We start from the raw sequence: 64859 nt of genomic DNA on the forward strand, positions 1-64859 counted from the left end.
ACATAAAGGAAGAAAAAAAAATCCCTCTTACCCCTCCCAGTCTCTAGTCAATTACCCCCTACAATTCCTCTCCCTGCTATTCTCCTGTTCAGAATCACTCCCCACAGCTTGACTGATCACCCAGTGTCTGTTCTCTGCTTTCTCTTCACTTTACTTCTTACTACTCCCTGTACAAGCAGCCAGTTTTTTAGTATGACAGCTCCACCCTCCCTCATGCTTCAAGTTCTTACTAGCCAATCTTCAGAACACACAATCCCCAAATGAGCAGTAACCTCAGGAACATGTTTGCTCTCCTTCCAATGCTCAATGCTCCAGAAAATGTATTTTGTTAATTGGAAGAGTGACTGATGCACCTAAAAATGCAGCTGCCCCCTGATTTCTACTCAATGTGGAGAGTCTGATGTAATAACAGAACTGCCTTGTTTTGGAGGTTTTCCCCACGCTGTGTACATCTGCAGGGGCCTTCCCCCCTTGTGGATTCTCTGGTACTTAACCAGGGGCGGCTCTAGGCATTTTGCCGCCCCAAGCATGGCAGGCAGGCTGCCTTTGGTGGCTTGCCTGCAGAGGGTCCGCTGGTCCCGCGGCTTCGGCAGACCTCCCGGCAGAGCGCCCCCCACAGCTTGCTGCCCCAAGCACGCACTTGGAGTTCTGGGGCCTGGAGCCGCCCCTGTACCTAACAAGGTGTGAGCTCTGGCTGAAGCTTTTCCCACACTGGGGGCATTTATAGGGTCTCTCACACTTGTGAGTTATCTGGTGTCTCAGGAGGTCTGAGCTCTGGATGAAGCTTTTCCCACACTCCTTACAAGTGTAGGGTTTCTCTCCCGAGTGGGTGCTCTGATGATGAATGAGGTGCGAGTGCTAGTTGAAGCCTTTCCTGCACTCAGCACACTGGTAGGGTCTCTCTCCTGTGTGAATCTGCTGGTGGTTAACGAGGTGCATGTTGGTGCTGAAGCTCTTCCCATACTCAGGGTATGTATAGGGTCTCTCCGCTGTATGGGTTCTCTGGTGCTTGATAAAATGAGAACATCAACCAAAGGCTTTCCCACACTTAGCACACTGGTAGCATCTATCTCCTGCATGGGTTCTCTGGTTAACGAGGTCCGTGTTGGCACTGAAGCTTTTCCCAAACACCTTACCTCTGGAGGGTGTCTCTCCTCTGTGGAGTCTCTGATGAGATGTAAGCGGGGAGCTCTCCTGGAAGCTTTTCCCACACTCAGTATATTTAACAGCTCTCTCTCCCATGTGGGTTCTCTGATGTTGAATAAGCTCCGAGCTCTGACTGATGTTTTCCCCACATTCGCTCCATGTGCCCAGCCTTTTTCCTATGGGCAGGGGTAGGCAACCTATGGCACGTGTGCCAAAGGCGGCACGCGAGCTGATTTTCAGTGGTACTCACACTGCCTAGGTCCTGGCCACCGGTCCAGGGGGCTCTGCATTTTAATTTAATATTAAATGAAGCTTCTTAAACATTTTTAAAACCTTATTTACTTTATATACAACAATAGTTTAGTTATAGATTGTAGACGTATAGAAAGAGACCTTCTAAAAACGTTAAAATGTATTTCTGGCACGTGAAACCTTAAATTAGAGTGAATAAATGAAGACTTGGCACACCACTTCTGAAAGGTTGCCGAACCCTGCTATGGGGGATTTCTGGCAAAGACTCATTTCTTTGAGGTTCTTGAAACTTATTTCCTGGTGAGTGGTTTTACCCTGGCTCTTCCATGCAGGGGTTTTCCTTTCACTTTCTGACTTGCACTCACTGTTGCAGGCTTTTCCCCATCAGAAGTTTGAGAAATATTATCATTGGATCTTTCCAACAATGTCTCTTGGGTTTCCATTGGCTCAGGTCCTTTATGAGAAGGAGAATCCAGCAGAAGCCTCTCCATCAGGAACGCCTCATCTTCTGGAATAAAAAGAAAATACGCACATGATCTGTGTACTTGGGACAAATACAAGTGTGGAATAGGTAAACTTCAAAATCACAACCCCAAATCAGAATAAGATAAGAGAGATTAATAGTCAGGAGTCAAATCTTTATAATCCTTGATCAGAGTGTCAGAAGGAGACAAATTGTGCTTATAAATCCCATTTGAATATTAAGAGAAGTACAAGGAAGGAAGTCAATTCGTACTGATGGAAAGCCCTCAGTGACATCTGCAACAAGGATATGACACCAATTGGAACAAGAGAGGACAGAATCTGAAGGTTTCAGGCTGGCTTTTCTGAAATTCCATCTTCTTATTTATACTCTAATTGTTTTAGATTGCTTATGCTCATTCCTCACCTGTAGAGAAACCTCTCAGGATCACCCTATCCACAGAGACCTGGAGATTTGGAAAACAAGTCTCTTCCCCGTGTTCCATACAGGAGAGCACATCAGGTTTGGAAATCATAATTCCTGATCACAGGAAGAAAAGCAGGTGATATCACTCTTTAGGAAACAAATCACTGAGTACTTACGAAGACCATGGACCAGATTCTGACACCTTTACCCATATTTGGCTACAGCTTTCTCCATAAATAATCCTACTGACTCCGGAGGGAGTATCTGTGGAGTAAGATACTACTCAACATGAGTAAGTAAATGAGAACATGGCCTTGTGAGGTTAAACTCAGACCTGTTCTTTGTCGGCTTGGATGTGTAATTCAAAACTGATGGGAAGATGTTCAATGAGGCAAGATTTGTTGCCTCTCTTTTAGAAGCTATCACAACTTCCCTACATAGGGACTCATGGTGCACACTTATTATGCCACCTGCCAGTTCCTAAACAGTGCACCGCATTGGAATGGAGAATGGCTTCCTAAGCCTTAAAAGACCAGCGCTCCCTTTCCAGGATGAAGCCAGTCTTATTGTGAGCGTGTGTCTGGCACTGGGGTAGGAGGGGAGTAGAATAATTCTGGATACGTATCATGTCTGTACATTGACAAAGACACAAAACACAAAGCTGTTGGTGGCACGAGGCATGACCCAGTGTTAACAGAAGGGTGGAAAATGACAGTGCCAATGAAGGCTCCCTGTATTAGGCCTCTGCTTGTCCGAACCGCGTCCATGTTTAGACTTTAATTAACCCCACAGGCTAGATGGAAAGAATGGAATATGTGGCAACTAGTTATCAGTACCAGGAGGCAATTATACAGCCTGCTTGCACCTGGCTAAAGGGAGTGAAACAGAATGACCGGTCAAGAAAAGTTACTAACGAGATAATATGTTTTTTGCCAAGTATGATCTAACCTGTTTAGAGTAATTGCTGCTTCATAATGTATTTGCTGTATGGGAACTGAAAAGGAGGGAGAAGAGGGGGAGGAGGGGGGAGCTGGGCATTGGGGTAATAGACATGCTTAGCTAAGATCATGTATAAAGACAGAGAGCTGCTTGTCTGGGGTGTGCTTGATCTGAGGTGTGTACCTCCAAGCATCCTGCGCTTTGAGATCTCAAATAAACCTTTTTTTGCTTCTCCACCCTGGTGTGTCTAATTGAATCACTGTTTGCTGTAGCCTCAGGCCTTGTGCGGCAACAGTTTTGGCGTCCCTGGGTGGGCTTGAGGCTTCCTGGGAGTCCGGATTGCAGCGACGACCGATGCCTGCCGCGCGCCCGGTGACTTCATCGGGGCGCTCAGATAGTGGAGAAGCAGCTGCGAACCGGTCTCGTGAATAAGGTAGGAACAGTCCAGTGCTGTTAACCTTTGTTTGCCTGTTAAGACCTGGGGACGCCCAGTGTCTTCCCATAGGTATGGGGCAGGGACAGAGTACAGGCAGGTACGTGTACACCCTTAGAATGCATTCTGATGAATTGGAAAGTGTTTGAAAGAGAACCATTGACTAAAAGTAAACTGAAAAGATTCTGTACAGTAAACTGGCCTCAGTATCAGCTAGAGGGCCAGGAAAGGTGGCACCGGAGGGATCACTTAATTACAACACGATCCTTCAATTAGCTTTGTTTTGTCAGCGAATGAATAAGTGGAATGAATTTATGTATGCACAGTTGTTTATGTTGTTGAGAGATAGGTCAGATCTGTTGCAAGAGTGTAATCTGACTCCGACAGGCTCGGCAGTCACTGTTGTTAGTTCCCTCCCGGTTGTAATGGCAGAGTCGGTGTCCACCGTATAAAGACCAGGTGCCTCAGGTTTCAGAGATTGCTCCTTCAGTGGGATTTTATCCGTTGATTACTGAGACTGTGGTGGCTCGCCCTGGAGCAGAGGGGCGCCGGGCCACTACTATGCTAGTTTACTCACATGTGCCTTTTAACCCAGTGGACTTAGCAGCCTTTAAGGCACAGGCAGGGGAATTCTCCATGAATCCCAGCAAGTTTATTTCGGTTTTTGAGGGATGTTTTGCCAGTCACAAGCCTGACTGGGATGACTGTAATATCCTTATAAGGACCCTGTTGTCTGAAGTAGAGAAAAGGAGGATTTGATGGGCATGTCTGTGGCACAGATTTTGAAAACTGCAAACAAGGTTTACAGCCTTAGAGAGGGAGAGAAGGAAAAAAGGCAAGTGAAGATGATGGTTGCAGCAGTACAGGCCAGTGACAAGAGGAAGTTTCAGGAAGGTGGTGGAAGGGCCGGGGGGGAGAGAGGTCGTGGACGTGGGCGCCCTGGCTCACAGGAAAGGCGTTGGGTCGCAATCAGTGTGCCATATGCCGGAAGGAGGGACACTGGAAAGAGAGGAAGATACCCCTATGATGGCAGCAGAGAATCAAGACTAGGGGTGTCAGGGAGACGGACTATCCTGCCCCGAACCCCGAGTAAAAATGCGGGTGGGAAATTCTGAAATAGACTTTTTAGTAGACTCTGGAGTAGCTCGAACCGCTGTAAATCAACCCCTCCAGCTGCCTGTGGCAGATTCCCTCACTGTGGTCGGCGCTACAGGAAAAGGAATCAAATGTCCAGTGTATGCCCCAGCAGAATGTGCTTTGGGAGACCGAACTCTCTCCCACAAGCTGGTTTACCTCCCGACTGCCCAACGCCTCTACTGGGACGGGATCTGCTTTGTCGCTTAGGTGCCACCCTGCACTTCACCCAAGATGAAATCACCTCACCTTGCCCCAGAGAATGCCTGGATAATGACTCTTGCAGTTGAGCCTCAGCCATGCAAGCCCCAGAGTGGAGCCAGTGGGAGGACCAGGTTTTCCTCTAGTATGGGCATCGGGGGTCCCAGGAAAGGCAGTACATCACACCCCCATTAAGGTTCAGCTCCTGCCAGGAAAAGGTCCGGTGCGGATCAAGCAGTATCCGATCAAGAGGGAGGCCAGAGAAGGGCTGCAGGACACTATAAATCACTTTCTGAAGTAAGAATGTCAGTCAGCCTGGAACCCCCATCCTGCCTGTTCGAAGCCCAATGGCACCTATCGGCTGGTCCAGGACCTGAGGGCAGTTAATGAACGGGTTAAGACTCTGCACCCCCTTGTTCCAAACCCCTATACACTGTTGGCATCTATAGGAGGGCAGTACACCCACTTTTCAGTCCTAGACCTGAAAGATGCTTTACACAATCTCAGGAGATTTTCTCCTTCAGTGGGAAGACGACCGAAGGGTTAAAAGGCAGCTTTGCTGGACTGTGTTAGCCCAAGGATTTAAGAACTCCCCACGCTGTTCGGCCAGGCTCTGGCCAAAGACCTGGAGGAGTGGAATACATTCTCCTCCTGCAGTATGTTGACGACCTGTTAATAGGGCGGTGGGATTAACCCCTTACCTCCACGCCACTGTGAGCCTCCTGAACTTTGTTGGACTCAGAGGATACCGGGTAGCTCAGAGCAAGGCTCAAATTGCCCTCTCAGAAGTATAGTACTTAGGATTTCACATAAGACAGGGGGAGAGACAGCTTTCAAATGAAAGGAAGGAAGCAATTTGTCAAATTCCTGTCCCAAGCAGTCGTAAACAGCTCAGGGCTTTTCTGGGCATGGCAGGCTTTTGCAGAATATGGATCCCAGAGTTTGGACTGTGGGCTAAGCCCTTGTATGAATGTGTTAAGGGAATGGATCACGACCCTTTCACTGGTCCTCAGAAGCTGACAAGGCATTTAAAGTATTAAAGAGAAAGCTAATGGCCTGCCTGACCTTTCTAAGCCGTTTCAACTGTATGTGCATGAAAGAAAAGGAGTAGCCCTGGGAGTGCTTACTCAATTATTAGGCACTTGGAAACGTCCTGTGGCATATTTCTCTAAACAACTGGATGGGTGGCCAGCTTGGCAGCAACTGCCCTAGTGCTTGGTGAAGCAGAGAAACTGACTTTGGGGACTGTGCAGGTGTATACCCTCATATGGTTCAAGCCCTGCTGGACACTAAGGGTGGTCTCTGGCTCACCAGGCTAAACTCCTAGAAAATCCTGAAGTTACCCTGCAGACCTGCCCCTCCCTCAACCCAGCCACTATGTTACCAGAAACAGAGGAGCAGGAACATGACTGTTTAGAAATCATAGATGCCCAGTACTCCAGCCGTCCAGACTCAGATATGCCTTTGGAGTGCTACATGCTCATGCAGGTCTGTGGAAACAAAGGGGAATGCTTACAGCTCAGGGTCCCGGTCAAGCATGGGACACAGATTCTCCGGCTTCTGGAAGCGGTGCAGCTCCTCAGAGGTAGCAGTGGTGCACTGCAAAGCTCATCAACGAGAAGACCGCCAGGGCCGACAGGGAAGCAAGCGGGCTGCCACCCTGGAACCATTGGAAGCTGAGGAGGCCCATGTGCATGCCCTCATCCCATCAGTGGGTGAGCTCCCAGCCCCTCAGTACTCGTGAAGAAAGGAATCTGGCCGACTCCTTGGGCTCCAGGAAAGGAGGGATGGCTCCACTCCACAGAAGGAAAAATCCTCCTACCTAAAAGCCTAATACGGCCAGTACTACAGAAACTACATCAGACCACTCACGCTGGAAAGGAGGCTCTCACCCAGCTTATGAATAAGTATTTTCTAACCTCTGGATTAAGACCCCTGGCTTCCCAGGTACAGGCTGAGTGTTTAGTCTGTCAAAAGAACAACCCTCGACCAGGAGTGTCAGTGCCACCAGCCACTCTGGAACCTACCCCAGGGCCAGGATTGGTGTGGCAAGTAGACTTCACTGAATTCCGGGTTCAGGTACCTCCTTGTCATGGTGGATCGATTCAGCGGATGGCCTGAAGCCTTCCCATGCCGAAACAACACTGCCAGAACAGTGGCTCTCAAGTTTGTCAAGGAGATCATTCCTGCTTTGGACTCCCCAGTGGATGGAATCTGACAATGGAACACACTTCACATCGCAAGTCATTCAGGGATTTCGGATGTTCTACAAATCACCTGGAAGCTCCACACTCCATGGCGACCACAGGCCAGTGGAGTAGTGGACTAATCAGACACTCAGCGGCATCTCTCAGGTCTGCCAAGAGGCTTCTCTTTGGTGGCCTGATGCCTTACCCTTGTTTTGCCTCCCAAAGGGCAGGTTAGGGCTTAGTCCCTTCGAGATTATGTTTGGGAGGGCATGGCGGTTCTGTTAGGGAGTGGGAGGTAGGCTGCGGTTTCTTATCTCAGTACATGTGCTCTCTGTCTGCTGTTCTCTGTTCTCTCCACAGGTATACCAAAGATTTGCAGCCTCTCCCGCTGGATGCCCCTGTCCACTCCCTGCAGCCTGGTGACACCTGGAAGGGCAGAGCCTCCAAGAGAAGTGGAAGGGACCTCACACCGTCCTGCTGATCACCCACACAGCAGCAAAGGTCGAGGATACAAGAACTGGATCCACTACTCCGTCTGAAAGCAGTGCCAGCTCCTGAACGGTGGACATCTGGGACTTAAGCTGTTATTCAGGCGACAGTAAGGCCTGCTGGGAATGCCTGTGACCCCTTTTGGACAGTTACAGCGACTCCCGTGAACACTCTGAGCGTTGGCTGTGTTTATTTTCACAGGGCCAGCCTAACCTGTGGGCTTGGTCCCTTTGTTTTTAATCTGCTTGTTATTAGTAGTAGTAATTTTGTGTTTTGGGAATTGTAATTGTTAGGCCTTAGGATCACTGGCGAATATGGATCCAGGCCTAGGGTTTGCCACAATGTTACTAGGCACATGCGGGATGGAGGAATCCTAACAAATTAGAGTCAAATACTATGAGAACCTGAAGATTTGCTTTGCCCAAGAGTTTAATCTCTCTAACTGCTCCTCCGTAAACTTTGTACGAGAACACTCAGCCAAAGGTTTGTTGAGTATTCTCAAAGGAAGTGTTAACAGAAGGGTGGAAAATGAGTGTGCAATGAAGGCTCCTGTATTAGGCCTCTGCTTGTCGCATCCATGTTTAGACTTTAATTAACCCCACAGTCTAGGTGGAAAGAATGGAATATGTGGCAACTAGTTATCAGTACCATGAGGCAATTATACAGCCTGCTTGCACCTGGCTCAAGGGAGGGACACAGAATGAACGGTCAAGAGGAGTTACTAACGAGATACTATGTTTTTGCCAAGTATGATCTAACCTGTTTAGAGTAATTGCTGCTTCATAATGTATTTGCTATGTATGGAAAAAAGGAGGGAGGAAGAGGGGAGGGGGAGCTGGCATTGGGGGTAATAGACATGCTTAGCTAAGATCATGTATAAAGACAGAGAGCTGCTTGTCTGGGGTGTGCTTGATCTGAGGTGTGTACCTCCAAGCATCCTGCGCTTTGAGATCTCAAATAAACCTTTTTAATCACTGTTTGCTGTAGCCTCAGGCCTTGTGCCGGCAACAAAGCCATTCTTCCTCCTTAGGCATTCATGCAAGCACTGTAGAAAGCAGAGGGACATACAGAAACTCATGACTATGCTCAGGCAGATGCCCATATATGCTGTCTGTCATGTACCTCAGAGGGTTGGAAGGCAGGCTCAGACTTTAGTATTCAGGCCAGCCTCTTGTCAGGGAAGAAGTGTGTCTAGCTAGGCACGCAGGCCTAGATCCACAAAGATACTTAGGCCCTTATGGACTTAAGCACTTAAGTCCTGTTTTTAGGCGTCACTGTGAGCCACAAACGCCCCACTCGGCTGCTGCCTGTCCCTGTAGGTGCCTAAATTTGCTAGGCACATATGTTTTTGCAGTAAAAGTTCCCTGCATGCTCGTGTTTCTGCCGCTAAGCATGCACACTGCTGCCTCACTCTAGGCCTAAACCCCAGAGCAACCCACAAAAAGGGTGGAAGATAGGCACTCATCTGCCTAATATGTGCACCGGGCCTGGTCAGGATTATAATATAGGTACAGGCCAATTTGGGCTATGTAGCTGTGTAGTAGGGTCCTCAGTGGGCTAGGTGGCCCAGTGGGTAGCATCCACTTAGCCATGGGGTAGTGGTAGGGGATCCTAGGCCTCCCCACTCCATCAGCCTCCAACCCCAAGCCCTAGGAGGGTCAGTAGCATTGACCATGAAGGGTGGGGACCCTCTGAGTTACCCTCCCCGGGACACTCCCTACCACTACTCCCTCCACTTCTGGTCCCAGATAAGGAAAAAGAAACCAAACCATCAGCCCCAACCAGGCTCAGCATATGGTCCTGGTACTTCAGGGAGGTGTCTCTAGCCCTCTTTGGCAGAAGCCTGCAAGATAGATCTCTACTCCTCTCCTGCCTTCTGGGCCAGGTTGCTCCCTTTTCAGCCCTGTCTCCAGTTGGAGCATGCTCTGCAGGGTTGGACCAGCAGGGCTAACTGGGCCCAGGACTGGCCTTTAACCCCTTCCGCCCCTGTGTGGGGTTTGTATACCCCATCACAAGCTGCTATATTAATGCTTAATAATATGTACACTTAAATGTTTGGAATATGTATTGTAGGTGGTATTATCAGTACAATATATATGTACGCTAGCCAGCGTATATTAGTCAACACACCTAACTCAGGCTTTGTGGATTGCAGTGTTGCTCCCGTACTTTTCAAGGTGCCGAAAAGTTAGGTGTTGCGAAGGTAAGCATCACAGTGCCTAAGCCCCTTTATGGATCTGGGTCCAAATGTCCCCATGAAATAGCTGTCAGGTGCAGAGACATCAAGGAAGGCAGGCAAGCAACCACAGACACTAAACAAATAGCTACCCACTAAGGAGCTAAAGGCAGACAGGTAGGATCCAGCAAAAATGGCCCTTAAGCACATAGGCCAGCAAGCATGGAGAACTGCAGGTGGCTAGGCAGACTATGGGGAGGCTAGCAAGCACCTATACAAGACAATGCTACCTTGCAGGAGCAAAGACAGCCGAATCCTACTATTTTATCCCGGGAGTCAAGTTCTCAGATAGCAAATCCACTCTGTTCCCCAAATCAATTCACTGCCTGCCCAGCACAATTGGACATAAATCCTGGGATCCATATTCCAGGCACCCCAGATAAGCAATGGGGTGAATCAGCACAGGCTTGAAGTCTGTTACTGCTCCAATGAATATCTGCATTTGGCAGCCAGACCAATCTGTATGCCCACTGCTCAAGCCCCTCTTAGCAAAATACAGTATTCTTGAAAAAATTAACTGAGCACAAGGGAGCCATGGATTAAAATGAAGAAAGTTTGATTGTCTGTGGCCACAACCATCCTAGAACACACATGGCTCTGGAACTCTCACATGTGCCTTGAGAAACCAGTTATCTGTGTGTGTTGTAGAGTTGCCAAACCTCTAGGATTGTCCTGGAGTCTCCAGGAATTAAAGCTTAATTTTTTAAATAAAAGATTATGTCTTGTGATGGAACCTCCAGGAATGTATCCAACCAAAATTGGCAACCTTAGCTATGATGAGGTGTATAGACTCTATGCTGCAACAGCCATAAAGGGGTTAATGGATAGAACTGCTACTTCCCCAGTTATGGCTAATTATTTGATGAGCAATAGCTGGGATAAAAGGCTGCAGCTTGGAAGAAAGGGGTAGCTGTTGGAGGGGACTACACTGAGGGAGTGGTTCTGCAGGCAGCTGGTGCTGTCTAAGGAACAGACCCAGAAATGCCATGAGGTGAAAGTGCCAGGAAATAGCTATGAGAGACTGGACTTTCTTAGGACCATGTTGTTGGGCCCTTAGGAAGACTGCAATACAAGGATAAAAGTAGCTGACATAGGCCTGGAAGACCAAGAGAATGTGATCTTAAAAGGTCAGTATATTCTTAAAACCCCTTTAGAGCTGAGGAATAAGACACCCCCTCCTCCCATGCTGGGGCTGCAGACAGCCTGCAAGACTAGATCACTTGGTGCCTATTCCAGATTATATCTCCCACTGTTGTTGTTATGGTACAGACATGCCAGAGCAGAAGAACACTTATTAATCTTCCCAAGTATAGGCTGGGTCAGAGTGTCCTAGGGCAAGCAGGGTGTGAATTTCTTAGGGTCTGGATGTGATAATCAGATGCTGTCTGGTCTCCAGACCGTCTGCTTGCATTTGAAAGCAAATGGAATCCTTGAGTTGTTTCTTATGACTTGTCTGTAGAATTTTTTTCAATTTATTGGTTGCCAACTAATCCAAGGTAACTAGCCTTTACAAAGATGGTAATCTGGACAACATAATGGGTTGCTGTTTTTTTGGCAGGGAATTCTGAAGATGTGGGGGAGGAAGGAGTTCTGGGTCAAATAAATTATTTGATTTTGACTTTTTAAACATTTTAATTTTTTTAAATTGCATTTTCAGTTTGAAATAAGTGTTTCAAATTTTCTTTTTAAATGTTTCACTTTGAAAAATCACAACAAAATACTTTTGTTGAGAATCTTTAGTTTGGCTTTTTAACAGATGCAGTTCAGTAAAGTGGACACACATCTGCAAAGTTTCAGTGTTGCTGAATTTACGCCTTCCCCTCCCCCCCCAAAAAGGAAAAAAAACTTCAGCAGAAAAATGGTACCTCACTTTAGTCCTGACAATTTCTAAACTGGACACTTTGTGAACATTTGTTCCAGATTACAAAAGTAGCCTGGAACAAGCACTTATGGAATGTCCAGACTAGGCTTCATAAAAGAGATTAACTACATTGGGTAAGAATACTAGTGTAGACATACCTCTAGTCTGGCAAAGACCTATGTGGATCTGCATAGATCCTGGAACAAGAGGGTTAAGAACTGTAACTGCCTATTGACCATTAGGGCTTGATTTTTAGATGCCTAGTGATGCTTAGCAGTGACTGATGTTTATCTAATTTCTTATTTGAGAAGGGGGGGCAGTCACAGATTTGCACAAATTACTGTAAGCAACATCTAATTTTGTGAGTGGTATTTGGGAGACTTACAAGTGGTGCTAAGTCCAAAGATCCTAGCAGAGCCCATGGGCCTAGTGAAGCCTCAATGAGGGGGAGCCAGGCGGCATGCACAATCTACTTTAGAGGCATCTAACTCTGGTGACTGTGCTAAGCAGAGTTTAGAGTACCACCACCACCTTCTCCCCTCTCAGCCCTAAAAAAATCTAACCCCTTGAATTTTTAATGTAGAAAAATAAGCAGATATTTTCTTTCTTAAACTTTTTCAGGCTTTCTTTATCCATCATCAAAACAAAACAAAGGACAAGCACCGAATTCTTTTCTACCTTTTCAGGTCATCTTTAAAACACGAAGTGCCAAATTTTGAGCTGATTTTTGTCACAATTTCTTACAATCCTTCTATTCCCCAATACTCAAGCCAGTCCCTTAACTTCTAATTAGCTTGCCATTAGGCAACTGCCACACATGCTCCTAGCAATCATCTAACCATTGATTCTTAGATAGGAGCTCTTCAGGGCAGGAGATGTCTTATGTGTTTGTACAGTAACTGGCACAATGGGACCCTGAACCTGATGAGTCTTTTGGTTGCTATTTCAATGCAAATTCTCGAAATAGGGGCTTGTCTACATGGGGATATTGACTAGAATAGCTATTGTGGAATTAAACTATTCTGCTAGAGCTATTCCAGAATAGCTCCATGTGTGGATGCTCTATTCCAGAATAAAAGTGTGGTTTTAATTTATTTCAGTCCAAACCATAGAGCAGGCAGGGACAAACCCACAGTTGAAACTTTTTTTTTTATTTCAGCATGTTACTTAATTGCTAGTCCCACAGTACTCCTGCCACCTCTTTCATTGCCACCCTTACGTGTTGGATTCTTCTTTTCAGTTCTCCAGATCTCTTTCCGATGGCACTAAGTGTCCTTCCCAAGTACATATTAATTCTTCTGATTCAGCTTCTCTCCTGAAATTTCAATCAACAGCTCTTCCATCTTCCCTAGTAGCGCAACTTCATTTTCTTTGTATTTGCCTTCAATCCACGGTCTTCACAAACATGTCCACTGACACCATATTTACCAATTTCTCTTTGTCAGTCAAAAGGGCCAGATCATACGCTAATTTTCTGTCTCCACAGGCTTAGTCTAGACTCTAGGGTGAAATGTCAATGTTAAAACTGAGATGGAAATTCGCTGATTCAGACCTATAGCTAGGCAAACAAAAGTGAGGAGGCAAGGCAAAATCAGGCCCTGATTCTGTAAGCTACTGCACATGGGCTGACCCCACTGAGCAGCACAAGGGTCCATCTGCATGCAGTAACTTGCAGGATCCAGGCCTAAGACCTATATATTCAATTCTGTGTAAAGTGCTCCCAAATCAGAATGCTGCCTTTCACAACCTCTTTGCATGGGTCCAAAGGCTATCCACCCATATGGACCTGATTCTTTTCTTCCTTTCTCACAGGGCCTACAACAGACAGAAGGTTTCAACTCTTCTCTTTGCAAAACCAAGACACTTCCCACACAGTCTGCCCGCAACAGAAGTACACTGCTCTCCAGATTCTGCAAGACAGAAGGGTTTCCCTTTTCCCAAGCTGCTAGACTTTTGAAGGTATGACCCACTGGGTGGCTGTAGACAATTCCCTTCACCACCTCTTTGTGCCTAATCTGTAAAATTGGAATGGCACTGCCCTCCTTTTCAAAAATACTTTGAGCTCTACTGAGAGCTATTTAAGAGTTAGGTATCTTATTATTAAAGATACAGATAGGCACCAGTGGGATTTTCAAAAGTGTCTAGGTACCTAACTTGGCACTGAGGGGGGCACTGTTGCCTAGTGGATAAAGCACCACACTCAAGATACCTGGGTTCTATTCCTAGCTCTTCTACTGGCCCACTGGATTATCTTGGGTAAGTCTCTTTAATTGCTCTGTGCTTCAGTTTCACCATCGTTAAAATGGGGATCATGATACTGACTTCCTTTGTAAAGTGGTCTGGCATCTTACTGATGAAGATTGCTATATAAGAGTTAGGCATTGTACTCCATTGATTCCCATTCTCTCCCCTCCCCTCCCTTGAAATCAATAGGTAGCTAGGTGCTGAATTCCTATCTGCAACTTTAGGTACCTAAATACAGGGCTGAATTTAGGAGCAGATGATCTAGGCAACCACTGGGAGGCACCAGGCTCAGGGTGCTGTTTTTGTTAGTGACAAAAGGAAAAATAGAATGTTTGAAGTAAAATGTTTCAAGTATTCTGTATGTGGATTAATCTTAAAGGAAATTTTTAAAATTGTTTATATATGGCATGAATAAATACAGATTTAACAATTCTACTGTGCAAATTTATCTGACAAGGATAAATCATACATGAAAATTGTACATCAAACTCATGAAATGGGCTACAAATGCAGTAAAAATTAGGTATTCAAAAGTTTGACAAATGAGGGATGCGGGCATGTGTGCTGCAGATGCTCCTTGCCTGGGGTGCCATTTGGTCTAGGGCTGGTCCTGCTGAAATACCTTTTGAAAATGTGTCCATAAAACTTGCACCTTTCTTGAGAGTTAGAGACAGAAGCATTTATTCCCCCTCTTTCAGATGAATTTCAATGTATTAATTAAAGTAAACTAACAAATCCTATTTAGTGCTAGCAGTGAAAATGACTAATAATTAATGGAATGTTAAACTACAACCTACTGTTCCACCACTAGGTGGCACTGTATACAAAACATTCTAAGCCAGGGATAGGCAACCTATGGCACACGTGCGGAAGGTGGCATGCAAGCTGATTTTCAGTGGCACTCACACTGCCCAGGTCCTGGGCACCGGTCCGGGGGGCTCTGCATTTTAATTTAACTTTAAATGAAGCTTCTTAAACATTTTTAAAACCTTATTTAATTTACATACAACAATGGTTTAGTTATATATTATAGACTTATACAAAGAGACCTTCTAAAAACATTAAAATGTATTACTGGCACGCAAAACCTTAAATTAGAGTGAATAAATGAAGACTCAGCACAGCACTTCTGAAAGGTTGCTGACCCCTGTTCTAAGCTAACCTGAGAGATAATTGGCAGAGCATTAAAGGATCTTTTGATGAAGACACCTGGTGTGTCTATAAGCAAGCTCTGTAGCCAGTCCTTATCTGGTACAGAGGAGCATGACCAGAACCAGTTGCTGATTGTTCTAGGAATCTGAAGACAAGGGGGGGGGGGAAATCATGGGAGGGGAGCACTTCCCACACTTACTGTGTCATTCTCCACTAATATGCTTCAGCATTTGCCCTGAAGGAAACACCTTCAGGACTGAAGTTAGTTTGGCCTGTATAGCCCACTTATCCTTGCCTTCTCCATTGAAGCTGCCAACAAAGGGGCCAGCAGTAATGGGGTGGGTTTGTGGTGAGGCCACCCATCCATTTGGATCTGGCTTCAAACCACCCACTCCTCTCACAAGGGCAACCAAGCAAGTGGCCAGCTGGGTAATGGCTTTCAGTCACTATGGATGTGGACTACATTGGAACTGCTAACCTGTATCCCACAGCAAGAGAACAAGATGAGTGTGAAATGCCCATGTGGTGTTTTTCTCTGGGGGTCGAAAGATAAGAGGGGGAGGAGGGACAGCTGGGGGTAGGAAGTGCAGGAATGGGGAGTGAGACAAAAAAGAGGAGAGTGGATGGGCAGGGTCCCCCAGGGGTAACTGGCGGAGAGAATCAATCTCAATATACAAAGTACAACATCCATTTTTGGGGGGGGGGATAAGTGAAGGAGCAGGAACTACACATACAACTTATCCACCCTCCAGCTCCCTCTCCTTCCCCACCCTCCAGCTCCCTCTCCAACTATCACAACAGAGCTACTGCTGTGACTCCTTCCTTCATCCCGCGCTGAGAGGGACTGAGAGATCTGCCCTCAAAGACCCAGACATGCTGCCCCAAGCACCTGCTTCCTTTGCTGGTGCCTGGAGCCGGCCCTGCAAACAACATACTCTAAACTCATCAAGCTATTTCTCCTACCAATGGGGAAGGAAGAGCAAGATTGTTGGGATTTTCTATTTTCAGATGTAAAATTTTTTATTAAAGTTAATGTTTAAAATTAAATATACATGAGTTATGAGGGATTACAGGTATTGGTTACAAGGATCACAAGCTACATACATATCACACAACCAGCATAGACCCAGATTGGGGTGTGGGAGTTTTTAAAGCATCGCTAGATAAGTGGGCTCGGGTATGCCACCTATGGAATGTATTAAGAGTCCAACTCAGTATTGGTGTAGCGAATAAGTACGTGGGTGAGGTGCGTCAGGGAAGGAAGTGGGTTATTTCCCTGGTTGGTAGTCTCGGTTACCTGACCTGGTACTGGCTGTGTCCCATGATGTGTTCTATATAGATGTCTCTGGACCACCTGATGGTGTCAGACACCATGAGCTGTCTCATGAGCCGGGCATAGCAGTGATGGACTCCGCATGCTCTCAGTACTGGCTTGTTGTGGGGGTCTGTCATCTGTCACCCCTTCTCACAGATTCAGCTCTTCCCTGTTTGGGCATGGCTGATAATAAATGAAACCTTTCCCATAAATATCCTGTGGGAAGAATTAGGAGAGTATCACTGGAGATGGGGATTCATCCTTTGTGTGCTGTGTGCTCCAAGCAGGAACACACAGATTATAACTGAACCACTTTATTACCATGTTAACAAAATCTGGGAGGAGATGGTGTTGGTCAGAGCTGGGTACAGAAACTTTAGGGTCTGTCTATACTGCAATCAAATACTCGGGGCTGGCCCATGTCTGCGGGCTCAGGCTATGGGGCACTTTAATTGTGGTGTAGCTCTTCAGGCTCGAGCCTAGCTCTGGGACCAGCCCATTTCTGTCTCCCCCATCCCCAGGAATCAGAGCCTGGGTTCCGGCCTGAACCAGAACATCTACACTGCAACTAACAACATGTAGCCCAAGCCCCTGTCAGCTGACATGCAGGGCTGGATTAACCTTTTTGTGGGCCCCGTGCCAAACATACTGGTGGGCCCCTTCTGCGTGTGGGCCTGAGGTGTCAGCACCATGGTATACCCAGTACTGAATCTCAGAGAAATTTTTCATTTTGATCACACACCTCTGCTTATCTATGTGTGTTGCAGCTTCTGCAGCCCCCAGTTTTTCTCATTGAGCTGTACCCGTGTGGGTTTACTGGTGTCCACAGGGAGCAGAACTTTCACAATCATCAGCGAAACTCCCCACAGATTTATCTCCTTCCTCATTCAGGCATTCTATAGCCATGTCTCCAGTACCACCCTATTTCACCAGCCACTGTATGTGGTCCTGGCCTCAGATCAATAAAGTTCCACAGCCAGCAGATACCTGATCAAATCTGACAAATTCCTCCACCAGCACCCATCCTGCTGTTTGAACAAGCCACTTGCAAACATCATTTCTCCAACCCTGGCTCAGTGAGCATTTAGACCCTGGGAACCTGCAGTCACCAGCCATCTTTTTCCCTCTGCTCCCATCTATGTGCTATTCCACTACCTAGTCACCACCACCTCTCCACATGCTTGTTTCCCTTCTACCTTGGACGTGTTCCCCAGGCAGCTGGTCCTATTCTCCCCCTGCAAACCTGACCTGCTTCCACTTTCCCTGCTCCCCTTGACATTCCTTTCCTACCAGTGACCTCTGTTCATTGAGGTTAACTCCAGTTTCTTTATCTGCTCCTACCTTAATGGCCCCCAGTAGTCACAGAGCCACTTGTAGCTTCTCTGGCTCCAGCCATAGGGCCAATTGCCAGAGGCCAGCCTTAGACAGGTGCACCTACTAGCTGCGGGAGGGGTGGCAATTCCAAGACAGAGCATGCTCAAACCTTGCAATGGCCGTACTAGGGGCTCTCAATCCTCAGTGCTGGACTTAGGCAGCTGTAGACTCTGCAGTTAGGTGCTTCCCTACTCCAGGCCAAGGCTTTAAGTACCTGGATGATTTCCGAGGCTGGGGCACCAGGAGATTCCCCATTCCTGAGCAGCAGTTCTGCAACAAGCTCACGCCACCCTCCTCTGCTGTGGGACCGGGACCCTATAAACACAGTGGAGTTACCTCATGCATAACCAGTTCTACCCAAAGCCTGTTTGAAGTCAGTGGGAGTCTTTTCATTGTCTTTAATGGGCTGTGTATAGAAGCAAAGGAACTAATTCTAGGAGTACAGTGCATTCTAAAACTATGCTGCACTGGTTTACTATTGTAAACAGGAGGGACTCACATTACCTAGTGAACAATCAGAACCTCCTGCAGCACTTAACTTTTTCTGAGAGGCCTCCCACACAATTACTAAATGTAAACCTGCTTAGCTTACAAGGTTTGGAAATATCAGGTGGTATGGTTACAAAAGCAAGGCACTTCTGAATTCAGTAGGAATTTGGATGTGCACAGAATGCAGGACCAGTTCCTGCATGGTTACAGAACTGCAGTAAAGAGGAACAATTTTCAGTTTACGTGAATAAAGAATATATGGATCCATTTTGTAAGACTGTCCCACATAATGAAGAAAAGTTGAGGTGCCTTTGCTGTTCTTTTGTTCCACTCTTAGTTTCTGTGGGGAACTTGCAAATGCAATATTACGGTCACTTTCTTTTTAAACAAACAAAACAAAAAAATGGTAATGGTTGCTGAAAATAGCAATTTCGGTCCCAGTTAGCATTGGGAAGATGCCAGGATTTGTTGCTCAATTTTATCCTACTTTTTCTACAGCAAATTACAGTGGATCAGTATTTGATTTGGGAGAAATGAAATAGCAGAGAGCGGCTCAAATTGAACTTAAGTGCTCCTGAACTTTGAGGGTGTTCAAATCTGGAAAGGAGGTGCTAGATTCCCTTTCTGAATATTAGATAAATCTGGAAAGGAAAAGTCAATTTCTGCTTCTGTCTCTCAGAAGTGGAAATTGAGTCACATCCTCCTGTGTGCCTGGTACTGTACCTAAAGCTGCCCAGGTCCTCTAGTAGAGCCTTCCCTCTCTTACTTGTCATTTTAACTTCTCCTGGTGGGGTCCACATTCCTCCCTTGCTAGGCTTCAGATAGAGGCACATTGTCCATTCATTCTACACAATTCCTTCTTTGGGGGCTGCCAGCCGAGGCCACCAGCATCCCTAATCCAGTCTGGGGAAGTCTTCTGAGTGTGATATCAGGGCCAAAGCCTTCTACTCCTTATGCATACATGTTCCCCATTCACAATACCGCCCTCTTCTAGCAGCCAGCTCCCCATTCAGAGCAAGCTGGTGCATCGGGTCGCACTAGACCTGGCAGCTTCCCTACTCCCTCCCCGTCCCTTTCCTCTTGATAGTGGCCAAGGGAATGCTGCTCCAGGGCCGACTCTCTAGGCAGGGAGCTGGCCAAGGAACTACAGCTCCCAGGATCTCTTGGGCTCTTGGCTTCTGAGCTGGATCCCTGCAGGCAGAGGATGAGAGTTGGAGCGTTGTTGCCTGTCTCTGGGCTTGGTGCGGGTGATAGAATGCAGCAGGGCCCTGGTACAGTATATCCCGGGAGGGGGGTGATTGGCAGTCTGCCAGTCTGTGGGGGAGTAAGTGGGGCTGGAGAGGTTGGTAACCAGCGTGCTGCTCCTTGCTCTCTCTCAGGGCCTCTCGCAGTGCTGTGGGATGGGAGGAGGCCAGCGTTAGAGGACCCTTCTGAGCATGGGCCCTGCGCCAAGGAACCATTGGGTGTCATGGTTAAACCTGGTACTGCTGACATGTGTTAGTGGTGGGTGTTTAATTGCAATGTAGACATAACCTCAGAGCCCAAAACAGGCCTTTCCATTGGGGCTGGGGTTTCATCCCTTTTGCCATCACTGTCTATTCTTGATCTGGTGCCAGGTTTCTACATAGGTATCAGGGATAGAAAGCTGGGATCAGGAAATGCACATTTTACCATACCCATACTTCCTACTCCTCTCTAGGACATTGAGGATTTAGAAGCTGTGTGGTTTTTAACCCTTAACTTTCCAGACATGAGGGAAACATGCTATTTTCTTTCCTTCCTGTTCCCATTCACCTGTGTCATGTCTCACATGACTGCTCCTTGAACACTTCCTTGTGCTACCTTTTTAAAAACTGGAGCTGCATCAAGATTTGATTGTGTGATCTTTAGAAACAGCCATGAACTGTCTGGAAACCAGACATGTTTGCAAACAATCTTAGTGTTAAACTGCCTCTCCCCATCACCCCCTTCCCCAAACACCTCCCATCTTCCCTAGTGATTTCAGAATGCAGCTCAAAATTACCCTTGTGGTTTTTATTAGCTCCCCACCTCTCTTCCATAGACATTCTAGCAACTTCACTGATCTGGTTCTCTACTCCCTTCCAGAACATAGTTAATATTACTAGTATTAATACTACTGTAACATCCTTGTCTCTGACCTTGACCTTTGTAAATTTGTCCCCAGAATATCCATGCAGAATGCTGTTACAAAGATCATTTTCCAGCCGTCGCTTTGACGATGTACCCCTCTCTTTGAATCCCTCCATTGGCTCCCTCTTCTCTATTGTGTCAAACATAAGCTGCTTGTCTTCATTTTCAAGGACCTTCATGGCCCATCCCCACACTACCTATCATGCTCATATACTATTGGAGGCGACTCCAGGCTGACCAAGGCTCCTGGTATGCCAGGGAGATTCCCATTTGCAACCAAAAAACTCCCGACTCCCAATTTAATGTTCTCTCCCTCATAAAAACAGTGTTACCCAGAATCACATGCATCAGCCTCTCTCTCTCTGAGTTAGTGAGAGAGACTGATGGCTGATGCACAAGAGTCTGGGTAACATAGGTGTCCTCTGCTCAGTGACTGCCAATGGGAATGTGTGAGGGGTGGGGTCAGCCATGCTCAATGGCCAACGGCAGGGCAGTGGGATAGATGTGGGAGATAGTGGGTTAGTGGGATAGTGTGGGGCTGCAGTGGTGGTGGCACAAGGTGGAGGCAGATGTGTGTGTGTGGGGGGGTACATTGGTCTGTGTGTTAAGGAGGAGGTCATGCTCCATTCTCCCCCAGGCCTTGGCTGCAGCAGAGAGGGGGTAGATGAAGGTTCGGGTGGGGGGGAAACAGCCCCACTCACCCCAGAACTCAGTGTAGTTGTGGGGTTTAGGGATCAGGCAGGAACGTTCATCCCCCATTCTCTCCAGCAAGAGGAGGGAATCAGAGGAGGTCATGCCCGCTCCTCTTCCAGGACTCAGTGCAGGAGGGCCAACACAGTTATGTTCTGCTGCAAATGCTCTGCTGAGCATGGACGTCGTCTCTGCTTTCTTGGGTGTAATTGTGGCCCCACCTCCCTGAACGCTGCCTATGGCCCCACATTGAAAGAGTGTGGCGGGGGGTGGTGGTGCAAGACTGCTTTCCTTGCTGTGAGTTCTATGGACTACGAGGCACGGGGTGGGGAGATTGAACGGGGGTAGTAGTGAAGGGGCTAGGGGATGGCAGTAGGCGTTAGCGGGGCTGGAGGGGAGCAGTTGGGGGGAGGGGCAGGATGTTCCCTGAAGTTAATTTGAAAATGTTGGTTAGTGTGGTAGACTCCCGCCTCCAATCAGCCTACGATGCCAGCCTCCATCACCCACTTGATAAATTGTCAAACAAGCCCCTCAGTGCTTTTTCCCATGCTGCCCCCACAAACATCTGCAAAATGATCTCATTAGCCTCCTTCAAAACCCTCCTTAAAACTCTCCTTGGCTGTGACAATGGTTAGGCCACTGATGTGCGGAGACCACTGCCTGTCATGCCCACCACTATTGTCTCCATGTGTTCCTGTCAGTCTATCTGTATTTGTCTCTTGTCTTATACTTAGATTGTAAGTGCTTTAGTCTAGTGTCAGTGAGGACTGACTTTTTGTTCTGTGTTTATACAGCACCTAGCATGATGCGGTCCTGCTCTAGGAGCAGGGCTCCTAGGTACTATGATACCTAGAAAAATAATTCCTAGGGACAATTATCCAGATATTGGGTGGCCCGGACCAGAAGGTTGTGTGGTCATTCCTGCTGATTTCAGCTTATTCTTTAATAGAAACCTCTTAATTATTAAACCCTCAAGAAGTCTGGGCCCTCAAAAAATGAATGTTCAGAAGTTTGTCTGATTATTTGACTGTACAGAGATCTCCTTCACAAAGACCTGCAATCTTCCATCCCTAAACAACCCCCTTCCTCCACAGGTTCCCTCTACTTGCAGTTGTCTTTGGGGAAGACAAGGCTCTCTAATGTCTTCTGGGGACATCTCCTCTACTCCCTAGAGAATTGAGGGATATGGGGCATCTCTACTCTCTTAAGGGAAAGGAATTCAGGGCTTTTCCCCAGTCTTTCCCCGCCACTTGTGACCCTTGCTCATATAGCTCATAATGGATTTATGATATTTGTGCACACAAATCATCTTCATACAGTATTGGGTATCCATCATTACAAATCAAGCCCTAAAAACCAAGCAAACATTACCAAGATTTCATTATGCCAATTACAGTGTAATATTAGCAGAGGAGTGGATGTAGAGCTGGAAGCCCCAAACTGAATTCTATTCCTACCTCTGCTACTGCCTTGCTGTAATAATGGTCTACACCAGGGGTAGGCAACCTATGGCACGTGCGGCAAAGGCGGCACAGAAGCTGATTTTTAGTGGCACTCACACTGCCCAGGTCCTGGCCACCGGTCCAGGGGGCTCTGCATTTTAATTTAGTTTTAAATGAAGCTTCTTAAACATTTTAAAAACCTTATTTACTTTACATACAACAATAATTTAGTTATATATTATAGACTTATAGAAAGAGACCTTCTAAAAACGTTAAAATGTATTACTGGCACACGAAAATTTAAATTAGAGTGAATAAATGAAGACTCGGCACACAACTTCTGAAAGGTTGCTGACCCCTGGTCTACACTTATATAGTGTACATGCTTTGGGCTCAATTCTCCATTTCAATAGCGATACATTCGATGCAGAAGTGGGTGGGGGTTAGCATTGCTAACCCTCCAGGATTGGCCTGGAGTCTCCAGGAATTAAAGATTAATCTTTAATTAAAGATTATGTCACGTGATGAAATCTCCAGGAATACAGCCAACCAAAACTGGCAACACTAATGGGGTGTGTGTGTGTCTGTGTGAGTGTGTGTATATATGTGTATAAAACTGTTTTCAGTCACCTTTGCATCTCCCTCTATTCTCATTTCTTCCAGGCGTCTGCGTGGCTCCCAGTGTAAGGTAGAGCAGCCTCAGGGCTTCTCTAATTTATGCAGTGCTGTGCTGCACCAGCCTTTCAGGAACTAATACAGCAGCCAATAGCTGGAGTGCAGCAGCACTGTGGCCACATCCTCTTACCTGAGGCTATGCCTTCCAGCCCATCCCCCTCTATGCAGGAGCTGTCGAGGAAAGGCTTATATCAGCTCTACAATCCCTGGGGAAGCTCCTTGCCTGCACGTAGTCTCTCCAGTTCAGCCAGACTTCCAACCAGAGGAATAATGGCACATTATTAAATTAGGCCTCATAACTCCTCTTCTGAGATAAGTAGATAGCATTACCCCCATTTCGCAGAGAGAGGCTACATGGCAAAGCAGAGCACAACAAGGAGTACAAAACAGTAATCTGCCTATGCCTGATCCACAAGTCCCTACCTTCACTGTGGCCCCAAACTTCAGGTTCAGCTGAGCCGTGCTTTGCACAGGACCCAAGGGGGCAGGGGCAAAGGTGGCTGTGAATCCCTTCTACATGCTCTTGATCCCTGAGGCCAGTTTGAGCTGCTATAACTGACTGCCTGCATTGGCCAATGGGGGCATAACATGTTCTGATAGTGCTCTCATGCTCCCAGCATGCCACCTATGTCAGGGATGACATAGGACCAGCTACACTGGTTCTATGCCACCTGCAGATTCCTCTACAGCAGGGGGATCCTCAGTTGACCTTTTAGTTGCCCTTAAAGCTGTACTGGGCCCCAGGGTGTGGCCCTGTGTCTCAGTTTCCCCATCTGACAAATGATTCACAGAGGTACCCTGAAGCTTATCTAGCTCAATGCAAAACTGGCATTTGTTTAACTGTCACTATTGACTACAGGAGGCATGTGGGAAGGTAGTTCCTAAACATGATACACAAAAGGGTACCTGTGGTTAGACCACTTACACTGTATGTTTCAGGGCACCCAATGGGACAAGTTTGTGGGAGGAAACCTGGACCGGAAGCACGGCTCAGTGCGGCAGCAGCATCCCCAGTCAGACACTACACAGTGCATGTACAGTTTCTATAAATAACATACTGCTTCCAAGCTGCTGCACAAAATGAAGGAAGTGACTGATGAGAGGTAGACCAGCTCTGCGTTTGTGGCTTCAGACACTGGGCCCTATGTGGTGTGCGAAGCACAGAATTGCTATGGTATGGCTAAAACACAGAGATTTAGTGACATGCCCTGGGTCCATGGAACACATTGAGCCAGCCCCTCCGGTCTCGCTGAGCTGTGCTTTGCACAGAATCCAAGGGGGTAGGGGCAGGGTGACTGTGAACCCCCTTTACACACTTTTGATCCCCGGGGCCAGTTTGGGCTGCTGTAACTGACTGCCTGCATTGGCCCGGGGGGTGCACTAGCACTGTGCTCTAGTGGACTAGGTCTGATCCTGAGAGTCCAGACTGTGTGACTTAAGGCAAATTACTTAATCCCTCTGTACTTTTATTTACACAATTTAAAAAGGCCCCGCAGCATAAGCTAGGGCAGCTCCAATTTGCACTTCTATTCTATTCAGGTTGTTATGCCACACTCATCGCTGTTATCTGAGCACCTTCCAGCAGTGCATTAAGCAATGTGACTAATACATGTCATGTGTTTGTTCCTCATCCTCTCCCGAGAGGGAGAAGCATGTGCAGTTTCTTGTTTCAGTGTTTTGTTTTTTAAAAAAAAGCCCCTATAGGGTTTGTGACAGCAGGGAAAAAGCCAGTTTCCCCTGGCTACATCCCCCTCTACCTTCGATCTGCTCCATCTTGCCTCCATTCTGCCTCTTACATGCCCCTGACACATCCTGGATGCTCTCTACCCTGGAGGGAGAAGGACTCCTGCAGAGGAGGCGCAGAGCCCCCATGCAGTGGGCACATTCAGTGGGTGTGGCTTATGGTTGCCTTACGGCCCCCTTTGGGCTAGCCTAGTTGGTGCAAAGGGGAAGCTATTCATCTGGCCCAGTGTGTTCCACTGGAGTGGGTTGGGTTGTTTTTTTGTATGCACGCACCTCATTGATGGCTCGAGACCAAGCATAGAAAATTTCAATCCAAAAGGAATTTGCCAAAGTTATGAGCTATAACGAGAGATGGGGTTATAATGGAAATTGCATTTCAGCCTTTGCTGTAGCACTCTGTGTCACATTTGCTATTCTAAGGAGGAATTACAGAACAGATCACAAACCACCCCGCTGCCAGGACTGTGGGAATAACCCCTTCTACCCAGACCTCAGCTCTGCTGTAGCCACGTTCCTCTCACAGTGGTGTATTCTAGAATGAGATTACACCACTCGGCCACTCCTGTAAGGGAGTGAGTAGGTTGTTTCATGCTCTGGGCTTTTATCTTTGATTCACACAGATAGATTAGATGAAACTGAAGACAAATCCTAAGAATTCCCATCATCTACCAGGTTTTATATGGGTTACATGGCAGCTGTGCTAGACAAAACCCATCTCACTGAGAAGAGGTCACACCCATTCATTTCCAAATCTGGTCCCTACTGGGGCCATGAAACTGGGGAGTTCAAGATCTCACTCGGGGGGGTGGGGTGGAAAGACGGGAAATCAGAAAGTATTGGAAAGAGAGATTTTATTTCAGAGACATTATTAATCCATTAATCAATCTGGTTTAGGTACTTCTAAGGTGCCTTGGTATCACTGTGGTTTCTAAGCACCGGTAGCACAAGAGGAAACTAGAGTATTCTAAAAAGCACCATTAAACTGACAGGAGGACCTGGGCACCTGATAGGAACCAATACCTGGGATGGAGTATGGCCAGAACTTTAAACAATCTCCATGGAATTTCTGTTTAAATGAGAAAATTTACCATTTACCAAGGTTTTTCCAATAGTAGCTAAATATGATCCAGAAAGAGGAGACAAATTGTAAAGAAGTTACTAGGGAAGAGACAGGCTGCACTCCTGTCTGCAAGAGTCCATATATCCAGCAGTTTGGGAGCAGGCTTTCCAGCTCTCAGTGACCTCTTAAGTTTACACATACCCCTCTCTCCTGCATTCTGCTTGTGAGGCTCTGTGCCCCCGGTTGAGATTAAAGTCCTGCTGGAAGAGGAACATATATTGTAACTGCTACATGAGCAAAGAAATGGCAGTGCCCAGTTCGCCCTTTGACAGCTAAATCACTATGGGAAGGACCCATAGCCCCATGTGAGGAAGCTAATGATTTCAGCTGTGTGGCAATGAACAGGGGAAATAAATCCAGTATGGGGCACAAAGGAAATTCCAAAGACACCGATTACAGTGTCTTCATAAGAGTGGTGAACCACCTTAGCAGCTCTGGCAATGGACCCTGAGCACTAAGACCACACCGAATCTGCATACAATTTTAAATAAGTTTACATAAAGATTTTAATCAGAAATAAATGCACACGGTTATTTTTAATTTAGAGAGCACTGTTAAATGTACAAAGCACCGTACAAAGCACATGGACAACATATGCTCGGAGGACTGCAGGGGAAGGAGTTTTCAGTGAGGAAAGTGCCATTGCGTCTCTGAGACCAAATTCTTGATGCCAGGGTTTTCCTTTGAGTTGGTCTTGAGCATTAGGAGTTGCTGGCTTGAGTCCATTAATTGGCTGCAGTGTTTTGATTTATTCAGATTTATAACAGAAAAGTTCCATTTACTGGAACTACCCCAAACTGCAGTCCCCATCACTGAATTCTAGAGTGCTGTCAGATTGGCCATGCAGCAGGCATTTACCAAGGTTCAGTACGTTTCCTTCATCAAATTTGGATGTGAAAAGAGCAGACCGTTAAAAGTCAGTCAACTTTAGCTGAACTTTGGCTTAATCTTTGAGTCTGCAAATTGAAAAGCATATATGCCCTTTGAAAGTACGTCGAGCAAATGAGACCTGGAATTTCTGGATCCATCCAGCATCTGTCTGACTCTCTCAGTCAGATATCTGGAGCATTTGTTGGGAAGTCAAAACCAAAAACCCATTGGTCTGAAGTTGTCCATGGAAAATACTTGCAGTTGCAAGCAAAAGCCTCAGATCCGCTGCAGCTTCACAGAAAGGCATTCACTCCAGAAAGTTCCTCCACTTCCTCGAGCAGCAGGAAACAAAGGTCCCTGCTCCTCCAGGAGTTGCAAGCAAGTTCCCTGCTCCCCTCAAAGTTTACTATTTCAAAATACATTAAAATAATATTTTGTCATCTGTTGAGAGTCCAGAAGTGGCTTCAGGCTCCCAAAGAGTTCTGATCCCTTAGAGAGTGGTAAGTTTTGCCGAGCTAGCTACAGAATGAGCCTTTTACAAGCTTTCTTGGCTAGCAACTGCTCAAACTCCTGGATCTGCTCTGTAGCTTTAGCACACACAGGAGTTCTTTATTCTCCTGCCCCCCAGACCCTCCATTGGCTCTCACCAGTACTCCACCCTTCTGGAGATATTGTGAAGCCATGGAGCCAATTACAGAAATAATAAGCACATCACAGAACTAATATGTCTTCTCTATTCCTAATTTCTAGGATATCCAGCCACGCTGGATAAACACATGAGCTTGATACTTTTGCTAAAATAACTAGCAGTAAAACAGTCAAATATATTACAATTTAAATGTTTCATGGTGAGTCTTCAATGTTAGCACCCTAAACAGAAGAACAGAGCATCTCTTGGAGTGGCTTCCCGCTTATTTGCCTGCAGATGCAGGCAGTTATTAGCACTATGTTGGGTCACATTCTGAAGTCATTCTTCACAACTGTAAGGGCTACAAACTTAATATAGGTACAGAGAGGAGAACTTAAATTCTGCAAAACTGAGGTGTCACCAGAAGGCTGCAAGTTGTGTGCCACAATCTTATAAGCTGCAGATGTGACCCAGAGCCAAATAACCGCTTGGCATTTTTACCTTCACTTCAAAATAAAATAATTTAAAAAGGAACAAACACCAAAACAAACAGGAAAATTAACCCTGTCATTTCATCACCTGCCAGGTCTGAGATTCCAGACTGATCCATGTCCCAGCACACAGCTCCTTGGCTCCCACCACTCTGTGACCCCAAACATTGCCTGTCTTCCCAGGCATGTGTTCCACCCTCCTCTTTGATTCAGTCACCCACGCTCCCAATCGCTGCAGATGTTTCATGTGCCTGCATGGCACCATACTTGCCCAGGGACCGAGCCACTGCTGCTCCCTACCATACGTGCACTCTCTGATGCGACACTAAGTACGAGTTGCGGCTGAAGCTCTTCCCACACTGCGCGCATTTGAAGGGCTTCTCCCCAGTGTGCGTCCTGCGGTGCCGGATCAGGGTGGAGTTGTCGCTGAAGCTCGTCCCACACTCGGAGCACTTGTAGGGTTTCTCTCCTGTGTGCGTCCTGCGGTGCTGGACAAGGTGGGATCTCTGGCTGAAGCTCTTCCCGCACTCAGGACACATGTAGGGCTTCTCTCCTGTGTGGGTCCGGCGGTGGATGATCAGCTTGGAGCTTTCACTGAAGCATTTGTCACAGTCCGTGCATTTGTAGGGCTTCTCGCCTGTGTGCAGCCGCTGGTGCGCGATGAGGTTGGAGCTGTCACTGAAGCATTTCCCACACTCAGGGCATTTGTAGGGCTTCTCACCCGTGTGGAAGTTGGCATGTCTGATGAGCCCCGAGTTCTGGTAGAAGTTCCTCCCACACTTTGCACACACATAGGGCCTCTCTCCGGTGTGGTTCCTTTGGTGCTGCACGAGATGCGTGCTCTGGCTGAAGCTCTTCCCACAGTCTTTGCATTGGTAGGGTCTCTCCCCCGTGTGGATTCTCTGGTGCTGGATAAGGTGCGAGCGCCGGCTGAAGCTTTTCCCGCACTCGGTGCACACATAGGGTTTCTCGCCAGTGTGGATCCGCTGATGGCGGATGAGGTCCGAGCTCCGGTTGAAGCTCTGTCCACATTCAATACAGATGTAAGGCTTCTCGCCCAGGAGAGTTTTCTGGTGAACAATGGTGCCTTTGCGTTTCCTGAAGCCTCTTTCACAACGAATAGGTTTTTCCTGTCTCTCCTCCGGAGAACGTATCTCCTGCCTCTCACAGGCTTTGTCCTGGTCAGAACTCGGAAAAGCTTCCCTTATGAAAAAGTCTGATAATGTCCCAGGGGCTTCCACTGGCTTGGGACCTTCCTGCTGAGGATCCTCCTCCTCATTTTCATTCATGTTCCCATCACCTGCTGGAACAGAATGAGAATCCAGACATACAGCACCCCCTGCTGTTCCAGTCCTGGGCTCTCCCTCTCTTCACTGCTCTGCCAAAGCATTTCATTTCTGACCTATGCCTCCCCTTGCTATTCCTATAGATTCAGAGCTCTGGTACCACACCTCAGTCCGGATCTGCATCTGTGACTGTCCTGCGCTCTCTCTCTTCCACTCCCCACATATTTCCTCCAGTAGCCCAGCCCCTCAGAGAAAGAGGGTAAGAGCCTGATTCTGTTCTAATTTACACCAGTGTCATTCCAGTGATTTAATCTGAGTTGCCCTGGATTTACACTGGCGTAAGTGAGAGAAGTATCAGTCCCACAGAATCCAGGCTCATGAAGCAGACACCTTGACTGCAAACAATGTGATTAGGCAGTTACACTGGAAGCAGCCTTCCCTGACATCTCTTATCTCCTGCTCTGAGAAGAATGGGAAAGAATTCCCTTCATGGACACTGTACACTGGCTCCCACAGTTCCCCCTGTTCATAAATCCCAACTCACCACTCGCTGGTGTCATGGGATGTGTTCGGTCCCCCTCAACACCCTTTCACTTGCACAAAGCACTGAGCCTGTCCTCATAAAGATTTTAAGGCGAGGGAAGTGAGAAAGGGAAAAGGAAGAGAAGTAGAATAGTGAAAACAAAGATGAGGGAGGTGAAGGTAGAGAGATGAGACAGAGGCAATAAAAAACGGGAGCAAGATCTGCTGAGGGCACAGAGCAGAAACGGAGAGCGGAGGAAGAGACACAGAAAAAGCAGAGGGGGCTGAATTTTGGGATCCTCACACCAGCGTTCCTAGGCCAATGCGGAACAATCGACTTTAGCGGAGATCTGCAGGGAAGGAGACCTGCTAGGGGGACATGCAACAACCCAGCATTTAGCCCTCTCCGCTGCCTCCCCAATGACCCCTCTCAGTTAACTGACAGCATGTGGGGCTACAACAAGAACAAATCCCCCAGGGGCTCCCGGGCAACCCACATGCCCCAGCCTTTGTGACAGCGGAAGGGGACCCTGCCGGGCTGTAGCCGCACAGACCCCTATACGCTGTCTCGGAGCTGGTTGGTTTCTTTTTCTTTCCTTTCTCAGTCATCATCGCCCAGCCTTGCGAGCCCCTTCCTGCCGCAGCCCGGCCCCACGGGCAGCAATTTCTTGCCTGTCAGCTGTTGTTTTCTCTCCCCACTCCCCGGAGCTGCATTTCCACCCTCTCCCATTATGGTAGCTCCCCCGTCCCTGACTCACCTCGCCCACTGGCAGCAACGGGGTGTATTTTATCCCCTTATGCTCTCTGGCAAGGGCCGGGGAGGGCTCATTGGAAGCAGGGATTGAGGCACTTTGGATACTAGATGCTCCCCCAGCCCCAAGGAGCAGACAACAGGCTCCAGGGTAATGGACTGCTGGGAATAGGAAGTCCCTTATTTCTGAAGTCCGCCAACCTCCCCCGTCCTGTCCCCCTGCCTTTAAATACTTCCTGCTTCTCAGTAGGCAACGGGGGAGTGCTGTGCTCTATGGTTGTAACCCTTGCATCCCCAGGCGAGAGGCAAGCATGAGGCTTTCAGTAAAGTCAGAGGAGCTGGCAATTCTGAGCTACCCTTTTTTTTAATTATTATCATGGGTAATTAATACGATTTTATGAAATCAGAAGAAACCTTGAGTCTGTTTCTTCAGCTAAGCAACAGAAAGCCTAGGCACGCATGAGAAAGTATGGTGTATGCAAAATAATCTATTAGGAGATTGTGACTTTTGCATTATTTGTTTTCACTGTGTGAAATAAACAGGTGTTTTCAGTCTGTTTTGCCATCTCCCAGGACTCAGTTGCGATGAGCCTGCAGCAGGTCATCTGTGAGTCTGCCAAACTCCACCAGTTATTGAGGGAGAGGGAACAGGTGTCCCTCTGACAACTGAAACAGGAGGACGAGGTCTTCCTCAGAAACAAGGTGGTAAATCTGAGCAGCATCAGAGCGGAACTGAACTCTGTGCAGGAATCTGTTTCTGAAGGAGAGGCCAGACTGCAAGAACAAGATCCTACCACATTTTTCAAGGTGAGGATCTCAAACTCACATTCCTATCCACTAGGGTTGCCACCCCTGAGATATGAAAACCCAGCATGTCCAGGATGTTTGTGAGCCCATAAAGTTGGACAGCTGGCAGTGTGTACTGACCATCCTTACAGATTTCCCAGGACAGCTACCTCAGAAAAGGGATGATCCTGGGAAAACCTGGAACACTGGCAGCCCTACTGTCCACATTCCACAGACACATCCACACCTCTCATCTATCTGCACACATGCCAACCACCCATTCACCCTTCAATACATCATATTCACCCACACTATGATTTTCAGTTTGGCAGAAAGCAGGTGATTGGGGCTCAGGGAAGGAGGATCCCTGTGCATGTGTCCTACTGCCCCACTACTGGTTGGGACTGAAACTGCCTGTGTGTTTTACACAGCTAAAAGCTAATGGAGAGCCTCCTTTCACTCAGGTGATAGAAGCTTTTGCTTTCGAAGCAAGAGAATGGGTTTCACCCTTGCAGCCACCAGGAAATTCCAAGTGACCATGGAGTGCAGTAGCAAAGTTACAGCTGTGAAGACCTATGTGTCTTTGGATTTGTTCCAATATAACCAGTGCTTAAGTTGTGCCAGGGCTGAGCCCCAGCACCTCTAGGCTTAGTAGTTCATAGCCCTGGCACCTCTGGGCTTGCTGCATCAATTATGAATGCAAAAAAATTATTTGGGTCCTGGCACCTCTTTTGTTACAAATTAAGGACTAAATATAACATATAACAGAGGATAAAAGGGGGAAAACTCCCTTCTCCCCAATTTATGTATATCTTTGTTATTATTATTAAAATCTTACTAGCTTTCACTGAAAGGCAGCCAAAACTGGTAACACCCTTTCTTCCTCCCCTTCCCTCTCTGCCCACCCCCTGACCTGATGCCCATGGGACATCCGATCCATCCTATCCCCAGCTCAATCTCCCCTTGTCCAGATGCTTCTGCTGCAGGCATCTGGGTTTCAGTCATCATTGAACTGAAAAAAATTGTATGGGAACCCCTAAACCAACTCCCAGTTTAGCTAATTCCCATCTCTTAGAATATCAGGGTTGGAAGGGACCTCAGGAGGTCATCTAGTCCAACCACCTGCTCAAAGCAGGACTAATCCCCAGACAGAATTCTACCCCAGTTCCCTAAATGGCCCCCTCAAAGATTGAGCTCACAACCCTGGGTTTAGCAGGCCAATACTCAAACCACTGAGCTATCCCCCACAAAGAAACAATTCCTAAGGGAGCACCTGGAATTGAACCAGGGACCTCTGGAGCTGCAGTCAAATACTCTACCACTGAGCTATACTCCCTCTCTTCTCAAGTATGGTCTACACACAGAAAGTGCACCAGTGTAACTTGTGTGAATACTGTTAAATTGGTTTAAGAATGCCTTATATTACTCTGTCAGGTGGGGCCAGTTGATTAAGAAATGTATTGCTTGGACAAAAAGCAGAATTATCTATTAAGCAAAAGCAGATTTATCATATTAATCTGTTGAAACCCTGGAAGGTACAGAAAAGCCTTTTCATCCACCCCAGGGAGGGAGGAGAGGACCTGGGGCCTCAACTCTCTAACCTGGCTGAAGGGTTGTGGATAAAGGAATTAATTTAGGAGAGAGACTTAAAGTGGAGCAGGTGGGTTTCTGGAAATAATCTAGTCATTTTAATTTATGTTGGATTAAATAAACCCACCTCTGAAGAAACGGACTGAAATTCTGCTGCTGTTGGGAGCCATATCGAGTGTCCTGGCTGGTGAATTGGGCCCCACTGTCTTACACTCTGTCATCTTGCTCCTCCTACAGCAGCTCCCCTTTTGGATGGCCCTGAACATTTCAAATGCTTGTAGATGTCTTTTCTTCTCTTTGTTTAGCCCAGTGAAACATAAAGTCAACATTCAACCAATAGAATGAAATAGGACTTAAGGAAACAAGAGAACGACAAGGTACAAACTGGGTGCAAAATTCTTCTTTGTTGTATTGACTTTTCTCCAGAGAGGCAGACTTTAGCTGGGGGCTGCTATCCCATAACTGATGAGGCAGAATTAGGATGGACTAGGTGTTCCAGGTATCAGAGGGGTGGCCGTGTTAGTCTGGATCTGTAAAAGCACCAAAGAGTCCTGGGGCACCTTATAGACTAACAGATGTATTGGAGCATGAGCTTTCGTGGGTGAATACCCACTTCATCGGATGCATGTCACATGCATTGTTATATTGCTGTCTGCAGGATTGTAGCTATGTTGGTCCCAGGACATTAGAAAGACAAAGTGGGTGAGGTCATATCTTTTATAGGACCACCGTTTGTTGGAGAGAGAGACAAACTTTCAGTCTTACACGGAGCTCTTCTTCAAGTCTGGCTTCTTTAGACCTGAAGAAGCTCTGTGTAAGTTCAAAAGCTTGTCTCTTTCAGCAACAGAAGTTGTTCCAAGAAAAGATATTACCTCACTCATCTTGTCTCTCTTGTTATATTGCTGTCATTCCCAAAGGACCCAATCAGGATTAGGGACTTATTGTGGGAGGTGCTATGAAAGCACATAGGAAGACAGTCCCTGCTGCAAAGAGCTTACAACAAAGTTGCAGATGTGCCACTGTGGAAGGACTGAGTGAGTTGGAGGGAAACAGGTTGACTCTTGGATAGGGGCTTTGCCGGTCACTGTTTGCAGATTGGGGTGGTATGAGACATAGGGGTGGTCGGTCTACACCCAGCTGTGCAAACTGGATTGACCAGTATCCCTGGCCTGGGGACGAGCCTGGAATGCCAGGGGTGACTGTTCAACTGCCGTGAGGGTTTAACGCCTGGTTTATTCCAGAGGCAGAGAGAGGAGGGGGCTGAGCCCTGGGTTGGTCAGCGTGTAACTCTCCCAAACCAGCTAGCCCCAGGAGTTAGTGAGGAGGATCAAAGAATCTCAGAGAGGGACTGGAGACCAACAAAACTAACTTCTCCTCCCACCCCCACTGCCCTGGACTGAATTTCCTACTTACCCTCAGAAACGTGGGGTGGGGGTGGGGATAGGGGATGTCAGGCCAGGTAGAGCTTGGATCCCACTGCGAGAGGTAATGCTCAGGAGAGGATGATCCCTTGAGAAGAGCAGTGTTTGTCTGTAGGGCATGAAGCCTGGGGAAGGGGCTCTGTAACAGGTGTATGGGTGTTGAGGTCTAGGGTCCATATTCTGGTCCCCACCCTGACCACTGTATGCCCTTAAGGCCGAGTATAGGGGCTGTGATAGACCAGGGAGCATTCTCCTAGTGCAGGCTTCGATGTAGGGGCTGTGCTGGAAGTGGGAGGGGTGTGAGGATTCTGGGGGCCAGGATTGTTGGGGTAAATTACAGCGGCTGCTAGGATTCCTCTACTTTATGCTGAGTGCCATTCCATTCCCTATAACTATGCTTTCTGTACAACACCTCTCTGGAGGCACAGCCCAGAATCTAGCCCTAGGGATCCGCACACAGAGCAGCTTCATGCCTCCAGGAGTTGGGTTCCTGTGAAAGTCTGGAATCCACTTCCCACTGGAGCAAAGGAGAGAGTGAGAAGAAGAAACTAGAGACAAAGACACTGCACATAAATCTGAGCAGGAACCTCTAGGTGGCAGGAGAGTCTAGAGAGAGCAAGCACAAGAGAATCAGAGGAGTATCTTACTCCCCTTTACTGCACCAGCTGCTGGTTTTATTCTGCAGGAGATGATGGCTATGTGAGGAAGGGCAAGGAGTGGTTCTCCATGAGACTCACATAGTAGGAAAGGTTTGCCATTGGGGAGAAAGTACTGGGGGTATGGATTACAGCTGGGGAGGGCAGAAAATGCAAAAGACAAGTGCCCAGTTATTGGGGATCTGCCCCAGATCCTCAAAGGTATTTAAGTGCCTAAGTCCCATTGATTTCAATGGTATCTAAATACCTTTGAAGACATGGTCCAATGTGCCTGGATTGAGAAGCAGTAAAGAAAGTTGTCCTACATAGGAAGCTCTGCATTCAGGGCAGCTTCCTGCCTCATTAAATTTCCCCATTTTCCTCCAGGAGTTGGGTTCCTCCAAAGAACTGAAGTGCTCTTTACAACTCCACTTCCCTTGAGATCTCAGAGCTTCTTCAGCTAATGGGAAACCAGTTCCTAAGAACACAAACAACATTGTCTTCTCAATGGATTTACAGAATGAGAGGAGGTCTCCAGAGCACCTAGCCAGTGAAGATGGGGCCCAGTTCCATATCCATCAGGCAGATGGGATCAGAATCTGTGACCACTTCCTCCTAGGAAACTGTCCTGAAGGAGCTGGCTGCCCACTCCACCACACTCGCTATCCCTACCACTGGCAGTTAAGGCGGAGTGACAACAAAGTCTGGCAGAGTTTGAGTGACTCAGCTCAGCGGCACCTGGAAAATCTTTACTGCAATGTTAACAAAAGTCATGCTCATTTTTTGGACAAGTAAGTGACGGAAAAATTCCAGCCCCAGCATTTCCCAGCAGGAGGTGCTGTAAAGAACAGCACAAGAGAACTAGCTGCAGTGAGATCACGTTGACACAGGTCCTAGCCTTGTACAGTAGGAGACAAGGAAGGGGATGGGGCAGATGTTCTAGCTGTTCTAGCACAAATTGAGTCTTCCCTTACTGGAGGAACTCTAGGCAATGGTGAAGGAGCTTCGGCTGTGGTGAGCTCCTAGCTATGCTTCAATGCTAGCCACTCTCAGCTGGTGGTGCTGAACAGACCGGTAGCACTGGCTGTGAGGAGTGCATAGTTTCTCCAGTCCCAGTCTCTCCCAGTGGAGGGAATTATAGGGGATGGTGGAGGAGTACTGCCTTAGGGAGATCACTCACTCTCTCAGCGGTATACATGCTTGTAACTGTTTATTTATTTATTTTTCCTCATAGCAATAATTCTTCTGGGAAACTTGCCCTGACTTCCTTGGAAGTGATAACCTCTGAGACCTATGACAAAGCGAGGCGTCTTTCCAACACCTGTGATCCACAGCAGAACCCCCATTTCCCCACACAATGGGCAGTGTTTTGGAAAAATGGTGATAAATGGATAAAATACAAGGAGGTGAGGGAAAGAGAATGAGGCCTCACAGTATGATGTACTGGCTAGTGTCTTTCATGCAAGCTGTCTCCTCAAATAATGCTTCACTGCGATAAATGCAATTACATAGGATCGGTGAGGGGGGTAACTGCAGAAAGGCTCATCCAGCCACCAGGAGCTGCAGAAGAGAAAGCTGTTGTGTTGACTCAAGTGAGACTGAAGAGGCCAAGAGTTCATGGCATACACATAGAGAAGTTAGATAAAAGCATAAATACTCTTGCTGGAAGGTTGCAATCAAACACTACTTTATTTCATAGAATTCAGAATGATAGCAAAAAAGAACCCAAAACAGAGAGACACAAAGCTGTCCTTCTACAGACTGACTGCTGTTAGACGCAGATTACATGCACCCCTACAAAGCCCCATAGCCAGGGGCTGGGCAGACATTGCCTTCAGTTCCCCATCTCTCCTTTGGTAGATCAAAGGGCTGCCCAAGCAGATCCTGCCTCTTCAGTGGGGGGTGGGAGGATGGGCAGGAAAGCCAAGACCCAGGCGGCCAATTGAGCTACTGCACTTCCTTCTCCTTCCCTTTACCCTTCAGCAGCTGTAACAAAGGGTGCTGCTCCCATGTGTCCCACGTACACCTGGACTAGCACATAAATGGTGTGAAGGAGGGCTGTTCCCAGCCCCTGCTAGCCCCTACCTGCTCATCAATCTCTGGGAGTGCCTGCTTGCCTGCTCCCTCTCTTCTTGCTGAGTATCAGGGGGAGGAGACATTAGTGCTGGTCCTGACCTTATTAATGCAGGATATTCAGGGTGAGGAGTGCTTGATGCTGTCCTGCCCTACCTCCTGCTGTTGTTTCGGAGGAAGGAGCAAGGGGCTGGTACAGGCACCTCCTTCTCCAGAGCTGCTGAGGAGCTTCTCACTGTGGCCTCTTCCTGAGGAATTCCTAAGGGGGCTCCGTCTCAGAACCCAAGGACTGGGTTTATGTTAGCTAGTAGAGGAGAGCTTCCAGAAGCCTCTAAATCTTCCCTCCCCCAATTACTTTTAAATCATATTTATATTGGGTATTTCTAACCATGGCCTCACTGTTTTCAAAGCAAGAGTCAGGGGTACAGCAACCCTCTCGCTGTAGAGAGGGTGACTGGAAGAGCCGACGGCAGATAGGAGAGAGCAGTGGGCTGAGAACTAAGGCTGGTGGGATTCCGGGCATGAGGGGCCATGGCACAAAGGGGTAGCTGTCGTCAGTGAGAGAGCAAGAGCACAGCTCCATGGACATGACAGGAGGGAACCAGAGATGTCTGCATAGCTATGAACACTGTTCAGGAGAATACAGCTCTACAGTGTTAAATGTTGCTCTGACAATATGGCTGATGAACGCATAGACAGCAGAAATTAGGGTGTTTTGGAGGGTGGTTTTTTTTGCTGCCTAGAGAGGAGTTGCTCTTCTGCTCTGGCCAGAGGGAAACCCAGATAAAAATAGACAAAGATGTTCTTGAGTAAGGCCATGTCTACATAGAGAGCTTACAGCGGCACAGCTGTACCATTGCAACTGTGCTGCTGTAAGATCTCCCGTGTAGCTGCTCTATGCCAACAGGAGAGAGCTCTCCCGTCGACATAATTAAATCATCCCCAATGAGTGGGGGGTAGCTATGTTGGTGGGAGAAACTCTTTCGCCAACATAGCGCTGTGCACACTATGCCAGCGAAACTTATGTCGCTCAGGGGGATGCTTTTACATACCCCTGAGCAACATAAGTTTTGCCGACATAAGTGGTAGTGTAGGCATGGCTGAAAAGATGGTTGGAGAGATGAGTGCTGATTTTTTCAGCAGTTTGCTAAGAAAGGGAAGGTTAGAGACAGGGCAGAGATTGGAGCGTGAGGGCCAAGAGAGTGTTGTGTAAGTCTTGGTCTATGCCTAAAACGTAGGTTGACCTAGTTACATCACCCAGGAGGTGTTAAAAATACACCCCCCCGAGACACTTAGTGAAGCCAACCTGAGCCCTGGTGTAGACACCGATAGTTGACAGAACAATTCTGCTGTCAAGGGGGTGGATTTACTACAGTGACAGAAAATGCCTTCTTTGCTATAACAAGTGTCTACACTGCAGTGGGGTTGCTGCAGCACCGCAGATGTGCCACTGTAGCACTTGTATTGCAGACATACCCTAAGAAGGGGATGGATGAAGACAGATTTGAAAGTGTTGGGGAATGTAGCAAAAGCAAAGGAATGATGATAATAGGAGAGAGCCATGACTAAAGGAGAAGCAAGTGGGTGAAGAGAGACTGAGCATCTGTATGCAGACTTACTGCCCTCAAACTCCCAGAAACTATGGGGTGGCATTTCTTCAATGAAATGCTAGAGTGCTATTGAGGGAGCACTGTGGAGGCATACCTGATTTTTCCCTTATCCAGTTTATCCTAACATCATATCCCCACCTCTTATTCTCTCTGAGCTCAGCCCATCTTCAGTGATCTCCTCTCTGCCTTTGAGGAGGACAAGGAATTGCACAACTTCGAGCTCCGGGGCAAGCAGTACAGCGTGGATTTGAAGAGGTTTGTGCAACATAGCATGGAACGGGGATACGTTCGCCACATCCAGCGCCGGCCTTCCTACCGATCACTCCTCAGTATGATGCCATACCTGCAGTACGTGACTCTACTGGCAACAATGCTCCTACAGGCATTTCAACAGCCTGTAGGAAAATAAATGTTCCCCTCTCGTTATCTCCTTAGGATGATCCCAAGTAAAGCCAGTATACCCTCCTGTCCTACTCATGACATCCCTGGGGAAGATCCCACGGATGGTTACTATGGTCCATACCCTGCTGCTTGGATTCCACAGCCAACTGTTGATCAGGCTTTCCTGCAAACGGAGGTGATGCCATCAGAAGCTGCATACCACTCTACTTGTGTTCTCTTCCACCAGTCTCTTCCAGAGGATGAGGTCCTGGTGCTGGCAATTTACAGGATCCGGAACGAAGATCTCTGGCAAAGATATACCAAGTAAAAAGAGAAGTGGATGTAGTTAGAGACAACAGCCTTGGAGTGTGAATTGCAGTGCTTGTGCCCAGGGTTAAGCATCCCACCATCCTCAGAGGTTGGGAATATGAATGTGGAGCTATAGGGTGTGGCTCCTACACACAGAGGCAGGGACTGTGAATGCCAATGCTATCAAAGGACAGGAGTGTGAATCCCAGCGCTAGCGCCACAGAACCCATTGTGTTCGAGTGTCCCAGCTTCCTATCTACTTATGTGGTCCCCATCACCACAGTATTTGAGCACATCACTATTTTTAATGTATTTATCCTCACAACATCCCTGTGAGGCAGTCAAGTGCTATTATTCATATTTTATAGATGAGGAACTGAGGCCCTGATCCACAAAGATATTTAGTTTCTTAGCTTCCACTGATTACAGTGGAAGATAGGGGCCTAATTACCTTTATGGATCTTGGCCTAAATGATTTCTCCAACATCATACAGGAAGTATGTGGCAGAGCAAATCCACAGTCTGAGACTAGCACCCTAAGCACTGGACCATCTTTCTTTCTGTGTGAATAGGAATACTGTTATCAGTCCTCTAGTCTTTGGTTCCCGCTACATGCAGAGACTGAGAGCAAAAATCTTACTACTATTGCTTTGAACTGTGGGTCCCAGCGCACAAAAGCAAACATATTTGTTCATTAATAGGCACTTCCTTGTGCATTAATTGGTTGCTTCATCTACACCAGAGTGTGCTTCTCTCTGCACTGGGTGAATCCTAGTGCCCTGCTGTAGATACACATTGTGCATATTGATTTGATGAGTGAACAGTTGTGCATTACTGGATGGTGTACTCATCTGAGTGCGTATTGTTGCATGTCTCCATCCATGATGACGTAATTAGTGTGTTAAGGCATGGATTTTGTGGGTAGATGTTTATTTGAGTGCTTTGAGTTCTCAGCTGGAGAGCAAGAGACTGAATCCTAGTTCCCTGGAATTCAAGATTCTGCTACTTATCTTTTGCATAAGTAAGAGTTGAGGGATGGGTGGGAGGGATTACTCTTCCTGGTCTCCCTGTGGACCTTCAGCATCACCCCCTCAGGGCAGAGACTCTAACCTTCTTCTATTTCTTCTTTGCTCCCAATTCAGCCGGAAAAAATTCATGACTTGGGGAAGAACAAAGCTTGAGAAACAACACCTGGAGAAGCACCTCTTCTTTGGAACCTCAGCCAGAAATGTGGAGCCCATTTGCAAGACAAACTTCAGCCAGTTCCTCCCAGAACAGCACAGCCCTATTTTTGGCCAGGGCATTTATTTCTCATTGAGAGCAGATTATTCAAACCGATACTCCCGTGCAAAGAAAGGTGGGATGCGCTACATGTTCCTGGCCAAGGTTTTGGTGGGCAAGACTGTGGCTGGGAGAGCACATTACCGCCGGCCTCCAGAACAGGGGCCTGGTGGGCAACTCTATGACTCTTGTGTCAATAGTGTGACCAAGCCCCAGGTGTACGTGGCCTTTGACAACTTCCAGTGCTACCCCTACTTTCTTATCCACTACAAGCTCCTCTCTGACCCTGTGGTGCTGTACAGTTGATGGCACAAGGAGGAGGGGCTTTTCTGCTCCCTCTGAATCATCAGAGTTGGTTTCAGTCCTTCCCATTCCTTTGACCTATGCTCCTTGTAAAGGACTTTACAAACTGTTCCTGGGCATACAGAGAGTGCTGGCTGCAAGTACATGTAGGCTGGGATTTTCAAAGGTGCCTAAGGGAATTAGGAACCCAACTCCCATTGAATTAGAATGGGAATTTGGCACCTGAGTCCCACTCAAATTCAATGGGAGTTGGATACCTAACTCTTAGAGTGGGATTTTCAGAGGAGCCTTAATCCTTTCAGTATAGGAAAAACATACCCTACTAATTTCCACAGCATTCCTCCACTACCTTTTTGAATTCTCACTGATGATCCCCTCTATTCTTTCCCACAATCCACATTTACCCTCCTCTGACTTTACCCTGGTCACCTTCAATTCATTTCACCATCCATCTAAATAAGAATGGCTGTGTAAGATGTCCCTTCTGGATTCCACTAAAAAACAAACAAACAGCTTTTTGTACATTGGCCAGAAGGAGGCACTGTTGCATGAAATGAAGCCATTCTTTCCCATCCTGATCTCTGGAGGGTCTTGTGGACCATGATGTGTTCCTCAAATACATTAAAAATGCCACCCTTCTATTTATATGAAATATCAACACCTTCCTCTCTCTAAAAACACTCCTCCGCATGTGAGTTATCTGTCAATAATGACTGTTATTCAGTGAAGCCAGCTCTTAGTAATGGCTACATTTTCTTGTATTAAACACTTGTTTAAATTACTACTACTATAGTGGCTTTATTTGTTGGTAAGGAGTTTTCTTGCATTATTAAAACTAGAGAAGTGTTAATAGTTAATTTACAAAATGTGTGTGTGTCAAATTAACTTCTGTATCTGATGTGGGGAGTCCACAGATTTGGGCTTGTCAGGGTTTCTAGTGGGTCAGGACTTGCTCCTGGCAAAAAAGTGTCTCACACCATCTTCCCCCTTGCTGCTGGAAAACCTCCATGGTTCTCTTGCACTGGCCCCTCCTACCTGATCCATAAAACCTCTAGAAAGCAGCTGGTTTCAAGCACCTCTTCCAGCAATTTGTGGTGCTAAGCACCTACACTGTTTTAGCAAGAAGCTGGGGGAGGTAGGAACTGTTCATTTTTTTGTGGGTTCACCTGTTTGCCACCTCATTGAAATAGCCTCCCTCTAGAGTTTATTCATTCAATCAGGGCCTGATTCTGATACCCTTTACTCATGGTATGAACCTTATTCTATCACTTCAGTGGGATTAATTAGGGATTAAGGCAAGTAATGACCATTGTGATCACCTTGTCTGATCTCCTGCATAATACAGGCCATAGGAATTCCCTGAACTAATTCCTTCTTCAGCTCCAATAGCTGTGATTGAACTAAAGCATATATCTTAGAAAAAACACCCAATCTTGATTTTAAAATGGTCAGTGATGGAGAATCTGCCACAACTCTTGGTTACTTGTTCCAATGGATAATTACCCTTAGCAGGGCCAGCTTTAGGAAGTGCGGGGCCCAATTCGAACAGTTTCAATGGGGCCCTGGCAGGGATGACTAAAAAAAAAAAAATGTAAAAAAACACGTGGGGCTTGTAGTCACCGGGCAGTGCTCCAAGTCTTCGGTGGCACTTTGGCGGAGGGTCCTTCACTCGCTCCGAAGTGCTGCCGAAGACCCGGAGCGCCGCCAGGTGAGTAAAAATTTAAAAGGTGCCTCTAGCCAGGGAAGGGATTCTCACTGGGTGCGGGGCCCTCTTAGGCATGGGGCCTGATTCAGGGGACTTGGTGGAATAGGCCTAAAGCCGGCCCTGCCCCTTAGCATTAAAAAATTGCACCTTATTTCGAGTCTGAATTTATCTAGCTTCAACTTCCAGCCTTTGGATCTTGCCATACAGTTGTCTGAGGAACTGAAAAGCCTTTTTTTTTATCAAATGTCTGTTCCCCATGTAGGTACTCACAGACTGTGATCAAATCACCCCTCACCTTTTTGTTTGTTTGTTTTGATAAATTAAATAGATTGAACTCCTTGGGCTTGATTCCCAAAGAAATGTAGGCTCAGCATTGCCACACCTAACTGTTAGGCACCTAGAAAATCATTGCAATTCACAAAGCCTGATTAAGTGCCTTGGCTCCCTGTACAATGAATGGGGAGAGAAAGTCACCTCAGAATGGGCTTCACAAAAGCCAGCATGCTAGGTAGTTCCTTGCCTAAAATAGTTGGTGGGAGCTGCCAAGGTGAGGGATGTGTGCTCAGCCCCACCCTTTTCTCTGAGAGGTGTACCTAAACCCTGGCTGTAGGGAATGCCTCCCTCTGCTTGGGATTCTCAGCTGCAAACTCTCTCTTAGTGTTAAGCACCTACACTGGTTTAGCAAGAAGCTGGGGGAGGAGAAGTATCTCTCATAACTTACCCTAGTGGTTAGAGTACTCACCTGGATGTGGGAGAGCCCTGGTTCAAGAGCCTCCTCCTGAGGGAGAGAAGGGATTTGCTATCTGAGAGGTATGAGATATTCTTATGTGAGGCTTCTTCAATGTCATCTGCTGAAGCTGTTCCACTTTGGAGTAAATAATGAAAGAATCAGTGGGCCAAAGAGATTGATGCTGTAGCCCACTGGTTAGCACACTCACCTGGGAAGTGGCAGAGCCATGCTCCAGTCCTTCTGTTCCACTGACTTAAAAAAAAAAAAGTATCCAAATACTATTGTGCGTGCTTCACAGAGAATTTCTCTCACATGCATCCCATCTCTGGTTGCAGTGTAGAAGCCACAGTGCAGGTGGATGGAGTGTATGCATGAGGTGGTTGGGTGGCTCCAAAGGCAGGAGTACTGGGATGGTTTTAGTATGGATAATATTTCCCAGTTGCTGTTTTAGAAAAGTTTTCTAAGTAAAACAAGTCTTTTTAAAATGAGAAATTGACTCCAGGACAGGTTTTCTGCATTGTCTTTAGGAACGTAAAGGTGTGCTAATCAAGGACACTCCCCAGCCGTAAAGCAGGAGGAGGAGGAGCTGTGAAGCAAAGCACAGTTGTTGTGTTGTGGGTGCCAGGAATACAACACATACAGGTGTGTACTATACATGGAAAGAAGCCAGCATCATGCACTACTAAGAGGGCAGCCCCAAGTACAACATAAACAAAACTATCATGATGAATATTAATGTTAACAGTAAACTTTGGAGGGAAGAGGGGGTTAAACAAAAACAAAGGTAAAGATTTTGACTTTTCATCCTAATTTGTGACACACACAAATGTCAGAATTTCTTGGGGAATGAAAATTCCATTTGAAGACCAGCTCTAGTTTCTAGCCCTCACGGTTGCAAAGAAAAGTTGGTAAATATGACCCAAGTGCACTGTAAAGGCTCAGAAACCAGATGGCAAATAAAAAGAACACACATGTATTTATTTTAAGATCTCATGATTTTTAAGCCAGACTCATCACTTTTGGGGCAGGAGTAATTATTTTTGAACACTTAGGGTTGCCAAGACTGGGAAGGGGTAAATGTGATGCCCAAGCATGATGGTAAGGGATCTGAATTCAGTACAGCAGAAACTTTAGGTAGAGTTAGTTCCTTCTTATTCATATATTTCCCCTACCTGCTGATACAGTAGCTGCTGGTTGGTGTCACAAGGACTAAGGCAGACCACTTTCTAAGTAGCCATAGTTCTGTGGATGAAACACCCTGGTTCGGTGACTCCAGGGGAAAAGTCTCATTCTTTCTATTTTGCTAGCTGTGGCACACAATTTTGCAACATACAGGAGACTTGTGACTGAGGAACTACAAGAAACTGGGGGAGGGATAGCTCAGTGGTTTGAGCATTGGCCTCCTAAACCCAGAGTTATGTGCTCAATCCTTGAGGGGACCAGTTGGGGATTGGTCCTGCTTTGAGCAGAGGGTTGGACTAGATGACCTCCTAAGGTCCTTTCTAACCCTGATATTCTATGAAACTTGCTAGCCAGTACAGGATTGTATAAAAGGGAACCAGTCTCATCTCAGGCTATATTCCTCCCATGTTTCAAGTGGCCTCCTGCCTCCATTTCTCACAGCACTATCACACAGGCTTAACTATCTCTGACTACAGAGCAACTGAGATCTCCCTATGTCTCCCTTTCCCACCACAAGGCCTCAGCATAGTTGGCATTGTGTACACCAATATCCCCCCAGCACAGATATATTTATAATAAAAAGATTATTATTTGAATTAGGGCAGGGATTCTCAAACTTCATTGCAACACCCCCCCTTCTGACAACAAAAATTACTACATGGCCCCAGTAGGTGGGAACCAAAGCCTGAGCCTGCCCAAGCTCCACCACCCTGGGCAGGGGGCCCAAAGTCAAATCCCAGTGGCTTCAGCCCAAGGCAGGGGGCCTGTAACCTGAGCCCTGCTGCCCAGGGCTGAAGTCTTCAGGCTTCTGCTTCAGTCAGTGGGGCTCAGGCTTTGGCTCCAGCAAGTCTAAGCCAGCCCTGGTGACCCCATTAAAATGGGGTCCCAACCCACAGTTTTAGAACAGCTGAATTAGGGTAATGCCTATAAACCCCAAACAAGGATCAGGGCTCTACTAGGCTATATGCTGTACAGAGAGATACCAAACACAAGAGCCCCTGTGCCGGAGAGCTTACAGAATGAGGGTCAGACAGGCCACATAACGTGGACAAAACAGACAAAGGGTGTTGGGGAAAGCAGGAGGATGAGATAACAGAATGAAAAGGTTAGCAGAGAAACTGAAGTCTCTTCAAGTGTCTAAGGTGGATCATCCTCTCTCCCCTACAGACATCTTGGTAAAGCTTCCCTACTCCTCTCTTTCTCCAGAAGGAGGCAGTAGCACTACCTTCTGTTGCTCCCACATGAAGACTACCAGCTCTTTACACGTATGCCTATAGGAAGTATCCACACACTCTACCCTAACAAACAGGGCCCTTGCTGCAGTCACTCTTTTGGCTTGCAGCAGTGGGAGGAGCCATTCCCACCCTGACCCTGTCAGCCAATCACTGCCCTCAGCACCTTCTCCAATGAAAGGCTCACAGGGGGGCATAGAGAGGAGCCCAGGGGAAGAAGAAGGAGGGAAAGTTGGAGCATGAGCTACAGTCTAAGTGCCAGCCCCTCCGGGCCTCATCAAGTGAGCCTGGCCTGAATGTAGGGTACTCTGGTTGGATGGGGAAACTCAGGAACTGGGGTGTGTGGGGAGGGGTAATTATGTCCTGGAGGAAACTGAAGAAAGGGAGAGGAACTAGCAGTGCAATGGGGAGAATTTGATGGAGTGGGAGGGGGCACTAAGGCCAGAGAGTAGGTTAATACAGTGTTGGATGGGTTTCCCTGTTGCCAACACTAAGAGTTTGTTGGCACTAGGAAAGTGGTTGAGATTGAGCCATGGAGTGTTAACTAACCCTGACCTTTTCTCTAGGATAGTGAGTCTCAAACTGTGGGTTAGGACCCCAAAGTGGGTCACAGCTCCATTTTCATGTGGTCATCAAGTCTGGCTTAGCCTTGCTGGGGCCAAAGCTGAACCCTACCACCTGGGGCCAAAACTGAAGCCCAAGGGCTTCAACCCTGGGAATCAGGGTCAGGTTACAGGCCCCCTGCCTGGGACTGAAGCCCTTGGGCTTCAGCTTTGGTCCACCCTTCCCGGGGTGGTGGGGCTTGGGCTTTTGTGCCCCCCTGGAGGGGGGCTTGGCTCAGGTGGGATCAGGCTTCAGTCCCTCCTCCTGGGGGTTGTGTAGTAAGTTTTTGTTGTCAGAAGGTGCTCGCAGTGCAATGAAGTTTGAGAACCTCTGCCTTAGGATAAACTCTCTTCTCCTGCTCTTACCTGTAAGATCACCAAACTGAGGCTCTTTCCACCAAACTCAGGGCTCCCTGGCTAATTGCTCACCAGTGTGGGATTGACAAATTCTCCCCCATTGTCTTAACATAACCTGTAATCACTGCTTGGGTGCATTGCATCTGTTTTCTTTCCCACTAAATAAGGTTTCAAACTCCAGATCCCCTCTCTTCTTCTAGATGGAGCTGGAGGAAGAGCCTATGGCCTCTGGGCTCCAGGGCTCCAGAAAAAGTAAGACCCAAGGAGACTCCTGCACAGGTGAGGAGTAATTGATAGCAGTTAAGTCACCCATAATAAGTGAACTTAAAAAGCTGGGATATCAGCAAAGGTGTTGTGAGCTCTAAAGTCTGTCTTCTCTCATCTGTTTGCAGTCTGCCATGCCAGAACCTGTGTTAGGCACTGAGTTGGAGTCATGTGCTCTCTGTGATGCTGAGTGCTCCTTTTTGCCCTGGGGTTCTTCCACTTTTTAAAAACAGGAAAACAAAATCCACCTGAAATGAGTGAAAACAAAAGCCAGAATTTCTTTCTCTTTTGGCTTTATCGTCCTCTCTGCCTCCCCAAGTGGGAGGACACCAGAAGTTAGGGCATCTGAGCAGGTGAATTCGGACTCTCACATCTGAAGTATCATTTACCCCTTAAAAGCATTTTGCGGGGCTGTGAAGGTTACGTGGGTCCTGCTGAACTGTCAGGGTTGCGAAGGCGGTTGGTCGCTGCAGACACACACAATCTCTGCAAATCACTGCAGCTGTTTTTGGGGGAAGCTTCCTTACTCCTATAACAATGAGTGAAATTGCTCCTTCCTCCCAATGGAGGGGAAAATGCCAAAGGGATGTTGTGGTGTTTTTAGCTCCCTACATGTGTAACTCCAACCTTGGGAATGAGCTAGCTCATTCCCGTAATGCATTGAATGGCAGTAACTGAATCAGTTTGCCTGTTAGTCTCGCCCAGGAAAGCTTTCTCTTAAACATACATCTTTGTAAATCAGAAGGAAGCCCAGGTTCCTGGTGTGAGGGAGAGGAAACCTCAATTTTAAAGCAGGCAGACTGCAGGGAGGTGCTCTCATTCTCTATTAAATGGGCAGAGGTGGACGGCATGTGGGCTGAGAGAAGAGGAATAAGTGGCTAAGATGAAATAGCTGGGAGGGGTCACTTGTTTGAGCCATTCCTTTCTCTTCCTGCTTTGCAACAGGATTTATGTGGGCAAAGTGTTTGGCTTAATGTGCCCTGTTCTGAGGGGTGGAAATTCTCAAGAGAGGGAAGAGAGTCTCATCTGTTCATCCTTATCTTCCCTCACTCCTCTTTCTCCCATTCCTCCATCACCTATTTCCTTCTGTCCTCTCATCCCCTCTTTTCACTTCCTCCTTCCCTTTGGGAAAGGGTTTGGTGGGATTTGATTTTTGGAATTAAGGCCTCATGAACAGTCACTAATTAGAGAGAGATGCTTTGCAAGTACCAGTCCAAGGCTTTCTTTCTCCCGAGGGCAGGGAATAAACCATGTCAGAACTCCCATTTTTATTTCAGCAAGCGATAGCACTGTGAGTGAAAACGAGGAGGAGAAACCTAATCAGGAAGATCTTGAGCAGGATGAGTTATCGCGACCAGCTGAAACCCAGAGTCCTGGCTGGGGGAAAGCCAGGCCAGAAAGGCAGCAGAGAAAGAAACGCACTAAATCTGCTCATCAAGCAAGAGGATCTAAGAAACTAAAAGTCACCCTTAATCAACAGAAACCCTCCAGGGAAGAGAGTCCCTATATATGTACAGAATGTGGAAAAAGCTTCAAGGGGAGCTCGACCTTCTTGAACCATCTGAAAATCCACACAGGAGAAAAGCCCTTTGAATGTCCTAAGTGTGGGAAAAGCTTCAGCAGGAAGGCAAACCTTGTAGTACATGAGAGAATCCATACAGGAGAGAGACCCTATAAATGTAAAGAATGTGAGAAAAGCTTTGGCCGGAGCTCAAATCTAATTGCACACCGTAAAACCCACATGAAAAAGAAATCCTATGCTTGTGCTGCATGTAGCAAAAGCTTCACTTGCAGCTCAGCCCTTGTCCAGCATCAGAAAAGCCACACAGAAGAGAAACCTTACAAATGTACTGAATGCAGGAAGAGCTTCCGCCTGAGCTCAAACTTCCTTAAACATCAGAAAGTCCATGTGAGAGAGACATCCAGTGAATGTGCAACAGGTAACTTGATTGCTTAGGTTAAATAAAGGGAGGACACAGTCTGTATTGGCTTTATTCCCAATGCACAGGAAGACTAGTACACAGTCCTGTGGCCTCCATCAGATTCTAAACACTTGGCCTGGCCTACCACACTTTGGGTTTTGTGTATATCTATGAAATGTCCAACAGAGACCCACCTAAGTAAATGCATCCATAATGTCAATACTGACACTTTTGTATGATGCTCCAGGAATTACATTACAGACTTCACTATTGATTTCACATGAAAGATGCTCAGATACTATGATGATGCATGGCAGTATAAAGCCCTAAGATAGCTAGCTATGAAACATGGATAACTCGCATGCACCTAATGACTTATTAAAGGTAAGTCTCTCTTTTTTGCCATCCTCTTTAATCCTATAAACCAGCATAACAAGAGTCCTTACATATTGACTCTTTGTTAAGAAGAAAAAATCTCTTCTGAGATGCTGGAAGAATGAAAGAGCCATTTTCCTCTCTCTTCTTTAAAAAGGATCCATTGCTCACTAGGCAATAAAACAGATAGACTTAAACCTATCTACGTGATTACTAAAGAAACTGACTGGCTATTTAATAGAAGTATCTTCTAATATACATGGTACAGAACTGTACTCAGTTCTTCTGGGAGTACTTGAGTGTAATATATTAAAGTTAAGGGGTTAGTTAAGAGTCTCATGTACACATTTCATAATCTTGTATATTCTTATTAAATTAGCCTAGAAAATATGGGGTAGGAAACTGGATTTGTTCCTTTTTCCTTGTATGTGTATCATACAAGAAAAAAATGTATACATATATAAAAATGTATAGTGTATAAAATATATATATAAAATGACTTACATTGGCTTTTTTTTTTTTAAATTAGAAATTCAAGGGTTGTCTGCCATGGAAGTCTCTATGGATGACTGGGAACAAGTAGTTTTATGACCTTAGTGAAGTGAAACCTGATTGAGGCCCTGATTCAGCAGAGCAGTTAATCACAGCCTAATTGAGAGGGGAAGTGATTTTTATTCCAGTTGTCACCTCTAACAAAAACACTTGAGAGAGAAGCTCTGTCTAAGCATTTAACCTCCCTTAAACTAAGCATGTGAAACTCCTAATCCATAGATAATAGAATTACCTAGCCAGCTCTCCCAACATAAACAGTGAAGATTAAAAACTTCATATTCCTGAAATTTGTAATGATGAAAAAAATTAAAGCTTTTTATACAAAATAAGCCCTCCTCTCCAAAAAGGCACAACCTCACTTCCCCTTTATATCTTGTCATTAAAAAGAAATAGTTTCCCCCTCATTAGATAACAAAGGAACATAGCATCAGTTTAATACTGATTTTACTTAAGAAGAAATTAATCCCATTTATTATGGAGTAGTAATACTTATTCCATAGTTGTATAAAAGACACTCAGTTGCAACAAGGGGGCCCATGTTATAGGACATCAAAAGAAGTCACATTGCTCTCAGAATTCATAGATTCAGTCTGGTACTGAGTTAAATTTTTGCCTGTCAGATTTGAAGTGAATCAGCTTTGAGTTAACCAGCCTTTTGTAGAGTGCAGTAGGGAAAGCGCTGCAAGTGCACTGGTGTGGCCACATTAGCAGCTCTTGCAATGGCCACAGAGAGCAGTGCATTGTGGTAGCTATCCCAGCATGTAAGTGGCTGCAATGTGCTTTTCAAATGAAGGGGGTGGAAGGGAGTGTGGTGTGTGTATGTGGGAGGGGGGAAGAGAATGGGTTTTGGGGGGCTGACAGTATGTCAGCATGCTGTCTTGTAAGTTCAGACAGCAACAGACCCTCTCTCCCTCCCCCCCCCCCCCGCCTCTCTGGAGGCTGATCAAAGTGCAGTAATGCAACACCTCATTCACACTGATGCCCGGGCGTTTCAGCCAATACGTACCAAGTGTTAATCTTCTCACTGAGGTGGAGTACCAGGAGCGCTGTAGCCCTGGAGTCGGAGTGCTCTGAGTCTTGCCAGTGTGGACAGGTAGTGAGCTAAGGCGCCCGGGGCTGCTTTAATGCGCTTTAACTCGCAAGTGTAGCCAAGCCCTTAGTAGGAATGTAATTGTAGATGGTTAGCTTTGATGAGCTTAACATAGGTTATCAAATGATACTGGGGACTGTGTGTGTGTGTGTGTGTTTTTAAAAAGGGCCTGACATTCAGCTGGCTTGCACTATGGGTAGTCACCTTCACTTTTGTAAAATGAGTGAAATATGCTTCCCTCCAGTTTGGAGCCAGGCACTGGAGAACTAGTGGCAAGAGCTTGTCCTTGTGGATATAGATGATCCTGTATTTACAGTTCTGCCTAATGATGCTTAACACATAATTCATGCTAAATATAAATGTGTGACTTAACATTTTAAGTGCAAAAAGAATGTAGAATAGTAACATTTTCATTCCTCTTCTATAGTATGTCATGAGGAACAACAAAGTGGTGGCACAGAGCAAGTAGCTATGGACCAGTCAAGACTTATACTTGAAGAGTGTAAGTATAAAAAGGGTTTCTAAAGTACCATGCATAACACTTTTTTTAAATTGTAGAAATTAATACTCTTCTCTTCACACAGTGAGGAGAATGAGGGACAACATGGATATGCTTCTTCTGAATCAGCAAAGTCAGCTACAGGTCCTTCAAGAGATTCAGAAACAGCTGAATGTCCTCCTCCCAGGCAATGATCTCATTAATTCAAATGTGTACAGCTTGGGACTTCTGTTGGGGCAGCAGGCAGCCGCTATGGCCTCTTTGCCTTTTCCCCTTCTTCTTAACCCCAGTAACCTTCTCCCAGAAAACGCCCGGCCTTTTTCCTCTCAGGTTTCATCCCAGTCATCTACTTCTGAAATTCTCGCTACCACACAACCTCCAATCTCTCAACTTCCTGCTGCTCCAACAACTGCCTGATCCAGCCTCCTTGTACTGTAAACATGGCAAACAAAATGTTTATATATGTACCTGTCATTCTGATTTACCCTGTCTGAGGCAAATATGGCTTTTATATTGTCGAGTTACAGTTGAGAGGCCTTTCAAGGGCTATAGCACTGACCCTGCTCTTCATCTCTGAGGCATCCTTTACGATGCAGTCAGTGAACATAGGGGATCAAATCAATCACACATTTGCTTACTGTAGTAACTGGTTTAATACCAAGGATGGATTTGTCCCAGGCAGCCTCTATTAATAAAGAGGTGCATCTCCATGAAGAACATAAGTAGAGCATCCTTATCTGAGGTGCTCTTAGCTAATGTGTCCCCAACTGTATGAGGTGTATTTAAGTGGCCCTTGTCTGAGATGTCTTTAAAATGCACCTTGTTGATGCACTCTGGTAAAGCTAAATGTTGGTGCTGTTTCTTACTCCAAGACTTCTCCATGAGAAAAGACTTATAAACTTGCATTGATTTTAATATAGCACTCTGGTTTGTGTTTTTAAAATACTACCATGGTTACAGTTAATCTATTCTTTAAATATCCCACATTTTCCATACAGGAAAATGTGGTGCTTGTTAGTGTTTAAGTAGGTATTTAAATCTCTTTGATCTAGTTAATTAGGGTCTAGATGGTGGCATTTAATCCCAGCCTATGAGTCTGTCTCACAAGGCAAAGAGGCACAGATTTGCAGGGAGAGCAGGCTCAGTCCCACCTTTAAGGTAAATAAATTTAAGCCACTTTGACATGAGAGCGCATAATATGGGTTTGCATCAGCTTAACTAAACCTTGTGTGTAAACAAGGCCTTAGACAACATTCCATTGACATAAGCTTTTACTAACAGTCCATCTTTCATGAGTTGAGCATGTCCCACTGTAAGTGTGTAAAGCTGAATTTTATGGCTCTATACATGTGCCTTTGGTTGCAGTTTGCATAGTGATTCTGACACTCTTGCTTTTAAAATTTTTTTTTAATAATGGTTCTCACTTCAGTGTTTTTAAATTTCTTCAAAAGTAGGGAATTAAAATATTGCATTTTCTTAGAGTAGATAATTCTAAATCTGTGCAGTGCTTTTTCTGTCTCTTTTGTGGCCAACAAGGGAGATAAAGATCTAGTGCACTTGTGAATCAATTGCTTTATTGGGGTTTGGGTAGGCCACTTAAGGATCATGCTGCGTGAAAAGGAGAGTCTGTTTTCACTAGCAAGGGCCTCCTACTTCATGGCTGCTTAATTCACTCCTTGCCCTCCTGTTGAGGCAGAGTTGGGCTCAAATATCTTTCGTTCATTGTTTAAAAAGAAAATATGGTTCTGATAATCAGTTCTGAGATGGTTAGATGAGGGAAGCAGGGAGCCAACGGAAGTTATATGAAGCCTCCTGTGCAAGGACATATTCCTAGTGGCCAAATGCACCAGCTTTTTGGCCCCTACTTACCAGCAAGGTAAAGAGGCTGTATTGGAACTGATAATCAGGCCCTCTGCTTCTAGCCCTCAGAGTTGTGAAAAAACTAAACTTGAGTGAAGACTGATGCCTTCTCAAGTCTGCAGGCAGCTTGAAATGATAGCTCAGAGGTGGGGACTGTATTTTTAACTATCTCCCTGCTTCTGATTTTAACAGGAGTATCCAGCTCCTGTGCTTATCCTTTAATTCTGATCCACCCCCAATACCTCTCCCCCCACCCCTTGTCAAAAGTCCCCTATTTAGTTGCCAAAAATCTCCAGCTTCCACCTCTTCCAACAATTTACATGATAGGTAGGAAAATGCTGCAGTGCATCCAAAGCTGAAAGTGTTGAGACAATCAATTTTATTTAAAAAATAAAAGTAAAACATTGACCAAATTTCTGTACCTACTTCAATAAACACCTCCACTTTTGTAATTCCAAATGAAATGACTACAGAATTTCTAGATGTCCTAGAATCCAAGGACATTGCCATAGAAAAATATTTCCAGCTTGTGTCAACCTGCACAGGGTCTTGTCTAGTACCTATTCTAATAAAAACAAAAGGGGGGACTTCTGAGAGGCAATCCAGGACCTAGATTAGAATAAGTGCAAAGATGTCAGACCAGAATGGGTCTATGGGAGGGTCAGACTCTCACTTTATTTAATGACTAGCAAGGAAACAGCTATTGCAATGAGACACTGATCGCTAAGATTCTTCAGAAGAATAAAGTGGCATCCCTCCATGTTCTTCAGGGGTTTCTCTCCATCAGGGGTGTAGCAAGGAGCAGTGGACTAGGTTTGTCACTGCATTGATGCTTTCTATTCATCCTGTTCACAAGCTATACCTTATATCAGTGATATGCAGACAGAGTCTTGAGAGCCACAAGTAGCTCTTTAATGTGTCTCCTGCAGCTCTTTGCAGCATATGATATTAAATCAGTTTTTTAATTACTATCCAATCAGGATGCTTTTACTATGTTATTAACCAATTGTAGAATACTTGCTCAGTCATTTTGCTGTAAGACTATTATATACACTAAATGAAGCAATGAATCCACACTATTGTGGATCTTCTGGATAATTGTTGATCACTAATTTGGCTCCTAAACCACTGAGGTTTGAGTATTGCCTCATACATACACAAGTAGGATCAAATCAATGGTGCAGCGCTCCACCGTCAGTTGGGTCCTCCATGACTTCGGCCTCAGCTTGGTCATCCTTGGCCAGGGCCTGACCCCCCATCGAGGTTCTTCATGGCCATGGATTGGGTTAGGAGCTGGTAGTCTAGTCCCAATGCTTGGGCCTCCATGTCTGGGGTCTCAGCATGGGTATGGGCCTCTGTTTCCACAGCCTAGGCCTCAGGGGAGTTCTTGGTGTCCTGGTACTCCATTCTCAGGGTCTGGACTTCAGCCAAGTTCTCAGTGTCCGGTGTCTGAACACAGGCCTGGGCCTCAGCTGAGTTCTCTATATCCAGTGTCTGAACATGGGCCCAGGCCTCTTGTCTGGGCCTCATGGGAGTTCTCCTTGTGTGGGCACTGGGCCTGGTACGTCAATCCCAGGGTCTCGACCTTTACTGCATTCTTCATATCCAGGATCCTTGTTTTTACAAGAGGCTTTTTTTATGATTGATGCTTCCCCCAGGCAGCGTATAGATGGAGTGTCTCCTCGTGTGGCAGTTTCTATTGTGCTTTGTCAGACTGGACTGGGTGCTGAAGCTTCTCCCACGTTGGGGGCAGGGGTAGGGTCTCTCCCCCATGTGAGTCCTGTGGTGTATGGGGAGATGTGATTTGTGAGGGAAGCTCTTCCTGCATTCCAGACAGAGGTAGGGTCTCTCCCCCATGTGGGTTCACTGGTGGATATGGAAATTGTAGAGCCAACTGAAGCTCTTCTTACACTCAGGACAGAGAAAGGGCCTCTCTCCTGTATACATTTTCTGGTATCTAGTCAGGTGCGTGAGTTGACAAACTTTTTCCACACTCAGGACAGCGGTAAGGTTTTGCGCTAGTGTGGGTTCTCTGGTCTCTTATAAGATGTGATGGGTAACTGAAGCTTTTATAGCAGGCAGGACATGAATAGAGGTTCTCCTTTCTGCGGACTCTCCCATGGGCTGTGAGCTCCTGCTTTGGCCTGAAGCTTTTCCCACAAGCTTTGTACTTCCAGGATATCCTTCACAGGTGGTTGCTGTTCTCATGGCTTTTCAGGTCCCTTTGCCCCTTGAGGTTTTCCTTACATGCATAAGTAGTACATAGTCTCTTGCTTTTCTCAGGTCTCCCCTGCACAAGGAGATTGGGAACCTTCGCAAAAGAAAGTGAAAGGGGATGTTAGGTCTCTCGCTCACCCTCCATTGGCTTTCTTTTCTGACACTGTAACCTGTGTTGCCTCCTGCAGACTGCTCTCTGCTGAGTTCCTCAGTAATAGAATGCCAAGCACCAGATCTTCAGGACCCTCTACGAGATGCTTCTCAATTCTGCTCAGGATCCCATCACCTGCTGGATTAAAAGGGAATCCAGACATTAGTCTAGTGCAGTCCCACATCACTCCTCAAAGCAGAGTTTGCCCCTGGCACCTAGGAACTTGATCTGACTTGATATGCTGAGCTCAGCAGATTAGATATGTGAACTACAGATGTGGTGAGTGAACAGTGGGTAAGCATGGGGAAAAAGTGAATGGGAAAAGCATAGGCAGGGGAAGGTTTAAAAGGGGCAGAGGCAAAAGGAAACAAGAGGAAAGACTACAGGATGGAGTGAAGGGATGTGTGTGTGAGAGAGGACAAGAACAGATTAAGACAGGGAGGGAATATGTGGGGAGTTTGATATAGAAAAGTGGAAAGACTAAGAAGAATAAAACAAAATTAAGCACAATAAAAGAGTGGTTTTAAATTAGAACAAAAAGAAAATACTGAGAGGAACATACAAGAAGTGTTCTGAAATGCAGCAACATTGTATATTTACCTATACAAGTTGTAAACAGTTCCTTGGGGACCATCTCTCAACCCTCTAGTGATGTGGGGGCCACAGAGCAAGAATTTTGACCCAGATCTGTCTGAGTGTGAAAAGCTTCCGCCGCAGAGTTTGCTGGGAAGCCAACATATATTCCGATCATGATATTGCACCTCAAGGGCAAGGAGAGCAGTCTGTCAGACTCACTATTCCTGGCCAATGCCAGGCTGGAGGGGGTGAGGGTTCTGCGTGTGCCTGGGTTTCCAGGGGGGAAGGGAATAGAGACAAACTGTTCAAGTGGCTTACCTGGTGTGATTTTCACAATACTCTCGGGATATGAAATGCCATCCCAGGGCTAAAGGAATGTCCCAAGAGTATGGCTCCAGCACCCTCTCCAGCTGCATGGTTTATGAAGTAGCTAATTCTAGGAGCCACATGTACTGCCTCTGGATATGCACACCAAATGCTGAAGTGAAAGGCTTGGAGAGAACGCTTCCTCTCTGTAGGGACAGTACAGCAAGGGGGGCCTGCTTTGGAAAATCCAGCCTCGGGGATTCTGCTAAAATCAGCTCTATCCCTTATTACTATAGTATGCCCAACCCCACACCTTCTAAAATAATGAGTCATCCCCAAGGAGTCAGGTTTTTTTTTAAATGTCATGATTTTTAAGCCAAAGTAATACTGCATTGTTTTTTGTTTGCTAAACAAACATCAAACAATGAATTACACCTCTGACTGTGGAGGGGAACTCTGCTTATCCTGACCTAACCCCTGGGGAAGCTGCCATTCTATCCCTCTCTATATCACTATCCAGTCTCCCTCTCCACATCTTTCCCTGCCCTACCCAATCCACTCTGCTTGTCACATTCTCCCTCCATGTTCTCCCAGGTATTCAGCTATATTTCCTTCCTTTCACCTCAGTCTCCTACCCCTCAAACCTTCATTCTCCACGTTTTCCTGCACGTCACCCCCAAGTCACCCTCCTTAGTCCTGTACAGTGTTCAAACCCTAGAATGCCAGGGGAGTGGAAAGGGGAACCATCGTCACTGAGGGCAGCCTGGCTTCAGTTCCCACTAAACCATGAGAGACAATGTCCATCTTTACTAAGGCTAGCCTCACTTCCATATCCAAAGGCTGTAGGAAAGTGGCAGCTACCTTAAGGCAAGGCAGCTTTCAATTTATAACATGGGAAAAGGGGATGGCCACTGCCAGAAATCAGTAAGGTTTGCTTGGAAGCCATGATTAACATCTGCCACAAGAACAGGCCCAAGTCTCATAGCAGTACTGCACAAAAAACAGAGTCAGCAACAGCAGCCCGCTCCTGCTGATCAGAAAAATAAAGACCAAAAAACCAAATCATGCTTCTTTTGTATTGTTCCCCAGCCTGAGATGTGCACTCTCATGCTCTACCCCCATGAGACTCTTTGTTGTAGGTTGTCTCTAGAGCACAGGCCCCATAACACAGCCATTTACCCTTAATTCTTCCATCCTACAATGATATCTCATTCATGATGAAAGTAACAGTTGCTATGACAGCAAATAGAACTCATGATGGCTTTGTTCAAACCACAGCCTTTTAATTCACTCATTGATAGTTTCTGAGATAGCTTCATTTATTTCTCACCTGCACTGCCTTCTCTTGATATTACCCTTTCTTTGGCATTTTGACAATCTGGGATACAAGGCTCTTCCTTGTGTTCCATCTGAGAGTTCACATCAGGTTTTGGAGTCTCAAATCCTGCTCATGGGAAAACAGTCCAAGCAATACCACAATTTGTTATGTATTTGTTGAGCATTTATTACAAATACATTATCATAGATGTGAACCCAACCTGTTCTTTCATGGAGGCAGGGATTACAGAATCCCAACAGATGAGATTATGTCCACAGAAACCATTGGGGAAGTAAAATTTTTAGCTGGAGTTATTTTGTTTCCCTTTTGGAGACTCAAGGATATCCACATATGGGGGACTAGGTAAGTCGTGAGCAGTGCAAATGTTAATACACTTACCCATTTCTCAAAGTCAAGCACCTTCAGAGCTGGCGTTAGTCCCAGGGAGGGTGGACAGGGCAATTCTATGATTGTACTACACAACTAAACCACAAGGATGAGGCTGAGGTGTGACTACAGATCACCTCCTCTGAATAAAAGGGCAATTCAGAAAAATAGTGGTTGCATGGCAGTGACTGTATCTCTCACAAAGTTTCTGGGGACTACAAGGACCGAGCCCTTAGAAATCCAAGAGAAGAACCTTGAACCACAGTTTAACAAATTCTTGGGAGACCACACAGCTTTTAAGTAATGAGGGAAAATTAATTTTTACCCAGAGAGAAGTCTTCAAATTCTTCTGCATGACATCCCTGTAGAGCTCCCTCTGCCTTTTGTCCAGACGACCCCAGTCCTTCTTGGCGAAATACACAGCCACGTCGTCGAATGTCACTGGAATCTGAAACAGGTATTCTCTGTTCAATATATATGCACCTTCAGCGACAATCCTGCTGCTCAGTCACAGGCTGTACAGGCACAAGGGTTTGTTCTGTGTGATGAAGTGGAAGAAGAGAAGAAAAGAAAAGAGGAGAGGGAGTGTGTGCATGGGGGATAAAAAGGGAGGCAGGACGGGTTAGGGAAAAATGTGTTGGGGAAAAAAGAATGAAGGAGACAGAAGTGGGGGGAAGGTCAGGTTGAAGAATAAGGAGAGAGATGGAGATTTAGAAAAATTCAGATGCAAAGAAGTCACCACATTCAGAGTCACTTGAAATAAAATGAAATGCTGGGGACAGTCTATTTCTCTCTCTACCTTCTCCCTTGGTAGTTATTCTTCCTTCTCTTTGCTTTGGTAGTATTATATTTTCTCTGCTCTCAGGTCAGCTCTTCATGGGCTCAAGCTTGGACCATCTCAGAGCTACATCCAGAATCAAGACCATTTTCAAAGTACCACCAGCATATTCCTCTTCAACCCACTATCACATTCCCTGACAGAAGATTAGGCTTCCCCTCCCCATGCCTATCATCTGATAGCACTCTGCCAGGGACTCAAGAACTGAAGGCTCAAGAAAGTGAATAAGCTGGCAATAGTCTCTCATAGTCAGGACTCTTTCTAGACACGAGTATTCAACCAATACAAAATAAAATTAGTGTGTTCACCTCAGATGGTAATGGAATTGTTTAGAGTACAAAAATACTTTATTTTACACGTTCACTAAATCTCTCCCTCACTCTCTCCATCACCTCACCTCTCTCCTGTTCCCTCATCTGAATTAACATTCAGTGGTCCTTACCTTTTACCCACATTTCCCAATCTCCTGATGAATTAGCTGGAAATCCTCTACAAGGGCAACAACCTCATTACGTATTTCTGGATGAAATCTCTGGGCCCATGTCTGGATTCCCTCAGGCAAGATGGTCAGGAATTGCTCAAGAACCAGCAGCTCGATGATCTGCTCCTTTGTATGGAGATCCAGCTGCAGCCAGAAATGGGAAGGTTCACAGAGTCAGCTGTAAACCTCTTGAGGTCCTTCTGCTTAGATAGCAGAACTGTCTAAAGTGTCTGCAGTGCTTCTCCATGCTGATGCTGTACTGTTGCAGGGTGGCTTCCCTCTCATTACTGAAGTCAACTGTCCCAGACAGGGATAGAGTGGGTGCATTTTCTGCTTGCTCTGTTTCCGCTGCTGGTCGATGGCTGAATATGGCTTGCTCCTCCATCTTTACTTCAGATTGCACCACTCAGTTTGTCAGTGTCTATAACTGAAGGCACACAGATGCAGTTACTCACTGCTGCATGTCTGGTCTGTCTTTGTGAGGTTACTCCAGCTTGGGCCTATGCTCTAGTTGTCTCAGTTCTGCATCTCACTTGTATGCTTGGTGAAAAACATTCATCCTTAGCATCCCATAGTTAGGATCAGCTCCATTAACCATTTTCTGCTGCGCATACCTTTTGTGATGGTTTGATGATATATGTAGGCTTGCATATCACACTCTGGAGATGAACTATTTAAACAAATCTAGATGGCTTTATTGGTCCAAGTAAAATTCACTCGCAAAAGGTGCTTCCTGCAGGCTTCAGGGAGGAAAGAAACAAAACTGAGAAAAGGAATGATAAATTCAGAATCAGACCAGGTTCTCTCACCCACCCAACTCCAGGGAACAGCAGAGAAGAAAGAGCTAATCTGCCTCCAGTGATGGATTTCAGTTTCTTACTTTCACAGACTGCAAGAAGTTCAGCTCCATCAGTCTCTCTTCTGGATCTCTCAAGACAGCACTGAAGTGATAAAAAGCCAAAGGCCTATACCCTTCATTTAAATTGCTAGAACTTCATTTCACTCACACCAGTGAAAATCAAGAGCAACTCTACCACACTCAATGGAGTCACATCTGCATAAAACAGATACAAGAGGAGAATCATGCGCATAGTGTATACTCACAACTCTCTTTAAATTTCTAAGGGGTCTGTCCAGGGCTGTCCCTATCCATTTTGGTGCCTTACACAGCCCCCCTGCAGGGTGTGTGTGTGGGGCCCCAGGCCTCTGGGGGGAGGCAAGAGCAGGCTTGGGGGTGGGAGGGGGAACCACCCCCAGTACGAGTTGGCAGAGTGGAGCAGGTTGGGGCCGGGTCGCTCCACTTCCTGCCGCCTGGTGAGCACAGGTCAGGCCTGACCCCGCACTCATGGGGCAGCGGGGAAACCATCCCCCAGCACTCACTGGTGGTGCAGCTGGGAGCTGGCGGTGCGGAGGGGCTGGGGCTCACTCCATTTACTGCCGCTGGTGAGTGCAGGCCTGACCCTTGCTGCAGTCCTCAGAGGAGTGGGGATGGAGCAGGAGCGGGGGCTTTGGGGAAGGGATGGAGTGGGGGCGAGGCTGGGGTGGAATGGGGTGTGGCTGGGGCAGAGCAGGGGCGGGGGCTTTGGGGAAGGGGTGGGGTGGGGTGGGGTGGAGTGGGGGCAGGGCAGGGTAGGGAAGAGACGGGGCTGGGGCAGGGCAAGGGTGGAGGCCCTGGGGAACAGGCTGGGCAAGGATTGGAGCAGCACGCAGCTGCGTAGGACACCAGGTAATCTGGTGCCCCAAATTTCCTGGTGCCCTACGCAGCTGCGTACTTTGTGCCAGGAGTGGTACAAACATGCCATAAATGACAGTCCTTACCCCAAAAAGATATTTGCTCTTTTTTGATTGGTTGTTTTCTTTAAATGAAAAGCAATTCAGAGGGCAAGTGTGTGCATAGAAAGAGAGCAGAGAAAGGAATGAAAGGGGCAGAGAAAACGGGCCAGGGGTGAGAGGCAAACAGAAGACTGGTCTGAAGATGGAAGAGAAAAAAGGGATAGGAGGGGACCTGCTGTACTTTACGGGGAAAGCACAGAAAGGAAAGCATAAGAGGGAACTACCTTAAGTCCTGTAATGGGTCCCAGTTCCTATTCCTAAAGCTCCCAGCAGTTACTGCTTGCTCTCTCTCCCTCTCCTGGCTCCAATGGAGATGACTGTAATGAGTCTTCTTAGCATATGTGCAATGTCCCACAGGGGGCACGTGACCAGGATTCATCACTGAATTTGGTCCGATGTTTGGATCATTATCTTCCCCGGCCTGGGAACAGCTGGAGAAGGAGCTGGGTTGCCTGCCTCCTGATCATAAAGATGCACATTACAGTATTACCCCAGGTCTACTGACAGAAATCCCAGGCCCCAGGGCTATCCCTAGGGGGGTGAGGTCTGGGGCAGAAATGACGAATCCATCACTCCTGGGACTGCTCATCACTCCTAGGCACGGTCCGGGCCCCATGCTTTGCAGGGCCCTGTGGGCCTCTGCGATTGGCCAGTGCGGTCGCATGCGCCTAGGAACCCTGTGGCCCACCCGGGCAATTGTCCCTCTTCCCCTGCCCTCCGTTGGTGGGCCTGACCAACCCCAATGGTTCAAAAATCACAAGTTAGCTCCCAAAAGTCAGGGGACAGATTTTTAAAAAGGAGTCTGATTCTTTAGCCTTCAGTGTATGTCTGCTGCCCCACCATTGGTGTGATCAGTTAAGCTTGAAGATTCAACCTTACAGTCAATGCACACACAAGAGTATGAGCCACCTCCCTGTCTGCTTGGAGGGGAACTCCACTAATCTTCCCCTTACCTCCTGGATGGGGTAGCTGCCATTCTTCCCCACCCCAATCCCTCTCCTTCCTCCATCCACAACCTCTCAGCCCCTCTCGTCTATCTCCTGCCTCCACCTGTCCCCCACATTCTTCTCTTTCCCCTCAGTCTTCTGCTATCTCAGATTTTCCCACCCTGTCCCCACATTCCCTTCCCTCAAGAGTATCCCTCCCTACCCCTCAAGCTTCTCCTGTCCCCCACGTTCTCCTGTCCTCCAGCATCCCCTTGATTCCCCACAGCACTCCAAGCTGGTTGGTACAGTGTCTCCGTGTGTTCCCTAGATGTTCACCTGCTCCTCAGTGAACTTCTCTGCCTCCTGATGGCAGAGTGTGTGGCATCTTCAGTGAGGGTAGCCTTGCCTTTAGTCCCACTGCAAACACTGTAAAGTGGTGGCCATCTGTACTAAGGGGAGCCTGGCATCAGTCCTGCTGAGAACAGGACACAGTGGCCACCCTATAAAAGGGCAAGACTTCATCCTTAGTTCATGAGAGGCATTGAAACAAAAACACCTATTACCCACCCCAGAACACACAATTCCATCTGGAAAAGAGATCTTTCTGAGAGGTATATTATCTCATCGTCAGGCAAGGGGCAGGTGCCCTCCCTACCTCCACTCCCAAATCTCTGCATCCCCCTTGCAGGAGACATCAGCACGAAGGCAAAGCAGCACAAAAAAGGCTCCTGTGTAAGGTACTTGCAATTCCATAGACAAGTCCAGAGATGCAGGCAGGACTTCCCTGCTCCTCTGTTCAAGGCTCAGGCTATTGCACCCAGGCAGAAATCTCTCCTGCCCCCTCGTCCCCCGGACCTGGGCTACCAACTTCAGGCTCCCCATTCGGTTTAGAAAAGTCCCTGACCCACCTCCGATCCCCACTATGACCTGCCCCTGAGCTGGCTCCCCCCGGCTCGTCTTCTCTTGCCTCTGCCAGCGGCGGTTCAGCTCTGGGCTCCCCTGGGTCTGCAGGGGGGATTTCTTGCCTCCCTGCTGTTCCAGTCTGCAGCCCTCCTGCGACTCTCTCTGCTGTCTCCCCTTAGCCCAGACTCACCTCGCTGGGCTGGCAGCACGTGGGACCAGGGAAACCTAGTCCTCCTTGTTTGGGGCCGATGCTTCTTTGGAAACGGATTCAACCACGCAGCTCTAATGCACAATTGCTGCAGTGGGCTAAGTTACAAGTGAGGAGGACAGAGAGTTCGGGACAGGAAGTTCCTTTTATATTAAGTTCCCCCCTTGCAGTAGTTCCTGGTCCTCTCTACAAAGGCGTATGAGCTCTGTGGTTTAACCCTGTCACTGCGCAGACAAACACTAGCGGAAGGGTTGCAGCTGCAATTCAGCTAGCGGAGAGACAGCCTGTGCAGGCACTGAATGGGACTGGGACCCCGTCTTCTGTGTAGGAGGGATGGCTGAGCAGCGATCTCAGAGTTGGGCTTTTTTTCCTCTATAAAGAAAGACCTTCCGTTTTTTCCTTCTGCTGCATCTGCTTTTAACCCACTGCTCTCCAGTTTGCAAAGCACTGGTGTCTCAGTGCCACTGTTACTTGTACCAGGGTTTTGCCCTCTGACACCACCTCACTCCTGGGCTTAACTCCGCTTCCCCCCCCCTTCCTGATTTTGCCCTTTAGCCCCACCCCTAATGTTGCCTCCAGCTGTTTGACCCCCGACCAGTAAATTTTCACCCCCTGCTCAGACCCTGGCCACTCCCCTCCTCCGATTCGCCCCCTTTGCCACTTTTTAACCCCTCTCAAAAGTAGTCCGCAGAAACTTACGACTAATAAGGAAGGGCAGTGGCTTCAGCAGATGTGCTGAGCATGCTCAGTACACCCTAAGTAGCACATTCCTACAGAGAGTACTTGAATACACTACACCTGTAGCGACAGAGATTTTGGTCTCACGGACGTGCCCGAGTGAGAAGGATTTGTATGTTGTTAAGAAAGAGCTACCTCACCGCTGGAAGGGAGGGAATGACAAGAGCTTGTGGGGTTTTTTGTTTGTTTGTTTGTTTTGTTTCTGCCAGGAAGCTCTGGATCTTAATATCAAACTTTTTAGAGGTCAAACTCAGGTAACCCCTGGCCCTTCTCAGGATGTTTCTTACATTAGCGCTGTCTGGGAACAATCTAGGAGAGGAAGAGAGCCAACATGGGAATTACATATCCTGTAGCTTTGAGAGTAAGAATTGGCATTCATTAATGGGACTATGAGAGGTGTTCTGTTGCTTCTCCCCAGGACCATGGAGTCAGGTGGATGAGAGAGTTTGCTCTGTTCCTGAATATGTAATCTGTGGCTCATTTTAGTTTGTTTCTCTTCCCCAATG

General features: G+C 46.8%; 4 protein-coding genes and 1 non-coding gene across 14 annotated transcripts; 2 read left to right on the forward strand and 3 right to left on the reverse strand.

Annotated features, from left to right (window-relative positions):
* The first annotated feature begins 10800 nt into the window (after nt 1-10800).
* On the forward strand, nt 10801-41888 carry LOC120405980 (protein mono-ADP-ribosyltransferase TIPARP-like). 7 transcript variants are annotated; one of them, XM_039540080.1, is made up of 9 exons: nt 10801-10899; nt 13582-13728; nt 31286-31519; nt 33394-33465; nt 35532-35935; nt 36379-36550; nt 38988-39175; nt 39263-39532; nt 40660-41888. In XM_039540080.1, the coding sequence occupies exons 5-9, from the start codon at nt 35652-35654 to the stop codon at nt 41102-41104; spliced, it is 1359 nt and encodes a 452-aa protein (XP_039396014.1). In that variant the 5' UTR covers nt 10801-10899; nt 13582-13728; nt 31286-31519; nt 33394-33465; nt 35532-35651; the 3' UTR covers nt 41105-41888. The 7 variants fall into 7 exon arrangements, with proteins under 7 accessions (XP_039396014.1, XP_039395986.1, XP_039396004.1 ...); XM_039540052.1 differs by having other exon boundaries at nt 10833-11035; XM_039540070.1 differs by lacking the exon at nt 33394-33465 and having other exon boundaries at nt 10833-11035.
* On the reverse strand, nt 25959-30889 carry LOC120406016 (zinc finger protein 239-like). 2 transcript variants are annotated; one of them, XM_039540142.1, is made up of 2 exons: nt 30720-30889; nt 25959-29453 (listed from the first exon to the last, which is right to left on the reverse strand). In XM_039540142.1, exon 2 carries the CDS (start codon nt 29440-29442, stop codon nt 28450-28452), a length of 993 nt encoding a protein of 330 aa, XP_039396076.1. In that variant the 5' UTR covers nt 29443-29453; nt 30720-30889; the 3' UTR covers nt 25959-28449. The 2 variants fall into 2 exon arrangements, with proteins under 2 accessions (XP_039396076.1, XP_039396065.1); XM_039540131.1 differs by having other exon boundaries at nt 25959-29456.
* On the reverse strand, nt 32763-32834 carry TRNAC-GCA. Its single transcript has one exon. It is a non-coding gene; the product is annotated as a tRNA-Cys (tRNA).
* A 2188-nt stretch (nt 41889-44076) lies between the features above and the next one.
* On the forward strand, nt 44077-52406 carry LOC120406000 (zinc finger protein 572-like). 3 transcript variants are annotated; one of them, XM_039540121.1, is made up of 5 exons: nt 44077-44178; nt 47110-47188; nt 48451-49113; nt 51540-51614; nt 51697-52406. In XM_039540121.1, the coding sequence occupies exons 2-5, from the start codon at nt 47110-47112 to the stop codon at nt 52026-52028; spliced, it is 1149 nt and encodes a 382-aa protein (XP_039396055.1). In that variant the 5' UTR covers nt 44077-44178; the 3' UTR covers nt 52029-52406. The 3 variants fall into 3 exon arrangements, with proteins under 3 accessions (XP_039396055.1, XP_039396041.1, XP_039396049.1); XM_039540107.1 differs by lacking the exon at nt 44077-44178 and adding an exon at nt 46102-46231; XM_039540115.1 differs by lacking the exon at nt 44077-44178 and adding an exon at nt 46121-46248.
* Nucleotides 52407-54122: 1716 nt separating this feature from the next.
* Nucleotides 54123-59916, reverse strand: LOC120372769 (zinc finger protein 215-like; the record flags this gene model as incomplete). The annotated part of the gene is made up of 3 exons (XM_039490128.1): nt 54123-55782; nt 58752-58874; nt 59713-59916. Coding segments are annotated over 3 exons (453 nt in total), but the record flags the coding sequence as incomplete, so codon positions are not given.
* Nucleotides 59917-64859: the final 4943 nt, after the last annotated feature.

This window comes from Mauremys reevesii, linkage group 1, assembly GCF_016161935.1.
Source record: "Mauremys reevesii isolate NIE-2019 linkage group 1, ASM1616193v1, whole genome shotgun sequence".
NCBI classification, from domain to species: domain Eukaryota; kingdom Metazoa; phylum Chordata; order Testudines; family Geoemydidae; genus Mauremys; species Mauremys reevesii.

What these genes read in the sequence shown, in the direction of transcription:
- LOC120406000 (XM_039540107.1), top strand. Translation starts at nt 46,190, where the DNA reads ATGAGCTACAGTCTAAGTGCCAGCCCCTCCGGGCCTCATCAA. An exon ending in CCAAGGAGACTCCTGCACAG is followed by an intron (nt 47,189 to 48,450) that starts GTGAGGAGTAAT and finishes TTTTTATTTCAG; the next exon opens with CAAGCGATAGCACTGTGAGT. An exon ending in ATCCAGTGAATGTGCAACAG is followed by an intron (nt 49,114 to 51,539) that starts GTAACTTGATTG and finishes CCTCTTCTATAG; the next exon opens with TATGTCATGAGGAACAACAA.
- LOC120405980 (XM_039540080.1), top strand. Translation starts at nt 35,652, where the DNA reads ATGGATTTACAGAATGAGAGGAGGTCTCCAGAGCACCTAGCCAGTGAA. An exon ending in CATGCTCATTTTTTGGACAA is followed by an intron (nt 35,936 to 36,378) that starts GTAAGTGACGGA and finishes TTTTCCTCATAG; the next exon opens with CAATAATTCTTCTGGGAAAC. An exon ending in AATGGATAAAATACAAGGAG is followed by an intron (nt 36,551 to 38,987) that starts GTGAGGGAAAGA and finishes CTCTGAGCTCAG; the next exon opens with CCCATCTTCAGTGATCTCCT.
- LOC120406016 (XM_039540142.1), bottom strand. Translation starts at nt 29,442, where the DNA reads ATGAATGAAAATGAGGAGGAGGATCCTCAGCAGGAAGGTCCCAAGCCA.